This window comes from Rhizophagus irregularis, chromosome 12 (genome assembly GCF_026210795.1).
Source record: "Rhizophagus irregularis chromosome 12, complete sequence".
NCBI classification, from domain to species: Eukaryota; Fungi; Glomeromycota; class Glomeromycetes; order Glomerales; family Glomeraceae; genus Rhizophagus; species Rhizophagus irregularis.
The window spans coordinates 4,995,930-5,059,936 of record NC_089440.1 but is presented as its reverse complement, the minus strand read 5'-3'; the positions used below and the strand labels follow the sequence as shown (position 1 = coordinate 5,059,936).

General features: G+C 27.0%; 20 protein-coding genes across 21 annotated transcripts; 7 read left to right on the top strand and 13 right to left on the bottom strand.

Moving 5' to 3' along the window:
• Window positions 1–6,764: 6,764 nt before the first annotated feature.
• Window positions 6,765–7,175, top strand: OCT59_004624 (uncharacterized protein; the record flags this gene model as incomplete). The annotated part of the gene is made up of 1 exon (XM_025324582.1): window positions 6,765–7,175. One exon carries the CDS (start codon window positions 6,765–6,767, stop codon window positions 7,173–7,175), a length of 411 nt encoding a protein of 136 aa, XP_025185556.1.
• Window positions 7,176–9,185: 2,010 nt separating this feature from the next.
• On the bottom strand, window positions 9,186–9,872 carry OCT59_004623 (uncharacterized protein; the record flags this gene model as incomplete). Its single annotated transcript, XM_066148406.1, has 6 exons — window positions 9,186–9,189; window positions 9,290–9,379; window positions 9,467–9,504; window positions 9,580–9,607; window positions 9,677–9,696; window positions 9,831–9,872. The coding sequence occupies 6 exons, from the start codon at window positions 9,870–9,872 to the stop codon at window positions 9,186–9,188; spliced, it is 222 nt and encodes a 73-aa protein (XP_065997009.1).
• A 275-nt stretch (window positions 9,873–10,147) lies between these two features.
• Window positions 10,148–10,666, top strand: OCT59_004622 (uncharacterized protein; the record flags this gene model as incomplete). Its single annotated transcript, XM_025314300.2, has 1 exon — window positions 10,148–10,666. The coding sequence occupies one exon, from the start codon at window positions 10,148–10,150 to the stop codon at window positions 10,664–10,666; it is 519 nt and encodes a 172-aa protein (XP_025185554.1).
• Window positions 10,667–11,255: 589 nt separating this feature from the next.
• OCT59_004621 (uncharacterized protein) lies at window positions 11,256–12,586 on the bottom strand (the record flags this gene model as incomplete). The annotated part of the gene is made up of 4 exons (XM_025314299.2): window positions 11,256–12,026; window positions 12,093–12,137; window positions 12,201–12,299; window positions 12,377–12,586. The coding sequence occupies 4 exons, from the start codon at window positions 12,584–12,586 to the stop codon at window positions 11,256–11,258; spliced, it is 1,125 nt and encodes a 374-aa protein (XP_025185553.1).
• A 1,318-nt stretch (window positions 12,587–13,904) lies between these two features.
• On the top strand, window positions 13,905–14,777 carry OCT59_004620 (uncharacterized protein; the record flags this gene model as incomplete). Its single annotated transcript, XM_066148405.1, has 3 exons — window positions 13,905–14,055; window positions 14,343–14,449; window positions 14,706–14,777. 3 exons carry the CDS (start codon window positions 13,905–13,907, stop codon window positions 14,775–14,777), a joined length of 330 nt encoding a protein of 109 aa, XP_065997008.1.
• A 1,882-nt stretch (window positions 14,778–16,659) lies between these two features.
• OCT59_004619 (uncharacterized protein) lies at window positions 16,660–18,690 on the bottom strand (the record flags this gene model as incomplete). The annotated part of the gene is made up of 1 exon (XM_025314298.2): window positions 16,660–18,690. One exon carries the CDS (start codon window positions 18,688–18,690, stop codon window positions 17,146–17,148), a length of 1,545 nt encoding a protein of 514 aa, XP_025185551.1. The 3' UTR covers window positions 16,660–17,145.
• A 537-nt stretch (window positions 18,691–19,227) lies between these two features.
• Window positions 19,228–22,077, bottom strand: OCT59_004618 (uncharacterized protein). Its single transcript, XM_025309066.2, has 3 exons — window positions 21,442–22,077; window positions 19,691–21,350; window positions 19,228–19,538 (listed from the first exon to the last, which is right to left on the bottom strand). The coding sequence occupies exons 1-3, from the start codon at window positions 21,919–21,921 to the stop codon at window positions 19,351–19,353; spliced, it is 2,328 nt and encodes a 775-aa protein (XP_025185550.2). The 5' UTR covers window positions 21,922–22,077; the 3' UTR covers window positions 19,228–19,350.
• A 173-nt stretch (window positions 22,078–22,250) lies between these two features.
• On the top strand, window positions 22,251–23,974 carry OCT59_004617 (uncharacterized protein). Its single transcript, XM_025314297.2, has 7 exons — window positions 22,251–22,355; window positions 22,495–22,679; window positions 22,753–22,827; window positions 22,895–22,911; window positions 22,997–23,357; window positions 23,431–23,565; window positions 23,653–23,974. Exons 1-7 carry the CDS (start codon window positions 22,295–22,297, stop codon window positions 23,794–23,796), a joined length of 978 nt encoding a protein of 325 aa, XP_025185549.1. The 5' UTR covers window positions 22,251–22,294; the 3' UTR covers window positions 23,797–23,974.
• A 1,274-nt stretch (window positions 23,975–25,248) lies between these two features.
• OCT59_004616 lies at window positions 25,249–26,820 on the top strand. Of its 2 annotated transcripts, none has more exons than XM_066148403.1 (5): window positions 25,249–25,388; window positions 25,511–25,620; window positions 25,924–26,167; window positions 26,246–26,356; window positions 26,428–26,820. In XM_066148403.1, coding segments are annotated over exons 1-5 (609 nt in total). In that variant the 5' UTR covers window positions 25,249–25,386; the 3' UTR covers window positions 26,570–26,820. The 2 variants fall into 2 exon arrangements, with proteins under 2 accessions (XP_065997006.1, XP_065997007.1); XM_066148404.1 differs by having other exon boundaries at window positions 25,259–25,296; window positions 25,924–26,171; window positions 26,250–26,356.
• On the bottom strand, window positions 26,740–28,706 carry OCT59_004615 (uncharacterized protein). Its single transcript, XM_025309067.2, has 7 exons — window positions 28,572–28,706; window positions 28,174–28,495; window positions 27,902–28,105; window positions 27,578–27,835; window positions 27,348–27,503; window positions 27,067–27,276; window positions 26,740–26,990 (listed from the first exon to the last, which is right to left on the bottom strand). The coding sequence occupies exons 1-7, from the start codon at window positions 28,610–28,612 to the stop codon at window positions 26,895–26,897; spliced, it is 1,287 nt and encodes a 428-aa protein (XP_025185547.1). The 5' UTR covers window positions 28,613–28,706; the 3' UTR covers window positions 26,740–26,894.
• Window positions 28,707–28,789: 83 nt separating this feature from the next.
• OCT59_004614 (uncharacterized protein) lies at window positions 28,790–30,065 on the top strand. Its single transcript, XM_025310161.2, has 3 exons — window positions 28,790–29,002; window positions 29,089–29,250; window positions 29,348–30,065. The coding sequence occupies exons 1-3, from the start codon at window positions 28,801–28,803 to the stop codon at window positions 29,899–29,901; spliced, it is 918 nt and encodes a 305-aa protein (XP_025185546.1). The 5' UTR covers window positions 28,790–28,800; the 3' UTR covers window positions 29,902–30,065.
• Window positions 30,066–30,096: 31 nt separating this feature from the next.
• On the bottom strand, window positions 30,097–31,419 carry OCT59_004613 (mitochondrial 37S ribosomal protein mS45; the record flags this gene model as incomplete). The annotated part of the gene is made up of 4 exons (XM_025314295.2): window positions 30,097–30,354; window positions 30,430–30,579; window positions 30,821–31,009; window positions 31,090–31,419. The coding sequence occupies 4 exons, from the start codon at window positions 31,417–31,419 to the stop codon at window positions 30,097–30,099; spliced, it is 927 nt and encodes a 308-aa protein (XP_025185545.1).
• A 505-nt stretch (window positions 31,420–31,924) lies between these two features.
• Window positions 31,925–33,436, bottom strand: OCT59_004612 (uncharacterized protein; the record flags this gene model as incomplete). Its single annotated transcript, XM_066148402.1, has 4 exons — window positions 31,925–31,959; window positions 32,142–32,889; window positions 32,969–33,153; window positions 33,244–33,436. The coding sequence occupies 4 exons, from the start codon at window positions 33,434–33,436 to the stop codon at window positions 31,925–31,927; spliced, it is 1,161 nt and encodes a 386-aa protein (XP_065997005.1).
• Window positions 33,437–36,427: 2,991 nt separating this feature from the next.
• Window positions 36,428–38,025, bottom strand: OCT59_004611 (uncharacterized protein; the record flags this gene model as incomplete). Its single annotated transcript, XM_066148401.1, has 5 exons — window positions 36,428–36,483; window positions 36,559–36,840; window positions 37,228–37,429; window positions 37,505–37,674; window positions 37,857–38,025. 5 exons carry the CDS (start codon window positions 38,023–38,025, stop codon window positions 36,428–36,430), a joined length of 879 nt encoding a protein of 292 aa, XP_065997004.1.
• A 770-nt stretch (window positions 38,026–38,795) lies between these two features.
• OCT59_004610 (uncharacterized protein) lies at window positions 38,796–39,479 on the bottom strand (the record flags this gene model as incomplete). The annotated part of the gene is made up of 1 exon (XM_066148400.1): window positions 38,796–39,479. One exon carries the CDS (start codon window positions 39,477–39,479, stop codon window positions 38,796–38,798), a length of 684 nt encoding a protein of 227 aa, XP_065997003.1.
• A 6,350-nt stretch (window positions 39,480–45,829) lies between these two features.
• Window positions 45,830–46,996, top strand: OCT59_004609 (uncharacterized protein; the record flags this gene model as incomplete). Its single annotated transcript, XM_066148399.1, has 2 exons — window positions 45,830–46,583; window positions 46,659–46,996. 2 exons carry the CDS (start codon window positions 45,830–45,832, stop codon window positions 46,994–46,996), a joined length of 1,092 nt encoding a protein of 363 aa, XP_065997002.1.
• A 3,057-nt stretch (window positions 46,997–50,053) lies between these two features.
• On the bottom strand, window positions 50,054–51,617 carry OCT59_004608 (uncharacterized protein; the record flags this gene model as incomplete). Its single annotated transcript, XM_066148398.1, has 4 exons — window positions 50,054–50,068; window positions 50,140–50,982; window positions 51,081–51,106; window positions 51,410–51,617. The coding sequence occupies 4 exons, from the start codon at window positions 51,615–51,617 to the stop codon at window positions 50,054–50,056; spliced, it is 1,092 nt and encodes a 363-aa protein (XP_065997001.1).
• Window positions 51,618–53,497: 1,880 nt separating this feature from the next.
• OCT59_004607 (uncharacterized protein) lies at window positions 53,498–53,994 on the bottom strand (the record flags this gene model as incomplete). Its single annotated transcript, XM_066148397.1, has 2 exons — window positions 53,498–53,633; window positions 53,720–53,994. 2 exons carry the CDS (start codon window positions 53,992–53,994, stop codon window positions 53,498–53,500), a joined length of 411 nt encoding a protein of 136 aa, XP_065997000.1.
• A 2,990-nt stretch (window positions 53,995–56,984) lies between these two features.
• On the bottom strand, window positions 56,985–58,621 carry OCT59_004606 (uncharacterized protein; the record flags this gene model as incomplete). The annotated part of the gene is made up of 4 exons (XM_025310160.2): window positions 56,985–56,998; window positions 57,064–57,108; window positions 57,174–58,035; window positions 58,109–58,621. The coding sequence occupies 4 exons, from the start codon at window positions 58,619–58,621 to the stop codon at window positions 56,985–56,987; spliced, it is 1,434 nt and encodes a 477-aa protein (XP_025185537.2).
• A 621-nt stretch (window positions 58,622–59,242) lies between these two features.
• OCT59_004605 (uncharacterized protein) lies at window positions 59,243–60,891 on the bottom strand (the record flags this gene model as incomplete). The annotated part of the gene is made up of 6 exons (XM_066148396.1): window positions 59,243–59,257; window positions 59,328–59,371; window positions 59,437–59,712; window positions 60,115–60,301; window positions 60,373–60,539; window positions 60,753–60,891. 6 exons carry the CDS (start codon window positions 60,889–60,891, stop codon window positions 59,243–59,245), a joined length of 828 nt encoding a protein of 275 aa, XP_065996999.1.
• Window positions 60,892–64,007: the final 3,116 nt, after the last annotated feature.

Sequence of the window (64,007 nt, the reverse complement as noted above, 5' to 3'; positions counted from 1 at the left end):
ATTGTCCCAATATTTTAAAAAGAAATGATATCCAGAAGAATTTAGACTAATTTAATACAGTAAAAAGTAAAAAAAGGAATTCACTAAATCGGCCTCAAAACAATCTAACGAAATTTGTCGTGCTGTAATGTTATTTGTCAAAAAATAATAAAACATGCTGTTCTCTAAAGAAAGAAACGTAAAGAAGGGGATTATCGTTTATCAAAAAAAAAAATGATAATGCACAATGCGTGACATACTTAATAAATAATATTATTATTATGCATTTTTTTTTATATCATCTGAAACATGCATGGTTCTTTGTCTATTTATAAATGAAACATTTTTTCCCCTTGCCGATCATTCTTCGAAATATGGTCGAATTAAAAAAAAGTAAAACATGGAATGATGCAATATTAGCATCAAAAAAAAAAATTGTTTAAAAAAATTTTTGATGTTTATGTATCGCGTGATATTTTTATTTTTTTTTTGATATTAAAAAAATAAAATAAAAATTAATTTAATCTTTCAATTTGTTGCTCTATGCAATGCACTAAAACCTTAGAACCCCAGAATATCATTCTTTTTTTTTTAAAAAAAAATGAATAAAAGTTAATAATTGGTGCAAGATTATTGATACGTAATATTTACGTCATTTGTAACTCCCATAGAAACATTAACACATACTTTTCCGTATGTAATGACTTTTTTTACGAAAAAAACAAAAACTTATAATATATTCTACGGACTATTGGACTTTTTTGGATAACAAGATATTTCATATAAAAGAAAATTCTTCGCTCTATCAGTGCATGTTGATAAAACAAAAATAGAAATTATTATTCAAGGTTTTTCCGATGTTCTCATGACCTTTACATTTTTTTTCTGTCATAATAGTTAGTATCCATTATTTATAATCGAAAATAATCGAAAAAAGTTCATTCGTTAATATTAATTCAAATCGCAATATCAATGCATAATCAATTTATCAATCAAATTTTGAACAATAAAGTTCAATTCATTAAAATTCAGATTTAAAATAACAACTAGTAATTTAATAATTGACGATTTCCAATGAGATATGATTGGTACAATTTAGAATACAGTAAAATCGGGTAATTTATTATGACAATTTACTTTTTTAGTAATTACATAAATTATTGTTTGATAGACAATTTTTGAAAGAGGATTAAAATACAATACTCTGTTCTTTTTTCGTAGAGATGGTTTTTGTTATAATATTTGAAATTTTCAAAGTTATTCCAAGAATGATTGTTAAAATTTAAAATAATTTTTATTGGGAGTTTGCATTATGTTTTTATTAAATGCATTTCATTGAACTTTCATAATTCACCATTTTAAGTTAGCGTATTTTAACAATGAGACTAAATACAATCAAATTTGATCATCATTCATATGAAAAAAGTTAGTTACTGCGTTCTTATTCAATGAAATTGTGCGCAAATAAAAATATGCAATACACGGAATATGATAACGAAAAAAAGGTATAAATTTAATGATATGCATGAAAAATTTTTTGTATATGGTAGCATCAAATATGAGCATCTGACTTTTAAATGAAGGTCAAAAAATTAAAAATAAGATTATATTAATAGCCCTGCATAATTTACGACGATTAAAACTTATTGTAGCCTTGCATAATTTGCGGTTATGTAAACGATTAATTTTTTTAAAAAAAAATTAAGCCAAAAAACGTATAAATTATTCGGCAAAGACTATTTTGAAATAGCAATAAAAATAATTCTACGCTATATATGGAAGTTTATTTACTTGTTAGTGTTAACAAAAATGGTAATTATAATTTTCAATGATTATTCCGAATTTCCGAATTTCCGATGACCTCTTTTTTTTAATCCCGTAATATACGGTAACTAAAGTAACTCGGTAAAATTCGGTGATCAATGATCCGAATTTTTTTATTACTTTATTTTGAGTTTTACCGAGTTTTTACCGAATATGCCAATATGCCATGTGTACCTGCATAATATGGATATTGTTAAATATCTATGAAATCGGCATCAAGATCTTAGTGTATTATCGAGTTTAAAATCCTCCGTAATTAATTAAAACTCGGACAATAATTTTTTCTTAATGAGAGTACAAGGGTTCCCTTCATGATTGGTACAAACTTAATTTTTTCGGCGTTTTAACAAAAAAGTCATAAATTAAAAAAAAATCAAGCAATCAATGATAATGTTAATTTCAAACAATTATCGATGTTGCTGCATAACTTATTTTATTTATTATTGAATCCGAATATTAACAATTTATAGTAACATTATAACGAAAATTCATATGACGATGCAACTATGATCTAATCACATCAATCACATGGTTACGAAAGTTCGCGGAAATAAAATGCATTAAATTTATTTATTATTTTTTAAAAAAAGGTTACTCAATAACATTAGAGTATCAGCAGCAATATTTAATAATATGCATAAACTTTAAAATGATTTTTTTTTCAACTTACAAATATTTCTTCGTGTAACATAAAATACATGAATGGCTTCTTTCAAGGCGTGCAAAGCACAACTTTTTTTTTTTACGAAATAAGATTTTTTTTTTTGAAAAATCAAAAAATGGACGGAATAACATATAAATACATTATACATAACAATTCTATTTGTTCCTCCGTACTATGTTAAATATCATCCCACACTATAATTTTAAAATTTCGGGAATGGAAAAACAAAGATCATTTAACTCACAATTTTTGTTACTCGATGCTGACGATGCATGCATTATTTCATTAAGACACTTTAATTGTCTGGAGCGTTCTTTTTTTTTCTGCCTTTCAAATGTAGACCGAAAAAATTAAAAAATTAAGATTATCTGTTATATTATTTAATATATTTTCATTATAGAATGTCGATAAATAAATAAACAATGCTTATATAATTTAAGGGTTATGTAAACGATTTATTTATTTATTTATTTTTTTTTTATTTATTTTTTTACAAAATTAGAAAAAAAATATATATAATTTATTATTTAAATAATTTAAAAATAATTCATTGCTCGATGAAAGTTACTTGATTAGTAATGATAATAAAATAATTTCAAGATTACTCCGATAACCCCCTTTCTTTGTATCATAATTCAGCCATTTAGTAAACATTTATGATTTATAATCAAAAAAAAAGAAAATATGTATAAATTGGGTTTCATGATCGGGTTAAATCAATAAAATGTATTATCAAATTTCTCGAGTCTAAAAAACCTCCGAACTTAAAACTCGGAAAATAAAACCCTACGATTTTTATTTAGAGTACAAAGATTCCTTTAATTTCTTTTTAATTGGTAAAATTTTAATTAATTAAACATTTATTGGTAAAAGAGTTATAATGTATTGTATAAAGTAATCAATGATGATGTAAAAGTTCCCCATGGGAAATATAACTAAAAACCGATTGGTTTTGTGTATTACAATTTTTTTAAAATAATATTTATGATATTAAAGTTCTTATCGTCTTATCTGCTGCAAACTTATAAATGGTTTTTTATTCAATGAAATAATATATGATAACAATAAGAAAAAAACAAAGAAGCAAAACTATAATCGTTATGCATTTTCAATTAAAGAAGATTGCTGCGTCGCCAAAATTCGATCGGAAATCGCAAAAATAATTACGCGAATAATTACAATTTATTATTATTATTATTATTATTATTTCATATTTTAATATTTTTTTTAAAAAAAAGTTGCTCAATAACATGAGCAAACGGCAAAATTTAATAATATGCGTAATTTTCTCATCTGCCAGTGTTATTTTGTGTAACATCAAATACATGAATGGCTTCTTTCAAGGCAATGCAAACCATACTAATATTGTATATAATAAAATTCTTTCTGTGCCACGTTAGGTATGTTAGGTATTAGATTTTATAAATATTTTAAAAATATTTTAATTTTGTACAAACTTAAATGATTATATTATATTTTAAAAATTATTTTTTAAGTTTCGGGGATAGAAAAAACAAAAGATCAATTTAATTCACAACTTTTGTTACCATTTATTCATGCATGTTTTATAATAATAATAATCTAGAGCGTTCTTTTTTCTTCTATCTTCCGAAAGTATTAAAAAATTAGGATTATATTAATTAATTGTAGGTAAATATTTTGCCGATATAATCTATAAATAAAAAAATAAACAATACCTACTAAATATTATATGTTATGTAATCAAATTTTTTTTTACAAAAAAAAGAAAGGTTAAATAAAAAATGTATAATTTATTCCGAGAAGACAATTTTGGGAAAACAAAGTAATTTATTTAAATACTTACAAAAATAGAAATTTAAATTTTCCGATAACTCAAATGTGACAAAAATGTTCATGGTACCGAGATTGTAAAAATACAATTGCAATGTAATTTCTTAATTTGAAATATAAGGGTTCCTTTAACTTTTTTTTATGATTGGTAAAGAATAATTATTAAATACAGCATTTCTAATATATATATATATATATATATCCTTATTGAAGATTCTATCACATGGAAAAATAAAAAGTGACTTATGATCAAATTTATGAATAAAATTGCTTCACTTAAGATTAATTGCTTAAATGGTTACCTGTTATTAAAAAAATAAGAAAAAAAGAAATTGAATAACGGCAAATCTAACGTTAATACTTACGTATTATGAAGTAAGATTTCTTTGTTCTTTGTGTCATACATGCATGCAATCCCATGCATGATGCAAATACTACATGACTAAATGACTTTCATTTTCGGATAAAATTTATAATATCTAATATTCGGTTAAGTACTGTAACATGCAAGGACTAGTTCAATCCCAAGTTTCAAAAATATTTCAATATTCTTTCCCCTCAATGAAAAAATTTTGCCGATATAGCCTTACTTACTCCGTATAGGCACGGCACTGATAAAAATAAAAATAAAACAATGTTAATATTATACTTTTAATTTAAGGTCATGTAAGCAATTATTATTTTTTTTTTTTATAAGAAAAAATTAGACAAAATTTATTCCGCGAAGACTATTTTGGATAAAATTATTTAAATAATTGTGCATGAATCATTTTCAAGATCTTTAGAATACAAATCAATTTAATGTATTATTATCCTCCGGACTTGGAATAACTTTTACTAAAAATGACAATTACCGTTTAAAACTTTTAAAGTACCAGGATTCTGTCAATTCATTTGATTGGTGATATTAAAATCTTCGGCGTTTTGTTATTATTTTTTTGGTAAACAGTTCGAAAAAGGTCATATTCTTTCGATTATAATGTATAAAGTAATCAATGATGACATAAGAATAAATAAAAGTTATAAACCAATTGTTTTTGTGGTGATTTTATTGATAAAATTCATATTTTTTTTATAGATTATTTTATTTTTTTTTATTTATTGTTTTACTTGATTTTTAATTTATTTTGGGGGATTTATTTTAATGGTTACACTTGGTTCTGGGTGAAAATATCATAGTTCATTATTCGAATGAAATTTTACAATAAAAATTCAATCATGTGGAAAAAATGGCGTGATAAATTGCATTTTTTTTTTTTGTCAAAAATCGAATTTTAATGATGTGCATAAACTTGCACTTGCATTTAACATGAATGAATGGCTATAAGTTATTGCTTATGTAAGTTTACACAAACTAACTTTTTTATTTTTTTTATTTTTTGTAAAAAAAAAAGAGAATTATCAAACATAATAAAATAAATAAATAAATAAATAAATTATTGTCTTGTGTACGCATGGTTTATCATTCTTCTAAATCAGGGGAAAAAGCTCTCTTACTAATGAGGTAAATTTTTGAAAGAAGATTTATGTACAAATTAAAATAACTTAAGTTATATATAATAGGGTAATTATAATCTATATGCTATACACATTTCTACGCATTATACGCATTTATACGCATTTATACACATTTATACGCATTTATACAATAAATTTTATTAACAAAAACAAAACAATTATGGAATGGAAATAAATTTATTCCACATTTTTTTTTTTTCATGCATTACTTCATTAAAGACACTTTTAATTACCTAATTTTTCTGCTACCGAAAAAATTTAAATAATTTTAAGACCATGTTATTTATTAAATGCAGCAAAAAAAAAAAATTTTTTTATTGTAAGCCCTGCATATATTATTTATATAAATAAACAATACTTATATAATCTTATAAAAAATGTATAATTTATTCCGCAGGCTGTTTTGGGATGACAAAAGTGAATATATATAAATTATTTTAAAAACAATTTTAGTCACAATCAGTGGTCATTAATCATGTATGTACGAATTAATACCGAGATTAGTTCGAAAACGCATGTAAAAAATATGTAAAATTTCGTCATTAACAAATTTTCCAAGTTTAAAATTAACCGAACTTTAAATTCGGACAATTATCGTTTGAAATTTGCGATTTCTAAATTGGAACATCAAAGGGTTCAGGTTCATGATTGAAGTATCAGGAGCCTGAAAACTACAATCTAATTGGTACTTTGTTGTAACAATTATAAGATAATGTAAAAAAAAAAATAAATAAAAATTTAATATCTTTATTGGTATTAAAAAATTTGGACTAACTAAAAATTATGGTACAAACCGCGAACTGCGTGAAAAAAATTTTAATATAAATAATTGCTCCTATAAATTTTTCAACAGGAAAAAATATTCTCGTTTAAATATTAATTTTCTACCTTACTTGCGAATTACTTACATATTCTTTAAGAAATACTCTAATTCTCTTTAATTAATTCCTCTTGAAAAATCATAGCAATGAATTACAATAAAATTTACAATAAAATTTGTCAACCACCTCATAATCAGTCTAGACAACTAGCTGATGAAATAAGACTAAATAATACAAAATTCACGATTGTAACACCAAGAATGATAATAAAGAGAAATATTAAACGAGAAATCGATGATGAAAACATAGATATTAATTCGATGGTAAATGCCGTTTGGAACCACCATTTAACAGATGCTCAAAGAGAGGAATTTGAATCTTTGGCAAAAAGTATTAACGACATCAATCAAAATGTTGCGAATATTAATAGTGATTCGCACAATAGAATGAACCGAATCAATAATCATCAAGAAATTGACCCTATTGGGATTTTTAGTGGGACGGAAATCTCCCAAAGAACTGATTTTGAATCTCTCATATTAGCAACTTTTCCATAATTATTATAATTAGTATAGAATTCTCAAATCCGGTTTATTTGTTGATTCTATAAGAATAGTTTACAGCTTACATAATCACAACTGTTAAAGATAATCGATTGATTAATTTTAAATTTTTTTTTTTTTGCTTTCCTTATTTGTCTCGTGTACTATACTCTCGCATAAATCCGATAGTTTTTTAAACCCCGTTAATTTTTTTTTTTTTGCTTTCCTTATTTGTTCGTGTACTATACTGCATAAATCCGATAATTTTTTAAACCCCGTTAATTTTTTTTTGCTATCCCTATTTGTGTCGTGTACTATACTCTCGCATAAATCCGATATTTAAACCCCGTTAATTTTTTTTTTTACCCGTTAGATTAACCTGATAGTAATTAGTAATATTATTTACGATTTTCGTATTAAGATTTTTAAATTCATTATGACATTTATTATGCATTATGTATATCTTATTTTAATTAATAACAATAAATATGTTTATAATATTTACCACAATGAGATTTACATTACGAGAAATGGAACAATAAACTTTAATCATCATATGAAAATAATAACCTGAGAAAGTTGTATTATTTCACGTGATCTATTAAAAAAATATTTTTAAGTGGAAAAAAGCGCAGAAATACTAATAACTATTCTTTTTTTTACGACTAACATGAAATATAATATAATTTGTCAGCAGAAATGATTCTTCGGAATAATTTTTTTTGGAAAAATAATGAATCCGTTCATTCTTATATATTCTAAATCAGGAAAAATCAAGGCATCGGATTAACAATGTTATAATCTATAAAGGATTACAAAGGATGCATGCAATAATATATGTAGTTAAACCGCAAATCCGCAATTTTCCTTTACATAAAATATGATTAACGATCGACTAATAATATATTAAAAGTTTTTTTTTTTTTTAATACTCCATATATTAAATATCGCTAATTATACTTTTTCGATAATGCAATATGACAATTAAGACAACCAGTTGATTGTTTATAACCATAATTAATGTTATTTTTGCTGAAACTATTTGTGTTATTAAATAGGGGGGAGGGTAATTATTGATTTATGCTGAGATTTCCTAAATTGGTAATCTTAACCAAAAGGGAAATGTCAACCTTCTTATTTTTTTATTAATTTTAATAATTAAGTTGGAATCTTATAATTTATAATTAAAACATTCCATTTTACAATAGTAATTCGACAAGTACATTTCTATAAATAATTAAATAAATTTAACCCGAGTTTTTTTTTCCCGAGATTTCTTAAAAGTATATCCAATTTATTGAATCGAATAAATCAAAAGGTAAATTTCGTAATTAAAACTTTTGCACTTTTTAAAAAAAAATTCGGTTTTTTATTTTTACCCATTCAGAAAGTTGACAATTTCTAATTTGGAGCACAAGAATTTCTTTAAAATTTTCGTCATCATGATTTGGACAAATTTTAATTTCGGCGTTGAATTTGAATTACACAAAAATAATCATCGCGCATTTTTATTCTACAAAAGAAAAAAAAATATCAAGCAATTAATAATAATGTAAAAATTAATAGTAGCTTCAATTTACTTTATTTGGTAATACTAAGGTATTAATTAAATTAATTATGATCTAACCAGTTAAAAAATTAGATTACATGAAAATTTTCTTATAAATTCGCTCCTTCACCTTTTAAAAAAACTGAAAAAAAAACTGAAAATTCTTCTACAAAAAAAAAATCACTGTTATTATATCTTTGGCGAAAAATCTTGAAACTTCCAACCAAAAAAAAAAATCAAATCATACCATGAAATATAATAGATTAAATAGAATCTGCAATCCACCTCATCTTGATCAATATAAACAAATTGCTGATAAAGAAAGAAAAAATAATATAAAATACAAGCCTGTTTCAGCGAAAAAGCTACTTAAAAGAAACATGGAGGAAGCTCATGAAGAAAATATTAATATGTCGACGGTGGACAACTTTTGGAATCACCGTTTATCAGATGATCAACGAAAAGGGTTTGAAGCTTTATCTAGAAAAATCAATGAATATAATCTAGATATAGTAAATGTAAGTGAAGATTCTCGTGATAAAATGTACAGAATTGGCAATCCTCAAGAAATTGAAAATACTTTCGGAATTGCAATTTTTGGTGGGACGAACCAATTCCATGAACAGAATGATTTTGAAACTTATGTTTTGACACCCTTTCCTTAATTACACTAAATAGATTAGATATTATAGAACAATTATTAGATATATATAATTTAATTTTCCGAAGGACTTTTATATCATAGATTTATAAACACCTTAAAATTATTCTTTCTTCACTTACTATCGAAAGAATCTTGCTTATTCAACCTTTGGTTTTGTCCTTACCTTCAGTTTATTTCTAATTGTTTCCCCATTTCTCTTTTCCAACCTTTTTCATGACACTCTTTTTAAATTTGCTTTTAAAAGTCGATGTCGGCGGCTTTAATTTTTTAATATATGATATTATTTATTTACGATTTAAGTACCTTCCATTAAGTTTAGTTTTCTTCCAAATAAGAGATATAAATATTTTTTCTTTTAATAAGTTAATAATTATGCACAAATAAGTATATTTTTAAGTATTATATGAATAATTATGGATAATTGTTACACATTTTTATTTTATATATAAGGTTTTACATTTTTTTTTAGAGATATTTTAAGATAAGTTCCTTTCAACATTTCTTTTCATTCAAAGAAATATCATTTTCTAAATTCATGTGTAACAATGTGAACCAATTAAATGTCAAATTTGTCGTAGTACATAGATGTCACTCATTTAACATCTTTCGGAACTTTCGGGAGAAATGGGAAAGATACTTGATTTTAATTGATATAATTGATATAATCGATTTGATATAATTGATTTAAACTGATTAAATCGATTTTATTTTTTTTTTCCTTCATTTTTCTTTTCCTTTCTTTTTTTTTTTCTTTTTCAAAAAAAAAAAATAATAATGACGTGCGCTCAACGATTTAATGACTTTTTAAATCGTATAAATTGTGAACAAATCTATGAGCTCCCTTACAATAATAATCCACTTATGGTCGCGTCTCACGCAAGGAATTTCTCTACAGCAGTTCCAAAATTATCAGGATATTCTTTATTGAAATGGAATGTAGAACATGAAGTTCAACGATTACGAATTGATAAATCTATAATTCATCCGGCAACAAAATTTATTTGGAACTTAAAATTATCAGTTTCTCAAAGAAATCAATTTATAGCTTTGGCAAATAATGCAAATGATATTAATGATCGCGTAAAATTAGTGAATAATAATGATACGATTAATAGGATTATACAAATTGATTCCCCACAAGAAACAAATAATCTTTTTGAATTAAATTTTTTTAATGGTACGAAATTTAATGATGATAATGATAATTTTAATTATTTAACGTTGCCTTTGGGATCTCAATATGATTCGTATCATTCTTCTAATCAATTATTCAAACTTAATGAAAATATATAAATTATATGATATTATATACGGTAAATACTACATATTATTTATTATATTATGATTAAAATTTTTATTAATAAATGTTGTTTTTAAGTTCAAATAAATAAATAAACTATGTTTTTAAATTCTCGAAATTTTATTCGTATAAAAATTTTATCCAATAAAATTCCTCATGGTTTCTGATTGGTTATTGATATTCAACAATGCTATAACTTTTAACCTGGTAATTAATTTAATAATTATGTTTTAGTGAAATTAATAAATTCATTCCTAATAAAATATTTTTCCGAATAATTATTTAAATGATATTTGTTGAATTTTAATGTGTGTAACACAACTTTAATACATATCGTCCTTTATATAAAGGCGTAATAATTAACAACACTTTTATATTTTATTTAACAGTCGCAAAATTTTATTTCAGTCTATTATTATTAAAAATTAAAAATTATATTATATTATATTATTTATTATTGATATTATAAAAAAAGTAGATTGTCGTATATGGTGTAGTATAAGAAAATGATTTTGAGAATTTAAATAAATATAGTCTACTCAAACTGATATATATACTGTTTTTGAATGTACCGTGGATGTTCTATTGTGATTGAGAAGATTGCACTACTCTTTTACAACTAATACAAATTTTTGTATTCCCTTTTCCTTTAACTGTAATCACTCCCTGATCCATCACTTTAATTTCATCATCACTCCCTTTCACCACTTCAATTTTTACATCCTCCATAACAATGTTTCGATGTACAAGAGGGGCTTGCCGTCGAGACATTTTAACTATGTTGTAATGTTCTTCTATGTCAAAGTAAGCTTTTGATTTGGTGGTCAAAATAATCTTTCGTTTACAAGCGTTTACCAGGTTGATGATATCTTTGTTATATTCACAATCAGATACTATACAACCTATTTTACCATTTTGATTTAATAAGAGACTTTCCATTTCTTGAATAGTCTTAGTTGTAACAGAACTCCTACATTGTATCAATACTTCCATCTCCTTGTACCAGGCAAATATATCAACTCCATAATTATCAAAAAATTCTTTTTCCTTTGTTATAGGATTATTATATGAAGTTCTAGTCATTGTAGCCCTCATTCCTAGAGTCTCCAATCCATCACGAACAAATTTTACCATTTCATTATCTAAAACACAATCATCTTCTGATGAAAAAGATGAAAAGGATGAGAAAGAGCCTCCTGGATAATCCAAATCTAATTTTAGTTTCCCCTTGGTAGATAGGTTAACTTCAGGTTTGAAGTTTCCTGAACGGAAAGGTTTTGTAATCCTCTCATTATTTACTGGATGTAAATGGGGAGTAAAACTCTCAGTTGGCCGTTTTCTTTTGCTCTTTATCTTCAAAAGGACAAAGTCATGTAAATTGAATGCAAAAAAAAATATATAATTATAAAAATTCCATACCAAATTATCATTTGTCTTTTTTGTATATACTTTACTGGTCTGTATCTAATCAAATTAAGCAAGAGTTAATACAAGTTTTAATTGGCAGTAAATATTGACTTAACAAACCTTTTCCGATTCCTGAGCATCTGAAGTGTTAATGGATGATCCAGATGATTCTATTTGATCCCAAAACACCTGGACATCACAATGTCGTCTACGGTGATCCTTATAGACATAACATAATGACATACATTATAACCCGGGCAGGAAATCATGGGCATTCTTATCAAATAACTACTTACCTTATGATTATTCAGCAATCGGTTTGCAGCCGTTTTAATTTCTCGTGAGTAATTTCCTTTTATTAGTTTCTCTAGTTCGACAGAGAGATTGCAAGCTTCTTTTTCGAATGAAAACGTGAAATCAGGTTGCTGCCTGCGGTAATTATAGTAGCCAAGAAATTTATAATCATTTGCTGGCGTATTTAAAAAATAATCAGATATTTTTGTCATGATTGTAGAATTTAGGGATATGTTTTTTTTTAAAAAAAAAGAATATTACGTGTTTTTTTAAAAAAAAAAGATTTTAAAAAGAATATTACGTGAAGAAAAGTAAGACAACAGATAGTATTTATAATAAAACTGTTGTACCATCAAAAAATTACGATTTTTGCATCATAAATGAAATGTAATTACGTGTTCTTTGTTTAGCAATAATAATGGCAATATTGCATCAAATTGGATCAAAATCTGTCGTATTCCCATCAATCGTTTTAGAAAATAATTATTATTATGATCAGTAAAATAATATGATTATATTAATCATCGGTGGATTCAGCCACAAATTTTCTACCCCCACGTGACCTAAAAAATTCACCACAATAAATAATTTTTTTCACCTCTCTTAAAATGTCACCGGTCACGGTAAATCGGATCATACAATTCGAGATTTTAGAAATACAAGTATATATATACCCACAAACTTTCTCTTTCTCTTAAAAAGTTTTCTCAAACCAAAAAAAAAAATATTTTTTCTCTAAAAAGTTGTTTGAACCCAGTTCGAACCCAGTTCAAGTTCAGCCCAGAAGGCCGTGGCTGAAGCAAAAAAGAATGGGCAGTTAGTTGAGCTCGCCCATCCCAGAGGGCATAAACATTTTTCTCTAAAAAAAAAAATTATATTATCTCCAAAATGAAGGTATCATTACTCCTGGGAAAGACTTCTTTTAGTGATGCTTTTCCGGTTAACGCTTGTGATGACTCTATAGTCGATGTTGATAAACTCAAAATTAGAGACTCTCGTTTCTTATTTGGAATGAGAAAAAAAACGCGTTATGAAACAGTTTACAAGGAAACATTGATTGTGTCGATATAGAACTTTGGAAGGTAACATCGCTTACGAATAGATGAAGAAAAGCTTAAAAATGTTAGATAATATTGAAAAAAAACTTGAAGGCGAGAAGTTGATATTTATCTTGTTTAAGAATTATTTTTTGGATTAATCACTTGTAGATGAGAAACATTCACATCGTACAAGTGCCCGCCGCTGCCGGTAAGTGTCTCCCAATGGCTTACCTCTCGAGCAAGAAATTTGCAGTAACGAATTATCAATTTTCTATTCGATTTGTGAAAAAGAAAGCGGAAGGTTCTGACGTGGCAAAGATAACGAAAAAGAGAAACTAGGTACTATATGTCAAAAATAAACTATATAATTTCGTATTCTGTCTGATGGAAGTAATATGTTATACTAACATTTTTCATGCATTCTGAAATATCTTAGTTCTCAATCAATAGTAAAGTTTTTAACGGAGGATGAAGAGAATAGAGAATAAAGATGGATCAAACTGATTTCGCAACCAAAAATGCAAAAAGTCTTGGCGATAAAATATTACATCCACTTTTCGCACTTCAATCTGCACCAGGAGGAAAATTATTCTTTTTTGACGAGTTAGCTAGTTTGAAAGGTGAAGATATCGAACTTGTTAGTAATTATAGTAATTATTTAAAAGAAAACATCCTCAGGATCATGAAGGGGTCGAAGAAGTTATAAATCTTATTCGTAATTCAACCGGCGTTTGTATAACGTATAATGGATTTTCGTTATATGATGATAAAACATACAGCAATATTCGAGAAGGATTAGCAATGCGTATTTTATGGAGCTATTTCTTCGATGGAAAGAGTTGTCCTGGATTGAATTTTACGATAATTTTAGTAAACATTTTGATTCATTGGAAAATGTTTCTCCAAGTTCTATTGAAATGATTCTTAGGACATTATTATAAAGGACAACAAAGAAGAATGGCTCTCAGTATTTTGATAACAAATGGTCCGGACAAAATGAAGGAGGGTGCTAGTATACTTAACGGAAGATTTAAGGTGAAGTTTTTTCTATCATCGTTTTTTGCATGGCTTTATGGCAGAGGGAGGCTTCTACAGCTATGGTGGGCACCTGCTAGCTGTCCACCTTACGGTCTGATTGCCCGCTGTAGAAAAAGGAAAACCCTCACAACTACGGTGGACACCTGCTTGCTGTCTACTTTATGGTCTGCTTGCCCGTTGTGCTTGTCTCTACCCATGCCTCTAGTCATTCCTATTTATACTATACAGTATACTAATTTTATGTGAGTTATAGGGGCATAGGGAATATTTTAGTGACGTTGATGCATTTCAATATAAAAGTGACGAGGATAACCACTCTCTTTGAGAATAATATGTGTATCTGTCTCAAGGCTTTCGATGGTACGAATTTTATCATTCAGCAAGTAAAGATCTTTCTATACGTTTGTGGAATCTCAAGACCATGCAGACTATCGCCATCACGACCGGTTTTGAGCATTGCAATGGTTCAAATTTGTCTTTTTAGCCCTCTAGATTTTTTGTTTTTATCATTATCTTTTACGGCTGAGTAGTTATTTATCCGTTGACGAAATTACATTACCAATTTACTCTATTTCTTGTGCAATATAAACTCTTTTAATTTACCTTTAGGATACTATATTGCGACATCATTGGTGGTTATAACCCATTTATTCCTGGGGCAATTTGATAGTTGCTTACAATAGAGAGAATAAGGTCAGTAGGGGGCAGGGGCACATTAAGTGGTACGTATAAATTAACTCAATTAGTTTCTATACTACCAAAGTTTGAGATCTATCACAATAACAATTAATAAAAATTAAAAATTTTAAATTGCCAATTGTAAAACCCAATAAATATTACATGATGTAAAATTAATATATTATTTATATTGAAATTTGAATCTACGAAGTGCCACATGCGGACATGCCATTAACAAGCACGCACCGTCGCACCATGCAATAACATATAACGCTTAATTTGTTACAATGATTTCTTAATTACATAGCTGTTCTTGTTGTATTTTAAAATGTTCCAGTATTTATTTGCCTGTAAAGGTATTATTAATTATTTATATGAGCCCTTTTCGGAATTAAGGATTGATTATCCTTAGTGCAGCAGTTGGGTGCGCACCCCTCATAAAGTCTGATTATGGTGAGGTCGCAGGTTCGATTCCTCTGATCACGGAGGATTGCAAAGAGACTGGTGGATTTATCAAACTACTTACAATTTATAAACTAAACTCATAGTTACGTGGTATACTGTAATCAATTATCAATTGCGGAAACCCGAAAAATATTAATACTTAAGAATATTAAGGAGATCGAGTAATTTGTTAAAAAAAGTTGATTTCGAGGTTCTTCTGTAGCACTATTTATTACTCATATAAAAATTACTCATGCGATAATCATGATACGTAACACATAATGTGTAATAATCATAAATAAATAAATATTCTCCTTTAGGTCTTTACTTTTTAGGTCTTCTCTTTCGTAAGATCAACGTTGGTGATCAATTAAAAGACGGCTAAGTCAATAAAATAATAACTATATTATATATTGATAAGCCGTAAATATAATATATTATAGTATGGAAAACATGAATTCTGTCAAATTGAAAATCTGTTTTAAATATTAACTGTATTGATGAAACAGAAATGGCATTTGATTTATAATTGAAACGTAAACTGATATGTACTAAATCAATTTATTAATTTACAAACTAAAAATTTTATTTAACTTTCTTAAAAAACTGATTCAAATTTATCACATTAATAACAAGATCCAAAATCTTTGTGATTAATAATTAAGAGAAGTTGCGAATTAGGCAAATAAGGATAATTGTAATTCATTTATTATTTTTTTTATTTTGGCGTAATATAAGACTAGAGTATATTGTAACTAAATTTAGTTAAAGCCAGAATTTTTTTTACATATTAAAATTTTAGTTCCGAGTTTATAAGCGGTACTGCGGCAGCGATATTACGGTCTGTTTTGACAAAGTAGAATAAAATTTTGAATGGGCGTACGGCTGCATTATCTGTTATTTGAAAAACCAATTTTACTGCTTTTCCTGAAAAGTGGAAGCCCAATTTCAATATTTTCGTGCACGTGACATTCTCCGTCGTTCTAATGAACGTTTTATTATTAAGATCTTATTATATCATTTATATGGTTATATGGTTGCAACAAGCTCGTCCAAGTTCATATTTCAATATATTATCATATGTTTAGTCTTTATTTTATTTTATTTTTCATGAATCCTTACCGCAGTAAACTTTTAATAACTATTTAATTATAAAATTTAAAATGAAATTAAAGAAGGTAACTTGTAATCAATACTATTCTTTACACCAGAAAATGAAATAATGCTAATAAATATTCATTCGCAAATACGCTTGAATTCTAATATGCTTGAATTCTTTGAAACCTTAATTTCATCCTATCTAATGAATTGCAACACGTACATGTACAGCGTACAACTTTTCTAAATAAAACAAATAATAACCACCTAAAGAAATAAATGCAACAACGACCCTCCTTTCACTCCAATTGCACTCAGAATTGAGTTTAAATCTACCTCCTTCAACTATAGTTAGTGATAAATCATAAATAACAGCTACATTATTAATAATCGTTCATTTACAAATAATAGATTACAACAACAGATTATTACATCCTATTTAATATTAATTTTACAACAACCACCTTTTCTGTTTATTCATTGGAAGTGGAATTATTCGTGTTGGTTTCTGTGGTCCTTTTATATCGATCGAAATTACGACGGCGACTACGAGAAGGTTGATGATGATTATTACTCGTACTTGTAGTAATAAAAGATCCTTTGTTAGGACAGTTGGTGGCGTAATGACCAATACCACCACAAGTAAAGCATCTTGAAGGTAAAAATCCAACAAATCGTCTATTATTCGCTTGAGTAGCCGAACCAGCAATAGAAGAGGTAACAGTGCTTCCAACACGAGGAGAACGTGAATTGGGTGTCCTAGGTGAATAATTTTGGCTACGACGACCACTTTTCGGAGAAGAATATGTTGAATGTCGTCTCAATTTTCTTCCTTGACTTGTACCACGTCGATATTTGTTAGGGTTAGTCACGTTATGATTATTGCTACTTTCTTTATTTTTCGTGGTAATGACCTCGGCTTTATTGACAATCTCGACAGATGTTTTATTGTTGTTTTCACCACTACTCTTCGCTTCGACAGATGACCCAGATGATTTATTATTTTCATTAGTATTCGAAGAAACTAATTCCGTACCAGATTTCGAATTATTATTCGGAGTAGTAACAGTTGCAGTAGCAGAATCAATATCATTATCCGCTTGAGAAATACTTGAACTAGATAAGTTGATGTTTTCAGTATTAGTACGACAAAGCAAAGCCTTTTTCCAAAGGATGTGACGAGCTTGAGCAATATGTTCTTTAGCTTCTTCAGGTAGTTGCATCGGCATAATAACGTCAAGAAGTTTCCCAGCAGTAGCAATAGCATTATAACAATATTGATCTTGTGGTTTTTCGAATTCAGTATGTTGCCAGTTTTCGTCAAATTTCACTTTATCAAGATTAGTATCCGGACAATAATGAATTTTAGCCAATTGTGTACGAAATTCTGATCTCAAATCAGCGATACACCTTACAATAGGATTAACAATTCTTGCTATGTCTATATCATCATCTTGAAGAGAACTGTCGCCAAGAGTCATTGGAGAAACCTCAAATGGGTCGTTCGTACCATTTATTTGAAGGGTATTAGAAGACTTAATTGGGGTTGTTTGCTCATAAGGAGTATATATTTCTGACAATTTTTGTAGAGGAATTAAACGATAATTACTGTCTTCCGAACCAGTCTCGTCTTCTTCATTACTCAAAGGTTCAGAATCTGTTCTTTCATCATCACTTGGATAATCTTTCCGATGTTTTGGCAGACTAAAATCAGATTCATCAGCAGAAGAAGTATAATCCTTATCCTTGTCATTATCGTTAGTAACCTTTAACCCAATTTCATGACTACCATCTTCAGAATGACAAGTTGTTTCATCACTCCATTTTTTCTCATTGACAATATTATTGTCCACCAAAGTAGTTTTACGATCTTGTTTCTTGTCGTTATTAGCAGACTCTCCTTCTACTGCATGTACATCAACATCACGTTTATGACCATCATTTTCTGTGACATTAAGTTGTTCAAGATTTTGTTGAAGCTCACTTTCAGGAGAAATTTCTTCAAGTTTGAGAGGCATGTTAAATAAGTTTTATCTGTGTTGAAAAAAAAATATAAAGATAAATAAATTTTTTGATGAAATCCAGAACGTATAAAATTATAAAATAAAGAAAGTGGTAAAGATACAACGAAGAACAGGAAAGAAAATGTCGACTTTGGCACCATAAACCGAGTCTATTTAAATTATTTATTTGGACACAAGCTTGAAATCAAATGATTATCAACCCGAAATAAAGCAAACTTTCTCATCACGTGTGATATATGCGTCATAACGTTATAGTATGTTGTGTACCGCAAAAAGTTAAGTTTGATCATCTTAAAATATGCACAAGTCGACGCGAAAAGCTTAACATTAAAAATTGAATACGTGTCCAAAATTTTAATCTCTACCTGTCGTATTTTGAGCCAATTATCTTATGCAGCCTTGTCAGACCATCAAATATTTAATATTTATTTCATTTCGTAAAAATTTTACTGCATAATTTTGACAAAGAATTCTTAATAAAGGGCTATATTTCAAAATGTATAAAAGTATAAATTATTTAGAAGAATTGACTCATGTGATTGTAAAAAAGTTTACTAGTAATTTTATTTGGAAGGAGAGAAAATAAAAATACAAAAGAAAAAAAATAAATATATATATATTATATATGTATTTTCTTTCACACAGTCTATTTAATTAAAATATTAAATCGTAATAATTTAAGAAAATCGATAAAGATACGGCCGTTAAAAAACATATACCACCAAATGTTTTGATAGGATACCCTACACTGTTCGCCTTTTTCTCATTAATTTTCTCATTAGTAGTACATGGTAGCGAAGTAACTTCTCTAACGTAATCAACATTTAATAGATTTCTTTTACCTATTGAATAGGAAAAATATTATTAGATAATTTATTTCCCACCTTTTTATAATCCCATAATCCCTTACTGCCATTTTTAAGAAAATATATATTTTTTTTAAGGTATTAACAACAAAGATTTTCATCATCAACAAAATTGTCACTTTTGTTACCTTCTATATAAATTTCATGCACGCTATAATCCAAATTTTCTTTACTTTCATTCATTGAAGTGATATCATGCCAGTATAAAATTCGTTGATTATCTTTATCCCAATTCCATTTACCACTACTAACTTTAACAGTAAAATCGTTTTCATTATTAAAATGAAATCTTGGTAGATAAATTACGGTAGGAAAATCTTTTGGTGTATCTGTTACATTACGATAAGAATAATAAAATTTTTTGGTCCACGGATTGAAATTTAAACTCAATGGTTCACCAAATGTTTTTAATGGAAATGGTCGAAGCAAACTAAATAATGCTCTACCACCAAGATCTAAGTCTTTGTTATAATTATATGACAATAGAGAATTGGCCGGATTCGAAGTTGAGTAAATGGATAAATCTTCTCCATTCCATTGATCCCCCCATTGATGATCATTATCATCACAATAATTCCATAGAGTGTAATTAAGTAAATTTGATTCTAAAGCGACAAAGTTAGCATCCATAGCTTTAATTTGTTGAATATAATTTCCTGTTTTATATGCTTTTCCATTTTCCATATCAAATGGAATACCAATTTCACCAATTATGCATGGTATGTTATCTAAATATTTTTCTCCTTCTTCTTTAATTAACCCTAGCTGTTCCGTAAAACTTTGTTTAATTGCTTTGTCTCCTAATTTAATTGCGGGTATAGGTCCCAAATATTTTCCTCTTTTAAGACCTAAATAATCAATATTCCACCAATTAAATTGTTTTTGCACCAATGTTAATCCATCATACCAATGTGGTGAATAAATTAGTCTTTCTTGTGGGTCTTCGGGATTATCAAATTTAGGCGGAATTTCAAGTACGGGTGGTTGTATGAATATTATTGCATTAGGATGAACTGAACGTAATGCTGAAGTATATTTTCTTATAAATGGTTTAAAGCTTTCTTCATACCAATTATACGGTTTATTGTTAATTGGATTCATGGAAAAATAATCAGGACGTAAAAGTTTTCTGGTAGATTTATCCCATACTCCATGTGCCGCCCAAATACATTCGCCACGCGGAAATTCTTCGGATTTCTTCCAATTATAACCTTCGGGATCATTTTCTAACCATGCTGTTTTTCCTTTTGGATCAATATATTCGTTTCCTACTTTACCAAATCCGTACCAAACTATGTCCCATACATCTAATTTACATGGAATTCCCTCTCCTAATAACATTGTTTGAAATGGAGTAGGAGTTTTCCCCCTCCTATATTCTTGAAATTCTGGATATTTATTTAAATCTTCTGTTCCAACCCATCCCCAACTTGGTTCATTCATTGTATCATATCCAACTACAACATTATCCGTTAAATTTTCTTTCGCTATTCTTTCCGCTAATATTTTATATGAATTAATAAAGTGCAATTGTAAATAATCTTGTATGTTCATATCATCAACAATACATTTTGGTGCATATGTTCTTCCCGAATAGAATAACGTAAACATTGTTGACGACGCTAGTTTATAATAATTTGTTGACCATATCATCTTAGGAAATTCTTTTGGTTTATCATATGTATTTTGTACTATTGCTGCTTCAGTTTCCATAAAATTCCTGATATTAAATCCTGCCAATTCAAGCGTCCATCCCGGAGCTCCTGAACCACCTGAAAATCTACTCCACTAATTAATTAAGTGATAAAAGATTGTGAGAAGAAATTCACTTCCAAAAATCACATATTTACTTTATTTTAAAAATTAATAGAAAGCTTACCACGTCTTGATGAGGATCAATGAAGCACTTAAAGCCATATTCTTTGGCTTTATATAAAATTTTTACAATGTAATCTAAAAATTCAGAATCATATTTACCGGGTCCTTCATGTTCTATTGCTTCCCAAGTTACAATAAATCTAAGGAAATTGAATCCCCACTCTTTTAATCGTTGAAAATGTTCATCGGCACTTTCCAACGGAAATGGTCTACCTATAAATCTGGCTTTTTTATGATCAAAAAATTCTTCTGGCTGATGAGAAGGAATTTTTGAGGGATATGAGGGATTTTTTGAAGCACCTGATAAATTTATTCCTCTCAATAATATAGTCCTATTTGAACTATCTTTTATATGTTTACCATCTAGGTAAAGTAAATCATTATTCTCTATATTTATTGTCGCTACTGAAGAAGAAGTTAATAACGATTTTTCTGTTATAGTAGTTCCAGAAATTGTACTTAAAGAATCTTGTCTTAACATTGTTTTAAAAAATTTTTCAAATATATATATATATATTTTTTTTTTTGAGAGGGGAGGATAGAAAAAAAATTGTGTTTTTTTGATATGGTAAATTGACCACCGCCCTTTTTAATACTTTTTCCATACCCCCGAAACTAATTGTTACATTAAAAATACAAGGTTTGGGCTGGCAGAAATTTCATAACTATTATCACATCGTGATTATCCACTGAAAAACAGGTTTTAATACTAGTTAATAAACAGGTTGAATTAACATTTATATTATTGTGGTTAAATCTGACATCACATGAGTTACATAAATGGTGAAATGGAATATACTAATGCGTGAGTAAGGTAACTTTGAAACGAAAGGATTAGACGAAAAAAATTATCAATGATGATGAAGTTTTTTACGCTATTGCTTTGCTTGGTATCTTATTTTGGCTGTGTGCAAGGTACTAATTTTAAAATTTTTCTTTGACAAAATAAAACTTTTAAAAATAAAAATAGACTTATATGCATAAACAAATAAATAAATTAAGCCAATTAATAATTAATCGATTAGTAATTAAAAACTCTCCATTTACCCTTTAGGTTTGTATAGACCAGTTGTATTATGGCATGGAATGGGTGATACTTGCTGCGGTAAAGAAAGTATGATGAAAGTTCAACAAGTGATTAAAGACTTATTACCTGGAATCTATACTTATTCTATTATGTTGGGTGATGATGAAAATCAAGATAAAAAGCTTAGTTACTTTGGAAATATTAATGATCAGGTACAACAATTTTGTTAAGGCTATTTATTTTGCATTTTGAAGAAGCTAATTGTTTTCTTGTAATGATTTGCAGGTGGAACAAGTTTGTCAAACTTTGAAAAATGATGAGAATTTGAAGGATGGTTTTAATGCTATCGGGTTCTCTCAGGTAAATTACAATAGAAAATTCTATACTTTTGTATTTTGACTTTATCTAAATTTTTCTTTTCATGTAGGGAGGTCAATTTCTTCGGTAAAGTTATATTTGAAAATGTGAGATATTCACAACTTGCTTTCACAAAATTCAATACTTACTTTACCTTATAACCTCATCTTAGTGCATATGTACAACGATGCAATGATCCACCAGTACACAATTTAATAACATTCGGATCTCAACATTCTGGTGTATCGGATATACCAGGTTGTTCAAATAATGATAGATTATGTCAGTTAATGAGAACGATTGCGCGTCGTGGTGCTTATTCAAATTATGCTCGTTCTCATATTGTACAAGCCCAATATTATAAAGATCCACAACATTTGGATACTTATTTACAACAAAATATCTTTTTACCCGATATTAATAATGAACTTGATAATAAAAATGAAACTTATAAGACGAATTTGAAATCTTTGAATAAGCTTGTTTTAATTAGATTCACTGAAGATATTACAGTTATACCTAAAGAAACCGCGGTAAGCAGAGGTTATATTTGAGAAAAAGCGAGGGGAATTCTTTTTTTACTTACTCATTTCTTTCATTTCATAGTGGTTTTCTTTTTATAATTCAGAAGGAGTTTTATTGACTCTTCATGAACAACCTCTTTATAATGAAGATTGGATAGGTTTAAAAGATTTAGATGAAAACGGTAAATTAGAATTTAGAGATTGTGAGGGTGCTCATGTAAGTATCAAATTAAGCTTAAGTGAATCCTGACTTTGAGTCACGTTTTTTTTATTCTGACTTTTATTTTTTCTATTTGATTTGTAGATGCAAATATCTATAGAATATCTTCAAGAAGAAATTATTATACCTTATTTAAGTTTTGATATTAGTGGTGAAATAAATAGCAATCTCTATGATAATATTTTTGAGCAAGCTCGAAAGAAATTAAGTTTAAATATTCAAGAATAACCTAAATTATCATCCAAGTTCATATATAGTAACAATATATTGGTACACTGTTTGATTGGAATTTTGGGATCAAATAATTATTATATTTTATAATAATCTTATGTATTTATTTTAATTAGCATATACTCAAAACATTGAAATATACATTATATTTTACGAATTAAACAATATTGAAAATATAATCCCCTGTCGCACTAAGTGTCACTCATGATCACCTTCATACTAAAAATTGCGACTGTTTATAAATAACCGGAATCTTAGTTTACTTATCTCCCGACCTCATATAGATAGCCGGGAATTACTAATTTTAGTTTAAAATAGTATTTAACGCTCCGGGGGATTCCCATTTATTTCATGGGAAGGGGAACATCAGGGGTTTTTTCCCAAAGGGAAAAAACCCTATTATTCCCAACTCCCCATGAAGTAAATCATACTTAAATGGAATGTATATTAGATGTTCCCACCGTATTATTTATTATAAATTAACTACGCAAGAATAATTTTATTTTTATTATTTTTTTTGTCTGATATTGATACAAACAATTAGTTCACATAATAGATGAATGTTCTTTTCTAAGGTTAACTCGACCAAATTTTTCTTACGGATTACCTCAACCCAAACACTATTTCATGGATTATTTGATTCTTCTTTGCACATTTGTCTTTAATCGCATAATGAGATGATTACTTATTCTGTATTATTATTTATCATATAAGAAAAAAGGAGAATTATTGAACATTTTTGATTCTAATTACGCAAAGTAATGAAAACTGGATCTTCCTTCTATACCATACTTTTTAATCAATTTCCTATTATATAATTTTGAAACTCCTAATAACCGAGTAATATTAAAATAGTTGTTCCAGTGATCCATAATATTTGATAGCAATATGATTACCAATCTTATTATTTCAAAATAAAAAATCATAACGTTTAGAATTGATCATACTTTAAAAATAATATTGTAACAAATTGATTAATTACCATAATAATTCATGAATATTCCAAGTTATGCCAACCTTGTTAAAAATGGTTTATAACGTAAGTATAAACATTTAACCCTTATAAATTGAGAAATTCGTTTAAGGAGTTAGCTGTAGAAGTTTTGCAAAGAGAATAGGTTTGTTTGCTAATGAAGAATTAAGATATGCCAGGCAAGCTGTTAATTAAATAGTGTAACTCGCTGAAATCTAACAAAGATAATATGTTTCATATTCTAATGTGAAATTGCTGAAATGTTGTTACGTTGTCACAAATAGAAAAAACAATCTAATTATTTCGTACGTTAATAGTACAGTACGTTAATCAGTTATTTTATACCTTCATTCACACATAGTGGCTTTCATATCGATAATCTACTTAATAAAACGTGACTAGAATATGACCCAATCATCGATCACTCGGAAAAAAAAAAAAGTTTTCAATTAAATAAAAATCATTAAAATAAAAAATTATTTCTTCCTTTCTCCTGGAATCTGACGTATTCCTCTATTTAAAATGTAAGAGATTTTTTTTTTTAAAGGAAAAAAAAGTAATGATTTATCTATTCTTTTTCATCGTATTTATTTAAATGGGTTGAAGAAAAAATTATGTATAAATTTTTTTTTTTAAAAAAAACTGATTATTTATTAAAGTTTTCTTAACTAACAAATATATTTTTATTTTAAATAAAAAAAAAAATTTATTTGGATATGGGATAACATTTGATTAAAGGGCAAATTTGAGGAGTCAGAAAAGGTTGGCCTCTAGCGTGCTTGGGTGCGGCAAAAGAAAAGTTTGGCTTGACCCAAACGAAGTATCCGAAATCTCTAACGCTAATTCTCGTGAGTTAATATTCAAAATTGATTTCATAGAGTTATATATAGAAAATGAAAAGGTTAACAAATTATAATGTAATCGGATCTGAATGTTAGTTTATACAAAAGAATTTTTTATATTATATAGATCTAAAAAGAATTTGATCTAGTTTAATCTGAATTATATGGATTGCAATTCAGATAAAAAAAATCATTCAATTCTTTTTTTTTTTAATCAAATTTTTCTCTCTGTTTCTTTCTGATAATCAATCAAAGAAAAAAAATTATCTTTCTTTTTAACAAATATTCTTCAATTTAATAATTTTATAGGACAAGACGTCCGTAAACTCATAAAGGATGGTTTAATTATAAGAAAGCCACAAACAATTCACTCTAGATTCCGTGTTAGAGAACAATTAAAAGCTAAGCGTAAAGGTCGTCATACTGGACCTGGTAAAAGAAAAGGTACTGCTAATGCGCGTATGCCTCATGGTGTATTATGGATGAGAAGACAGCGTGTTCTCAGACGTTTGTTGAGAAAGTATCGTGAAGACAAAAAAATTGATAAGCATTTGTACATATATTTATATATATATATATATATTAATTATACTATATTTTATTAATTATAATAATAATATTTTTTCCCTAGATACCATCAATTATATATGAAATCTAAGGGTAACGTCTTTAAAAACAAACGTGTGTTGATGGAATACATTCATAAAGCTAAGGCTGAAAAAACTCGTTCCAGAATGCTTGCGTACGTATTTTCATAATGGTTTGTTTTTTCTTAAAACATAGAATGATAATATCTATTTTATAATTTAATAGCGACCAAGCTGAAGCTCATCGCCAAAAGGCTAAAGCCGCTCGTGAACGTCGTGCTCAACGACAGGCTCAAAAGAAGGCTGATTTACTTGGTTTAAACAAAGAGCCTGAAGAAGAAGAAACTCCTGTACATGAAAGTACATGAAAAAAAATTTTTTTTTGATGTACCGTATATTTAGTAAAATGTATTGATTTATCGGAATAATTCCATGAGTGTAGAGATTCTTTCAAGGATCAATTTTTTTTTGTAATTCAGTAGCCATTAGTTATCCAGAATTAACCTTCTAGTTTATCCAAGGAATCAAATATAAAAATAAAAAAAAAATTCGATTAAATATTGGTTTTTTTTTATTTTATATCGAGATTAAATAATAAAAATTACAAGTAATTTAAATGAAATTTAGTTTATGATTCGGATATAACATAGGCGTCGCAAAATATAGATAATAATAATTTTTATCTATCTTTTTTTAACTCATGGATCCAAATACATAATTATGTCTACAAATACTTGGTCCATGTTCTTCGTATTCTGCTTTTGTGTGACAATACCGATAGAAATCAGGCTATCATGAAAAAAAATATATATAAATTTAATTATTTGATATTTTATACAAAATACAAAGTTTTAGAAAAACGTACCGTTGATCCTAGCATAGAACCACCGAACCAGACTGCATAACGTTGTTTCTTGTGCGATATGACATTTACTTCTATTGGTGTGGACTTCAGTGTGCCACCACTTAATGTCTCGCTTCTCTTAACACGAGCATCAGTTGTACGCTTTATGTCTCTTTGAAGGCGTTTACCAAAATCCTTAAACATGGTAGATCCACCCGAAAGTACAATATTCTACAACAACGGAAAGAAAATTTTACTTAGATAGAACTTTTAGTATAAGGAGGAAATTTTGAGATACGAACCTTGTATAAACCACGTCTAACATCGATTGGACAACTTTGAATAACATTATCAACAACTTCAGGAAGTGGTGTCAAGAAATCAGATGATGCTATTTCTGGATTGAAAAATATTTCAGGCCCTAGGAAACGTTCAAAACCAACATCAACTTCATAAGGCTAATAAAAAAAATTTAAAATTTGTAAGAATATATGGAACAATTTGAAATATTAGTTAAAAGATCGCAACAAACCTGGCCAGTCACACTATGTATTCCTTGATATTTTTCGAAATATTTATCTCCTTCCTGATCATATTTTTTGAATTCCTTAACAATATCTGGACATACATATGAAAATTGTTCTTTTATACGTTCAGCCACTTTCAAAGAATCTTCTGGAGGAATTGAAGTTTCATTTCGATCACGAAGAAGTTGTTGAACAAAATACGTAATATCACGACCAGCAATTGGGATATGTTTAATAGATGATCCGACAACATACCCTTCGGCCTTAAAAATAATGTTGGACTTAGTAACTAATTAAACTATATATTATGGACACAAAAAAAAACTTACCACAGGAATTACGTGAGTAACACCATCACCACTGTCAATAACTGTTCCGGTTAAAACTTGACCAGAAACTTTGTTAGAAGTCCAACTGGCAGCCAAAGCTAGTACAGCTTGTACAGCAATATATAGCCCTTGAATATTGAACGATTCGAACATAATTTCGGCAGTCTGTTCACGATTTTCTGGAGCATTAAGTGGAGGTTCTGTCTATACAATTTGAATACAGAATATTAATAAATCAACTAGTTATTAAAATTTCAAATTGATTAACTTACCATTAGGAAATAATGATCTTCTGGTTCACACCTTAAATATTTGAAAATACTCTGTTCCCAAAATCGTTCCATTTGATCCCAGTTATCGATTTGACCATGTCGAATTGGATAATGCAAACCATAAGTTTTTGAATTTGCAAGCGCTTCATATCCAATGAAAAAATCTAAATCCTCGATACCACGTTTAGAGGCTAAAAGATTTGAAGGCTTTGAAGGCATAGCAGGACCGGAAGTGCCTGTTCCTGCAGAATCGCGCGTTGCAATGACAGTAGGAAAGACAAATGATGGTATATTATTGCCCGCGAAACCTAACTTTGTGTACCTGTTTTAAATAAAATTTTCACTGGTTAGGTTAGGAAATTAATAAAAATCAAAAATATATATTATTTAGCACTAACCCAGTCCCATTGTCCATAATTACTGGCGGAAGTCTCGACATGGTTACTATAACTGAACAGTCCTATTAAATTATATTTAACAAATTACCTGACCAAAGAACTTTGCTCGTTAAAAACGGATCAAAAAAATTTAAATATAGATTTAGTGACTGACAAGTGTAACAATAATGCAGATCATCAGAGATAAAAAAATGATTAATTTCAAATTTCGTGTCATTAAAGTTAAATAATGCCTCAAGATGTTGCGGATAGTGAGTTTTACGTCACATATAATTATATTAAAGAACGGTTACCAGCTGAACTTTCGCAGCCTAAAGTAGCTATTATATGTGGTTCTGGACTTGGAGGTTTGGCTGATACTATTGATGAGACAAAGTGCAAAAAGGTTGAGTTTAAGTATGAAGACATACCTGGTTTCGTTACTAGTACAGGTTAGAAGCATAAGTAGAATTCTTTTAAAGAATGTGAACTATTGAATGCACGATATAAAATGCCTAGCTCTATCAATTCTTCACAGTTCAAGGCCATGTGAGTAAACTAGTATTTGGTTTACTTGGAAAGAATCAAACTCCAACGGTTTGCATGGTTGGAAGATATCATTTCTATGAGGGACACTCTCTCAAACAAGTCACATTACCCGTTCGGATATTTAAACTTTTAGGTGTTGAAGTTTTAATTGGTAAGTGATGGATAGGGTTAATATAGATGGACATGTTACCAAATTATTATTTTTTATTATTGATGAAATTATTTTTTGCTGATTTCTCAAAAAACAGTTACCAACGCGTCTGGTGCGCTCAATAAAGATTTTCGGGTTGGAAAAGTGGCAGTACTTACTGACCATATATCTCTTCCTGGTCTAGCAGGTAATAACCCATTATTTGGGCCGAATCTTGGCATGTTTGGACCGCGGTTTCCACCCATGACAGACGTGTATGATTATGACCTTCGGGTTCTAGCTTTTAAAGCAGCATCATCTCTTAAATTTGATGAGGGAACTTTGAAGGAAGCTATATATTGTTTTGTTGGTGGACCTTCATATGAGACCAAAGCTGAAGCTCGATTCCTGAGGACGATTGGTGGGGATATTGTTGGAATGTCTACTGTACCAGAAGTAATCGTAGCGAGACATAGTGGGATTCGTGTATTGGGACTTAGTCTCGTGACCAACATGGTTGCATTGAGAAAAGACAAAAGTGCAGACCCTTCAGCGAGTGTTATTGAAGAACCTGAAGAACCACCACCAAAGCATGAGGAAGTATTAGAAGTTAGTAAGGCCAGAGCTCACGACATGCAGAACTTGGTCAAAACAATTGTTGGATTAATTTAATAAATCATATATGTTTATGTACTACTATGAATGTTCTTGTAATCATTGTAATCAGTTACTGTAAAACGTGTAAATATGTTTAAATAAATAATTATTCAAAAAATTGATGCAGAGACGTTATTATTATTTGTACATTAACCAATAAATAATTTTGCTATTGTTTTTCAAATTTTAATAATAATAATTTATTAATTGTTATCTTATTAGTTCTTTTTCAATTTTGTACAACGAACCATCTCGATCTCGAAGAATAACGTTTTGTTCTTTTCCTACAGTTTTAAATTTAAACTGAAATCTTTGATTTGTTTCTTTTTCATCACGTCCAACTAAAGTCATAATTTGTTCATCTTTTGTTGAATTTTCTTCTAAACTAAAGGGTTTAAGTAATTCTTCCTGATGTTCTTTTTCCTGTATTTTAGCTAAAGTTGGACGACGTAATATTTTAGCCGCATCCTAGATCATAAAGTATATCCGACATGTTAGATAATTTAATAAAACAGAACAAATTAATTCATGAATTTAAGTTACCTCCGGCGAAAAATCTTGATTTTCGTCAACTGTTTCAAAATTTGGTACTCCAACTTTGGGTAATGTATCCGTTAAAGGCTCAGCACAAAAAGAACGTGCACCCAACATTTTTTCAATATTTTCGCTTAAATTTTTTTGTAAAGTGATGCCCTTTTTTCAGGAAAAAGAAAAAAAAAAATACATAAGAATTAATCATCAATTAATAATATCTATTAAATTCATTGATATGTTATATATGTTATTATTTTCTCAGTAATTATTTGGCAATTTATAACCATATTTTAGTGTCTTCAAGACTAATCGTTATTTTTTTTTATTTTTTGACATCATCGACAATTATGATAACCCCGTTAAGAACCGATAATGGAAAATTATAATTAAATAAACATACTTTCTTGCCCATATCCTTTTCTAACTTTTTTAACTTTAAAATTGCTTCAACTCTTTTTAATGAAACTCCATAATCAGTACCGATTTTACGCGGAGTTTGTCCTTCCTGTGTAAATTTCAACCATATTTCTTCTTTAGTACTATCGCTTAATGGGGGCTGAGGTTTAAAGAAAGGATTCATAGGGAAAGGCTACTAAAACATTTGATAAAATGAGTGATTATTTAAAATTCATTAAAAAATAAATATATAGTTATAAAAAAAAAACTCACTATGTTCGAACCGAGATAGTTTGGTCTATCATAAGAATCAGTAAAATTCTTTCCTTCGTTAACTAGCCATATCTTATATTTAGGACGACGAATTCTACTGGGAGCTTTTGGGGCTTCTGGTTGAGTAGTATCATCAACTTTTTCCTTTTCTTCTTTAGAAGGAGGTGGTGTTGTTGTTGTTTTGTCCTTATTGTCCTTATTGAATAGTGTAGGTGTAGAGTGATAAGTTCTTTTATGGTTATAACAAAGTGAACAAAGTATTGAACTCTTGGTATATACGGAGGTAGGAATTGACACTCGTCTTGCAAAAGTAATCGATATTATGCGCATTTTGTTTTTTTTTTTAAAAAAAAAAATCAGTTAAGATGGACGATTAACTAAGCCACCGGAATTTTATTTATTAATAGAATTTATAGGTTAACAATTATTTAATTATGCAAGTAATAACCGGCAATAGCTCAGTTGGTAGAGCGGGAGACTGTAGTGCAACTGTTATCTCTAGGTCGCTAGTTCAAATCTGGCTTGCCGGACTTAAATTTTCTTTTTTTTTCAAAGCGAGCCGCAGTAAGATCTGCAATTACACGCTAATCTCTTTCATCTTAGATAAATTAATAAACCTATTATGAACACTTGATCTCTGAAGCGAGGAGAGTGAAGCCAAAAACAAAAAGAACAAATATTTTTCGTGCTTATTCATTCTACATGAATACTAAATGGTATACTCGTAAATGTACAGGCCCTTACGAATAATTTCTTTATTAGCACAGTGTTCTAATACTTTGATTAATACAACGTTACCGAAAGTTTACAGGATATAATTAAAATGTTAAGTGACTTAAGTCATTATATTTATGAATATTTTTAATTCACCTAAGAATAATCATAAAACTTTATTTTAAAAATTTTAAAATAAAAATACAATATTATATATATATATAAAAATGAATAAAAAAAAAAGGTAGATATACAACAAAAAATAATTTCTAAAAATTTTACAATTCTGAAATATTTTCAGATTGATTTACGATAAATGTAAAAAGTTCAAAGGGTACCTGAATATTCCGTTTCAATGTCATTGACATTAAGACGATATTGATTTAAATTAATTTCATTTGCTTCTTTAATTTGTTCATTAAGATCTGAATTTTGTTGTTGTATTTTAAGGTATAATTCATTTAATAAATGTTCTAATTCAACTGCATTAGGTCGTTTTAAAGGTTCTGCATCCCAACATTGATTAATAATATCAAAAATTAGTTGAGGAATTTTATAATTAGATTTCGGTCTCAATCCTTGACAAATTTTTATATCTAAAAATTCATCATTGGCCATATCGTTATAAGGAGTCATTCCTGTACAGATTTCATGAGCAATAATTCCAAAACTATAAATATCACTTGCTTTAGTATATTCTTCTCCTCTTAAAACTTCAGGAGCTACATATGGTAAAACTCTATGTATTTTTATATTATCATTTTGAGATTTTACATTTGCTGGTTGACATAATCCTAAATCTGCAATTGTAAGTTTATGTAAATGACTTAATATGTTGCTACAATGAAGATTATTATGAATTAATCCAATATTATGAATTGCTTTAAGACCACATGCAATACTTAATAAATTTTGCAATTTTTGATTCCATTTCAATGAATTAAAATTATTATTTAGGTATTGTCTTAAACTACCATTTTCTGCATATTCCAATACCATCATAAAGTCATCTGATTTTGAATTTTTAGTAAGACCATAGCAATGAACTATATAAGTCGAACGATTCAATAAAACATGAGATTCAACCTAAAATAAAAATTTATAAAATATTTAATTAACATTTTATTGTACAAAAAAAAAGATTAATATTATAAGATTAACTTACTTCTCTTAAGAGTTCAGCTGTCATATCTTGTGAATTATAAAAACATTTTAAAGCAACAGGATAATCCTTATTTTGATTTTTCCAAATTGCTTTATAAATAGTCCCAAATCCTCCCTTGGATAGATTTTCAATATTTTCAAATTTATCATATTCAATCCATTGTATTACTTCATCTCTATTTTTAGCTAAAAGTTGATTTTTTTGAATAAATTTATCAATATCATTATTTCCACTAGTCCAATTTATAAAATTTTTTTGAAAATTTTTAGAATTACAAGAATAACACCAATCAATATCAGTATTAGGTTGTTTACATTCTTTACATAAATCACATTTTTTATAACATTCTTTTAATTTTTCGTTTAATATTAATTTATCAATTAACGATTCTTGTTCTTTGGTTAACTTTTGATGGTTAAAACCTTTTATTTGTTCAATTACATCATTGTTGAGCTTAATTTCTTCCATATTGAACGAATGATTTATTGAATTAAGAATGTCAATGTTATTGATTTACAGTATTTTTTTTTTTTAAAAAAAAAAGAAGAATCTTGTTTTGTTTTAAAGAGAAAAACTTATAATTACCACGACCTTTTATAAGGTAAGTTTACACATCGCACAGCAATGATGTTATGAAAACAAGATTAATAGCCACAGAGGCACAATGGATACGCCTTTCATATATTTTGGCGTATGCGAATATGCAGGCTTTATCTCATAAAGGGAATCTATTGCAAATAAGCCTCAAAAGCCACATCGTTAATGAAAAAACATGATCATTAAAAGTCAGGCCCATAATAAAAGGATGCCACAAAACATGCAAGGCGTAAACCTATAAAAATGTGTGATGATGATCAAAAATTATTAAAATATGTACTAAACCATTTTAAGGTGAAAAGAACGACAATGAATGAGATCATGACGATCATAACTTCCCAAACGCGCGGTAATTATTCAAAAAAGAGGTTTTTAGAACATTAACCTTTTTGGCTGTGAAGGAAAATTTTGTTACTAATTTGGTCAAATAAGAAAGATTTTAAATAATAATTTTTTTTAATAAAGAAAACAATGTGGCTTTCTAATAATGTTAGTTTTGTCCTTTAATATTATAATTATTTGAATCAGGAATTATGAGATGAAGGAATATTGGATTACAGAGTGTTTGGGGACAATGGTGAAATGATTAGACTAAATCGTAATAATTACATCGCTGACGCTCTTAAGATTTTGAGTAACGAAGGAATTTATATATGTGATCACAAAGTAAAGAACAAGATAATGGTAGTCATATTGAAATAAGACAAATAATTTTGTCGAAGAAAGATTATTACAGGGCACGAATTTCTTGTAGTAATAAAGAAGTCTTATTTTTAGAACAATTATTAGAGGCGGATCAATTAAGACTAATGAAATAGAAACATTTTTGTATGGGAATGGTAAAAGTATTAAAGGAAAGATTCCGAAGTTTAGAAGAAAAAGTCACGTTACAGGACAGCAGATATCAGATATCTAAAGGTTATTAAAAATTTTTTCAAAGATAGAATTGATATGCGACTTTTTGATGAAAATAAGAAGATGATATAATTACTTGAACTGAAAATAATATTATTAATTTTTGCATTGATAAGAAAGTAAAGAATAGGATATCACTTGATTCTGGAATCACCTTTTTAATAATGAAGACGAATCTTCAAGATTAGTTAAATGTAAAGGTTGCGAGAAAAAATATTAAGAGCATTAAAAAGAAGGGTTCAAATGATGAAATGTGTTTAAAATATTTTAATAATAGTGTCAGTAGAGTTATTAAAAAACGAGCGGAAGGCCACGTGATCAAACCTTTTGAAACGTTAAGAAATATTAGAGCTAAAAACGATTTAGTAATGAACATGTCGTTAGAGGAGAAAGTAGACGAAGTGTATAATGCAAGAATAGAGGCAATAGATAATTTGGTAGTAGGTAATAATGAAATTATTAGATATTTTAAAAAATAGTTTAATAGAAAGAGACGATCTTGATTGTTTGGAAAGAAAGAAAAAATATTTAATCGTTGAACACAAACAAATTAAAGAAAAAGTAGGAGGTAAAAGAGAAAGTAAATATTTAATTATATAGTTAATCAGAGATAATTTAGAAGCAAGCGATAATGAAATTTGAAGGACACGATTAGTAGTATGCTACACGGTATTATTTGTGAACTGTCAATAGAAAATAATACTATTAAAACATCCGAGAAAGTAGAAGCATTGATTTTTAATTTTATAAATTTGGAAATAAAAGTCGTAGATTAGATGAACGTCAGTAACGAAGAATATGTTGAGGTAATAAGAATCATAAAATATGTTAATGATTGGAATAAATCTTTATTCTTCATTAGCAATAGAAATAAATTTTCAAAGCGACAAACGAGCATTGGAACGTTCATATAAAATAAAAATCTACCTACGTATTAATTATGTAATCTATTTTTGATTTAAATGATTAATAAAATGCGTTACTAATTAAAAAGAAAAAAAAATTATGAGAAGAATTGGAAATAAAAATTATTTAATAAAGGATTAAAAAGAACAACGTTTTTAGAAGAAATATGCCAAACGATTTGTTTGAAATTTAATCACAAGAAACGCTTAATTCGATTTAAGAATTAATAATGATAATAGTTCGGATTTGACGTCACTAAAATATAGAATCTCAGATTTAGACAATACTTTGATGCGTAATAATAAATATTATTAAAAGTTCTCGTCCAAAAATTTGATTATAAATATTTACAAGAAAATTGATTAATTATGTGTAGAATTAGTATTATAATGTGCTAACTATCTTTGCATCATTTAGTTGTATTATTTAATACAAAAATTGCCATTTATTGATGAAAATTAACAAAATGTAAAATTGATGTTTATCCTTTACACCCGTTAATAGATGAAAGTCTAATAAATAGTAGTTTTAAAAAAATGCTTTACAATTAGTAGTTGGATACGTGAATTTAATGATGATAAGCCTTCAGTTATCTATCAGTTTAAATACTAGTTTCTTGCGATTAGATTTTAAAGAAGAAAATTCAAGAATTAGTGCTTGTGGTCGATAAACTAAGTCATTATCCAATTTATCAGTCGTTATTGTCTTATTGAAAACAAGAATTTATCAATTTATATCAAATAATTTACTTTTTAAGCCGGGATAGTTACTATAATAGTCAAATAACACGTCCTCTTATTGATTCTTACATTTTAAATCAATATATACTGTAACTTTCTGTAGAATATATAGCAGTTTGTGAAGTAAGTTAATATACTGTATTTCCTTAAATATATAAATATAATTTTTTAAACATATAAACTAAATACAGTACAAATATAAAATTTAAGGTTAAATTTGATAATAAATAAAATTTTTCTTTTACATCATTTTAATATTCATTTAATTACGTTCATAATATTAACTATGTAAATAAAGAATTTAAGCGCAATCTTTGGAATTGATATTGAGTTTGGTAAAATCAACTTTTATAGATTCTATATATATAAAAGGAAATAAATATTGTAATCAAAAATATGTTTTAATAAAACAAATTAAACTTATATAATTACCTGAATATTCTATTCCGTTACTATTATCAACATTTTTTGGTTCTGGAAGGTTTTTATAATCTAAAAGTCTGCTTGTATAAATTGCTTGAGAATGTGATGTATACGAGAGTGTATTTGTAGAAGTTAATGGTAATTGAACTGTTGAAGATAACTTTTTATTAATTTCATCTGCTTTTTTAACTTGCCAATAAATTATAGAATCCCTTTTCTCTAAATTAATATCACAATATAAACTATACATTAACTCCTTTATTTCATCTGCATTAGGTCGTTTCAAAGGGTCTGCATCCCAACATTGATTAATTATGTCAACAATTAGTTGAGGGATTTTATAATCACATTTTGGTCTCAACCCATTACAAATTTTCATAGCTAAGAATTCATCATGAGCTATATCATAATAAGGAGGGAAACCTGTACAAATTTCATATGCAATAATTCCGTATCCATAAATATCACTTGCTTGAGTGTATTCTTTTCCTTTTAAAACTTCTGGAGCTACATAAGGTAACACTCCATATATTTTTTTATTATTATTTTGAGAGGATTTAGCATTCGCTGGTTGACATAATCCCAAATCAGTAATACAAGCATTATGAAAAGTGCTTAATATATTCCCACAATGAAAATCATGATGAATTAATCCTTGATTATGAATATCTTTAAGACCAGATGCAATACAAAATAAGCGATACAACTTTTCCTCCCAATTCATTGAAATGAAATTGTTATTTAAATATTGTCTTAAACTACTATCTTTTAATTCCATCACCATCATAAAATTATTTGTTTTTGGATCTTTGGTAATACCAAAACAACGAACTACCTTACCAGTACTATATGTACTATATACTAAAATATTTGATTCAACCTTAAAAGAAAATTATAGTTAGTTTAATATTTATAAAGGTTAATGAAGATTTATAAGAAAATATCAATATCTTACTTCTTTTAAAAAATCTGCTGTAATACCTTGTGAGTCATGTAAGCACTTTAAAGCAACTTTTGTTTTACCATTTCTTATCAATTGACCATTATTATTTCTATAATTTCTCTCCCGAGTCCAAGGACCATCTTTCCAAACTGCTTTAAAAGTAGTTCCAAATCCCCCTTTTGCTAAATATTCAATATCTTCAAAATTATCATATTCAATCCATTCTATAACTGACCGATTGTTTTTAGCGTTTAATTGTGCTTTTTGAATAAATTCATCAATGTCATGATTTCCACTTGTCCAATTTTGAAATTTTGTTGAAAATGTTGATATAGACATGGTAGACAATCATAATAAGAATTACTTTTAGGCTGTTTACATTCTTTACATAAATCATATTTTATATAACGTTCTTTTAATTCTTCATTTGTTATTAGTTTATGAATTAACGATTTTTGTTCTTCAGTCAAATCATAACGATCGAACTCTTTTATTTGTTCAAATACATCATCAGTTAGTTTAATTTCATCCATTTTAATAAATAATTTATTAAAAAAATATGTTATGAATTCGTATGTAAAAATTACTAAAAAATAATAAAGGAAAAGAAAAAAAGTGGTGAAACATTATTTTATGTTTCAATGATTTCAAGATCGGCAACAAAATTATCAAAAAAAGACTAGTTAAAATAACACACTAATTCAATTTTCAATAACATGTTTAACTAAATATAGTAAGTACTAAGTTTTAAATATATTTCCTTTTTCACCTTTTTTTACGTTGTTCAGGTAATTCACCAAATATTTCTTTAAAAAACATTTGGATTACAGTATTAACAAAATTATACATTATATTCATGGAAAAACTGATGCTTTATATACCTTCACACATATAAAAATAAGTATGGCAGCAGCATTATAAATAAATTTTTTTTTTTAATAGAATTAATAATTACTAATAAAAAAGAGAAATATTAAAGAAAGTATTAATTATATAACAAATAAATTTCTTTTTGGCCGGGTATGTTTTTTTATTTTTAAGTGAAAAAAATATATTTAGAGGTAAAAAAAAAAAAAAAATAGAAAATAAAAAATAAAAATCGGAAAGGTACTCACCGCAGCACCGCAACAACAAATTTCTCCGCGACGCAGCAAAAATGATTGGCTGATTGGGAATTGTTCTTTTTTATTTACCGACGCTGGTGAATTGTATATCTTTTATTGAGAATCGAATAAAATCATTATTAAAAATTTTTTTTAAAAAAATGAGTTCATTATAACCGTTAATTTTTTTTTTATTTTTTTCAAGCATTTATCATGAATGGTAAATATAATTCCTTCAAATATGAAAATTTATTATTTAAATTCACTTTATCAATCCATCTCGAAATAATCGAAATAATATTTAGATTAATAATTTCTGTACCAATAATCCTATCAATTTTTATATTTCTAAGAAGTGAAATATTATTGTCATTTGGTACAATATCAGGATCCATATATGAATTCAAAAAATTTTCATAAAGTTGTTGTTTTAAAAGTTTCTTATACGGTCGAACTTTATGTAAAAATTCTTTTGATGATAAGCTATAAAACCTAATTAAAGTCTGACAAGTATCAGGTTTTGGAATAAGAGTTTGATTTTGTGCGAATCCCATTTTAACATCCCAAACTTCATCTATGAAATCAATATTTTCTTCAGGTAACGAAGTAAAATCAAGTGATTTAAATATTTTTCCGGAAGACTTAGCCATAAAATCCATGCAAAATTTTTGGATTTCTGACAAATTATTAGATTGAAAACTTATTCGATGTATAAATTCAAAATGTTGCTCTGTCCATTCGAGTCTGTTTTCAATAAAATAGGTTAGCAAATAATCAATTAATTCTTGAAGAAGAAGTTCATCAGCAACAATTAAGACTTTAAAATATCTTTCCGGTGATATATTTGATAACTTAATATGAGTTAAAGTATTATCATTGATCATTCTTTTTTTTAGAAACCAAAGATCATCATAAAAAAGGAGAACGAAAATGTTGATTCGGATTGTTTAATATGTAAAAGGAATTCATAAATATCAGCAAATGTGCTATCTTTATCAGTAAATACACATCACAAATACAGAAATACAACAATGAAATCAGAAAAATTCAAATATTTATGAGAAATCAATTAGGCGTGCTCTATATACCTTTTGACTTTGAACAAAGCTAAAAACTGGATATGAAGAAATGATAAAATCATTATCTAAAAAAATAAAATTTTTCTAATTGTCGTTGCTATCACCGATCCAATAAATAATAATTTATACAAAATATATACATAAAATAAATTACTGTATAAAAAAAAACTTAGAGTCAGTTTTAAAAAGAAAGATGGAAAGAAAAAATTAATAAAATCTCGGGTTAAAAACCGGGAAAAAAATATCATTATTGGAAAAAATTCAGTTTGAAAAAAAATATTGTTATCATTAAAACCTTGTTATCATTAAAAAAGGGTCTAAAAAAGACCGATAAAAAATGGTACTAAAAACAAGAGACCAAAAAAATATATTGTTATTAAAAAATTAAAAAAAGATTGTAAAAAAAATTTAGTAACGCATTTTTAAATTTGTTATGAATATAAAAGAACGGTAGGTAGGTAGCAAGTAACGGAAATTGGCTAAGTAAGTAACGTAAAATTACTATTTTAGGTCAATTTAGGTTACTCCCTTATAATTATATAAGACACGGAACGTAAAGTCAATTATATTTACTTTACGTTACTCCCCTTATATAGGTACTAAAACATCATCTGGGGTTTTTTTTCAAATATGTCACATGATGTACAATATATAAAGTAATTTATTAATCGACTGATGGCTGCTCAGCTAATTTTTGATTGGATAAACTGAACTTAAAATTTTATTTTTAAAAATTTTTTTTGCAAACATATTTATTCAAAATAATCTTATTTAAATATTAAAATTTAAGTCCCACATTTTCGATTTTAAAGATAAAAATCACTGTATTTATTTTTAATGAAGTGATACAAATAAAAAAACAATAACATAAATAAAAAAGATAAGTAAATTACAATGATCAAGGAGAAAGATGCTAATAAAAAAGATGAAATAACAATGGAGTAGTGGAAAGTAATAGAAGAAGAAAGGGAGTAAAAAGGAGTAATGAGAAGTGATAGGAAATAAAAAGGAGAAATAGGACAAGATGGATGATGAAAAAGAGTGATGGGAGACGAAAAGAAGTGATGGGAGTGAAAGGAGTGATGGGAGACGAAGAGGAGTAACGCGAGACAAAAATAGAAATAATGGAAAATGAAAAGATGTAATAGAAAATAATGGGAGACGAATAATGAAGTAATATGAGGTGAAAAATGATGAGAGACAAAAAATAAAAAAATGATCATGATAAGAGATTGGGTAATGATAGGAAACCAAGTAAAAATAAAAAAAAATGAAGTTAGTAAGAAATGAAACATAAGATAAAAACGAAATAAAAAAGAATAAATAAAAAAATAAATAAAAAAATGAGTAAGAAACGAAACGTAAAGTGAACCTTAATTACAGAACTGGAAGGACTAAAGGACCTAAAAATGATGAAATAGAGTTAGTAAGAAACAAAGTGTAAGCAGAATGTAAATTAGAAATAAAAATAAAAGAAAAGAAAATTACCTTGAGACCGAAAGAACTGAGGAAAAGAACCTATACTAAAAACGAGATTCGATAAACAAATAAACATGACGCGATCATGTGGCCAATTTGGCCAATCAATAATATTAAATCCGTCAAGTATTTACAAAAAAATTTACACTCTGTACTTTATATATTAAAGAGAAGAACGTAATAGATCATGTGACTTTACGTTACTTAGCCAATTTCCGTTACTTACTTTCTATATATTCCTTTCTATCAACGTCGGTCAATTTTCCTATATGTTATATTGATTTTTTTTAAAAAAATAATCACGGTTATCAAAAACAACTTGCAAGGGGCTCAGCATAGGCTTTATAGCACTAGCTGTTATAAGGATGTTAAAAACTTGAAGACATTGTTAAATCATATAGGGGTCACCAAAAACTAAACCTAGTTATTATATTTTAAAGGACTTGAAATATAAAATTTTATTTGTTATCACTAAAAAATTTTATGATTATAAAAACTGATATTTAATACAATATTCTTAATTCTCGACTAATTGAAAAGCCCAGAGGTCATTATACGTCTCAGTATATGGGTACAAACGAACATCTTGACCATCATGAAGTTCTCCACCTGCCCAAGCATTTAAATTTAATTCTTTTTTTTTTCTCGGGAGTATGCCTCGAAACACGCCATCCTAAGAATAAGGATAAACGATTAATCTAAAAGTTAAATAGGTTAAAATCAATATACAGTAAATAATTTATAATATTACTTTTATATCGCCGAGTAACCAATCAGTTATTACCATAGTCAGATGGGACGATGGAAGAGGCTTCCTGGAGTTCTTCTGCCTTCATGGCCATTCCAAGCCCTTTGTTGATCAAGACAACCCTGTCCTTTCCTAATAGATAGTTTATTCAAAAATTAAGAAAAGGAGAAAAAAAGATTAATCGGACTGACGAAAAACCTGGATATACTATAAAAGTTATATATCTAAACCCGTACTTACCATTCTCGGCTCCAAGCCATTTAACTTCCCACTGCGCATTGTCACTATCCTTATTACTGTGAAGTTTCAAGGTTGAATTCTTATTTTCAAAATACAAAGAAAGTTTATCATTTCCCTTCGGAACTATATTGAAATAAATACCGACGTTCATTTTCTAGAGAAAACAATGAATAAATTGGTTATTGAATATTGGTAGAAAGCGTAAATTGGATATACTGTACATTAAGTACAAAGTATTTATATCTTTTACCAGTATAGTATTGTATACAAACAGGAAAACTCTGTCTTGTAAAATTCTGCGAATTCGACTCCTAGATATACAGTATCTTAAACACACTTGGCGCATGATTATTTGTAATAACACTAGCGGCACTCGTATCTTTGAGCACAAAATAATAATTCCTAAATCTTCATTATAGACAACATGATCATTGATCAGTAAATATAAAATTATAATAAAATGTAAGAGGAATGCTGGAATTTACAATAAAATGATTATAAGGTATTATTAAGTAAATTTGTGCATCCGTAATTTTCACAAAAAAAAATTTCAGTATAAAATGTAAAGATTAGGAATTTACAATAAAATATTATAAGGTATTATTAAGTAAATTTGTGCATCCATAATTTTTCACATAAAAAAATTTTCAGTATAAAATATAAAGATTAGGAATTTATAATAAAATGATTATAATGTATTATTAAGTAAATTTGTGCATCCGTAATTTTTCACAAAAAAAATTTTCAGTATAAAATATAAAGATTAGGTATTTACAATAAAATGATTATAATGTATTATTAAGTAAAGTTGTGCATCCATAATTTTTCACATAAAAAAATTTTCAGTATAGAATGTAAAGATTAGGAATTTACAATAAAATAATTATAATGTATTATTAAGTAAATTTGTGCATCCGTAATTTTTCACTAAAATGATTATGATGTATTATTAAGTAAATTTGTGCATCCGTAATTTTTCACATAAAAAATTTTCGATAACTTTTGTACAAGTAACCAACTCGTTGTTGTCATCAACAGTATATTGCCATTCATATTATTAGATCAATTAGATCTGATCAAAAATATAAAGATAATCGATAAACTGGCCAATTGTTACATTATTTTTAACTATACTAAATCTATTATATCATACTTTGTATAACTGATAAGCAATTACACAGTGAAATTCGATAAACCGGATCTATCGGTTCCGCTAAAAATATCCGGTTTATCTGGATATCCAGTATATCGAAAAAACTGAAAATCTATTATACTGAATTTTCGAAAAATTTTCATGCTAATAAAACTAATATACGCTGTAATTTAATTTTTTCATCTTAGTTTTAAGTCATAGAGTTCATGAAAATGAATATAAAATATTTTTAATTGAAGATATAAAGTAATACATAACTTCAGCCGGAATTAAGATTTTTATAATTCCGGCCAAAATTAAGATTTACAGCATCACGTTTCTTAAATTTTATTGGTTAATGATCACGTGATCCGGTTTATTTACTATAGCTAGTTAGAAAATTGATCCGTTATAGCGAATATCGAGCTTTTACTAGTAAACTCTGGTATATCAAAACTATATTAATATGCGTGATTTAAATCATAACGATTGAACTCTTTTATTTGTTCAAATACATCATCAGTTAGTTTAATTTCATCCATTTTAATAAATAATTTATTAAAAAAATCCGTTATGAATTCGTATGTAAAAATTACTAAAAAATAATAAAGGAAAAGAAAAAAAGTGGTGAAACATTATTTTATGTTTCAACACCTGCTCCATGGAAATTTTCAATTTTCAATACCGGTTAATGAAATTTTGATCAGCGTTAGAAAACTAACGAAAAAAGTGAACCATATTTTTTTCTGGTCTGCATTTAAGAACGATCATTTTTTTAAAAAAATCTTCCGGTCAATGAAATTTTACCAATGAAAAATTTTTTTTTATTCCTTTTTCGGGTTGGTCTTTTTTCCAAAACCGAAATTTGAATTTTTTTTCGGTTTTTTTCCGATTTTTTTTTTCTTGTAAAACTTTCCCTTTTTTTCAGAAATTTTTCTTTAATTTTTTTTTCAAACTTTCCTTTTTCAATTTAGTTTTTTCTAAGACTGAAAAAAAATTTTTCGAATATTTTTAATTTTTCTTTTTTTCAATTTGGTTTTTAACTTTTTAAAAATTTTTTTTCCCTTATAATCTATTATATTTTTTTTATATATTTAATTTTATATGTTATTCTATTATCGTTATTATTATTTTTGTTTTTTTAAACTTTAATCTAGATCAATCTAGATCACTGATAGGGATTATGCTGCGGTGTTATGATAATTTATATTTTTTTTCACCTCTTAAGTTAGATCAAGATCATCGGTGTAATAACTTATTAATATTATATAATATCTAAATTTCTAAATATAGGTCAAAACATTTTATTATTATATTGATTTAAACTCATTATTTCAACTAGTAATTTTTTCAAATATATCACATTTAATCCATTCTAGAAGTTAACCAAAGAGTGAATTTGGAAATTTGGAAATTTGGAAATTGTTTTAAAGTAATTTGAAATGATATAAATGCAATTTTCCTCTTTTAAAATTTCAGATATATATATAACATCGTCAAATTATCTATAATAATTTTTTTTTTTACTAAATTCATAAATAATTATCATTTAAACTGGACTTTTGTTTTCGGAATAAACAGAGAACAAATTTTATTTTATTAGTTAACTTTATGAAACTTCATATTTATTAATTTCTTTATACAGTGGTTAAAAATAAGCATTAGTCACACGACTAAGTAACGCTTGAAAAAAGTTCGAGATTGATTACAAAATTAAATTGTGTGTCTTTCTCGTCTCATTTTATTACTTTTTTTCTTACTATATTAATCTTTGTATTAAATATTCCTTATTTATTATTTATTATGGAAGAAATGACGATGTCATACAGTATAAGTACAGGTTATCTTATAAAAGAAATTATTTTAGATAGTTTTTTTTATAATAAAATTATATACATTATATGTATCTCAAATCAGTATAACTATATTAAATCTGTTGTAATAAATCTACTTCATACTAATGGAATCAATATGTGACGTCATTTATACTAATAATGAAAAAATTTATATTTAATACCTTATTCGTTGTAAAATTGAAAATTTACATGATTGACATCAATAATTAATTACGTTAAAACCTCATTAGATGTTGGAACTGGTCATTAATTCAATATATGAAACTGAAACTGGTTAATCATTTGAAACTGAATGTTTATTGGTTGAAACTGGGTTAATGTTTGTCAATCATTGCTGATGGTGAATGAGAAATATTATCAATAAATTACAAAAAGAATTTTAACTGACATGAATGAAGTTTTAGCCAAATTTTATCTAACTTATGTCAAAATTATTGAGATTTACAAATCCAGAAATTGATGTCTCTTCTATGAAGTTCGCTTGATGACAAATATTGATTATGAAATCATTTTGACTAATAATTAGGACATCTGTCATCATGAATACAAGATACATAAAATTTTTTTATATATAACCCTAATACCTTTTTTGTTCATTTTTACAAAATTATTTTTTTTTTGAAACGCCGGCCTTTCTTATTCATCAAGTCACGCGATTTCCCTTTTCTTTTTTTGAACGTTACAATCATATCTTTAAATCATGTCTAACAAGATTTCAAGCACTTCTCATTCTAACAAGGTTCCAAGAGCTTCTCATTCTAACAAAGTTTCAAATTCTAACGCTTCTCATCCTAACAAAGTTTCAAATTCAAACGCATCTCATCCTAACAACAAAGTTTCAAATTCTAACGCATCTCATCCTAACAAAGTTTCAAATTCTAACGCATCTCATCCTAACAAAGTTTCAAATTCTAACGCATCTCATCCTAACAAAGTTTCAAATTCTAACGCATCTCATCCTAACAACAAAGTTTCAAATTCTAACGCTTCTCATCCTAACAAAGTTTCAAGTGGTGTATCCATTTTTATTGATAATTCAAGTATTCTTTTTGAGGGAACATATACTGTAGGACGTATTGAGAATGCAAGTGCATATGATCAAAGAAGAAGATCTGTATATCTTAATGAACTCAAAATTGATTATGGTCGTCTTCTTTCAAGGGCATTACATGGACGAGAAATATGCAACAATCCAACAATAGTTGGCATTCAACCACCCAAAGAAGATTCACTATGGAATTATGTTCAAAGTTTGGGTTATAAAGTGATATTCCATGCATATAAAGAGAGATTATCTTACACAATTTCAACTTTTACAATTGCTGTAATGAATACCATACAGACTAAGGATCCTGGTACAATGATTATTATTTCAAGTGATGATAATTACAATCCTTTAGCAAAGGAAGCTCTTAAGCGAGGGTGGGAAGTAGAGACTTGGTCCTGGATGAAAGGTAAACAAATATTTGCATTTAAAAGTATATGGAAATTAATATAGGTTTTCTAAAATTGAAATCTCATTTTTTTAGGAGCATTTCATGATTATAATATAACAGTTGATGAAAAATCAAGATACACTCATAACTATTTGGGTAGTCATTATAAATATTTTACGTGTGCATATACTGATAAAATGTTAGACCATCCTCATACTAAGTATGTTCTCGAAATAAATTACACTGAAGAATGGAATGATAAACATATAATGGAATTTTATTCTATGTTAGAATTATTTGGATGGTGGTGTCGAGATAAAATAAGTAAAAAATTATTTTTGTATTTTGGTTCAAGAAAAAGTTATGAAAAAGCAAAACAGCAGTTGAGAATCAAGTATCCACATATAATACAACTAGATGTACATAATTGATATGTTGAGAGAGTGAAATTTGTGAATGTAATAAATTTTAATGATTACAAAGAATTTATTGGCTTGATTTTTGTTTTGAAGTATAATTATTTTTAAAGTGCAAAACATATTATTATATGAGTGGAGTCTATGGAATAAAAATTATATATTTTATAATATTATATAGTAATACACCCTATTTTGCTGGAAATCTATATAAAAATAGTTTCGGACATGCTGAATAACTTTTACTTAGAAATGGAAGGCAGTTTGCTTTGTTGAAGGTACCCAAAATACGCTCTGAAATCTCTGCATAAAATTTTGTCAAAAGTTTTGAAAAATAAGTACAATCCTGATTTCATAATCAAATATATTTCATTTACTTCTATTATATCTCCTTATTGTATTCGCATTGGAAATTCAAAAAATCCTTCACTTCATTCATATGCAAATATTATTTACATTAAAAAATCAAATATTAATATGTTATTATCAACTTAAGTTTTATGAATAATAAAAATATTTTATTTCTTTAATTCACCTTACACATCGATATGTGATATGAGTTAAGTAAGTCATTAAATAAGTTAGTTATTAAAGATGATAATTAAGTATTATTTTTGATTATTTATAATTCTATGATATTTGGGACAGTTGAAAGGAGGAAAATCGATGGAACAAATCATATAATATCCCATTTAATAAGTGTCATTCCTCTAGATTGCAAGAGCTTGGAAATATCACTTTTCCTTAGATTACTTGTGTGGGTGATATTCCTCGTGCATTACATAACCACAAGGGGGTGTCGACGGTGTCGTCCTTTGTTCTTGCAAACAGTCCTACGGGGTGTCGTCCCAGTGCAACAAAACTCTAGAAATTCAGTAACTTCAGAATGTAATTTGGCTATTGACATCGCTAATTGACTTTTTGCTTTAAAAAATTGACCCAAATAATTCAAATTTTTGGAAAAAGCTAAAAATAGAAAAAGCCCGCGTAGCTAAACTTCGTCATAAAAAAATTATAAAGGTTTAATCAAGTTATATTTATTAATAACTTTGATTATAGTCTATATTCATATTCAACTCACAGATCGAAGCATTAAATGTACTGAAATTGGTATAGACATTTGCTATTCAAGCTACTAACGAACTTATCATTAGCCATTTGTTTAAATCATACCAGGATATATAGCTAACTACAGACCATAGTATTGTTACTATTATACTGGGATTTATCATTCCTTTCCAGATAAATATTCTTGAAATTGTCAACCTTGCTAAATGTTCTAATATACTAAATGATGTAAGCATTATAGTTTCTTTCATAACGTGATTTCAATCATTGTAATACATAGTACTTAAATTTATCTAACACTAACTATATGATAATTTACAGGGAATCTACAAGATCCGATAAAAAAAAAACTGTTAGTATGAATATATACTTAAAAATATTACATAATGTTTTTTTTTTAATTTTTCTAACTATCACCGGGGGTGATGATCACCAGTGACTGAAATTATGACGATCAACCAGCATTAAACAAATATAGTGCCGGTAAAAATTGATGATTCCGGCCAACGGTGATGATCATCCCCAAGTTTTTATTCATTTTATTTAACCAATAAAATGATTTATTTAGTTATCAAATCATATAATTCTATATTAATTAAACGGTTGGCACAATAATTACAAATTAAATACAAGAAAGTTAAAGTTGTAATTGATTTGATGCAAGATTTCAATATGGAAGATCAAAGATTATTGTTAAATTAGCAATCGAAGAACGTGAAGTTAAACTCAAGTAGAACTATTAAAATTAAAAAAGGACTTAATATAAAATAGTTCTCATGTTGTATCGGTACAGAGCTTTATGTTTATCATTACATATTAAAGTTGGTATTTGCGAAACCTTCTTATATATTATTACGTTTATAATTTCCTAATACCATAATGCTACTTAAGACTACTCCGCTTTAAATGACCCTAAGTCCAGGAAAGGTTTATTTAATACAATATTATTCATTGATTACACTCGCTCAAATCCTTCACAGATATATCATATATCTGATATATTTATGAGTTTTTTAATTTTTATTTTACGATATTTGCCAATAAATAGTACTATCTTTTTCTGATGAGCAATTTCAATTATTTTAAGTTTGTAATATTAATAATAATAATCTATAAAGCATTATTATTTAAGATAGTATCTCCACAATACACCTATAAAATAAATAAATAATTAGCCAATACAATATTATTATTAAAAGTAAAAAATCTTAAATACCATAAATACAATGTATGTACAAACAGCATTCGTTATAATTAGGATTTTGATTTTTTATTATTATAAATAGACAATATTTTCCTGTAGTAATAATTGTTAAAGCTATACATGAATTACTTTTAATGATTCCAGTAATTTCTAATTAATTCATTCATAGTATTGGATTCTTAATAAATGAATTAATTAAATTATTAATTGAATAAATTTTTTTTTTTTGCATCTTTAAATCGTTAATTTCAGTATCATGACAAATCATCATTTTTCATTTAATATTGATTGTATCAAAGAAAAATTACAGTGTTTATAAAATGATTTAAAATCTAAACTAATGGAAGCGAGATACCTACATTGCCCAGTTATTAAATATTCACATAATTGTACTATTATCAAAGCGTACATAATAAATATTAAATTAATTGTAGAATTTAATTCTCTTCGTCAATCGGCGCATATTATATAGTAATATATCGGGCTTTATTCATTGAACTAATTTCCAAAACTATAACATCAACGTTTAGTCTTATCTGATATGTTTACTGTGTGGATCAATTATATTTGTTACGTTTATAGAAAGTAATATTGAAGAATCATTAGCGTGTAAATATTTTATAAAAAATTCGATATATAATATAACTTTATTTATAGGTAGATATGTAATATACATAATAAAATATACATAAAAAATACGTAAAATTATAAAAAAAAAATAAATAAATAAAAATTTACCGTCTACAATAGCGACTTCATAAAATCATTTTTAAGGATGACGATATTTTTAAAACTTATGTTCAGATGGTTTTAAGCTAATGAAAAAGAAAAATATATTAGTTGTTAGGAATTATTTCAGAAAACAATAGTTATAGAAATCAATTACCTTAAGATCATCAGTAGCATTTTTTGGTTCGGGAAGATTTTTAAAGTCTAAAAGTCTGCTTGTGTAAACTGCTTGAGGATGTATTTTATACGAAAGAACACCAGTCGATGATAATGATGTTTTCATTGATGAATATAACTGTTTATTAGCCTCATTTGTTTCTATAATTTGCTTATAAATTAATGAATTACTATTATATCTAGTGTCGTCATATAAATTCATTAATAACTCTTTTAGTGCGTTCGCATTAGGTCTCTTTGAATGATCCGCATCCCAACATTGTTTAATTATATTCGAAATCAGTTGAGGAATTGTATAATTAGATTTTGGTCTTGATCCTTGACAAATTGCAATCGCTAAAGCTTCATCATGAGCCACATCATGACAAGGAGGCAATCCTGTACAGACTTCATATGCGATGATTCCAAATCCGTAAATATCACTTGCTTGAGTATATTCTTTTTTTCTTAAAACTTCTGGCGCTACATAAGGTAATACTCCATATACTTTTTTATCGTTATCATTTTGAGGAGGTTTTACATTCGCCGGTTGATATACTCCAATATCTGCAATTGTGATTCCACTGTTAAATATATTTCCGCAATGAAAATTATGATGAATTGATTTATTATTATGAATATCGCAGAGACCATATGCAATATTATGTAAAATATGAAGTTTTTCCTTCCACTTCAACGAAGTAAAATTTTTATTTAAATGTTGTCTTAAATTACCATTCTTCGCATATTCTGTAACCATCATAAAATTGTTGGATTCTGGGTCCTTAGTAATACCGTAACAATGAATTACGTTATACGAGTTGATCGTAGTATTTGATTGAATCTGAAAAAGAAAAAAGTTTTTTTTAACGAAATTTACAAGTGAATAACGAATTAAATTTGAGTATTTAAAAAAAAAAAAGAAAATCTGAATTTTCTTACTTCTTTTAAAAATTCAGGCGAAATATCTTGTGAATTATTTAAACTTTTTAAGGCAACCAGGAAATCTTCATAATTATATTTATATCTTTCCCATTGATTATTTTCAGAATTCCATCCACATATATATCCATCTTTCCAATTAGCTCTATATACGGTTCCAAAACCTCCATTGGTTAAATTTTCAACGTTTTCAAATTTATTATAATCTATCCATTCTATAACTTCATAATGATTTTTAGCATTTAATTGAGTTTTTCGAATAAATTCATCAACATTTTTATTCCCACTTGTCCAATTATTAAAATTCTGTTCAAAATGTTTGGCGTTACATGACTGACACCAATAATTTCTTGTTAAAAAACTATTAGCATTTGGTTGTTTACATTCTTTACATAATCCATCTTCTTTAAAACGTTCTTTTAAATTTTTATCCGTAATTACTTTATCTATTAAAGTTTCTTGTTCTTTAGTTAAGTTCCAATGATTAAAACCTCTTATTTGTTCGATTACTTCATTGCTGAGTTTAACCTCCCCCATATTTGATATTGAGTGATTAAAATAATACGATAATATGTTATTAAATTTATGTAAAGTTATTAAAAAATTTGTTAAAAATTTCTTCAAGAAAAAAATAAAAGACCAAACGACCTTATTATTATTTTTTTTTTTTTACAATATTTAAAAAGTAAACGTTACACGCTGCACGATGAACTTAAAAAGCAATTAATGACTCAAAAAGGAATATCTCTATTTTTATTTAAGGGAGGCGTAAAATTCACGTGAGAATGGACAAGGACGGAAATTTTGCTTCAAGAACCCGTACAATAATTATCTTGCTGAATTGTGATCATTAAATCCCACAAAAAGAAGTTTAAGGGTCAGACAGACCTTTTTTTGATATAAATCGTAACCATTCGTTCCATATAAGTCGTAATTGAAACGATAATTGTGTTACGTTGATCAAACATATTCGCAACGTAAATCACGTAGATGTACGCCTCTTGCCATTTTTTAATTCATTAAGAGAACATAAAGTTTAATTCCCATCCATTGGTTCACATAAATTGTGTACACAATGACTATTATTGTATCGATGTTATAATCTTTAAATGGTCCAATCAAGATAGTTGTGATTCATAATTACGATAAAAAAAAAATAAATCGCACATTTCTCCTCACTTTTAACAAATTAAATTGGCTAGTTTTTAATATGTTGAAAATTATTAAAGTCATTTAACTATTAAAATTTCATTGTTTACATTCTTATGATATCGATGTATAATCAATTTCAGACGAATAAAATCTCACATTGATATCATTGAGTCACTAAAAATTATTTCGACTGAAATTATTCAACATATAAATAGAGAATTGGTTATTTCAGATTTATATGATACTTAATTTATAGGATTAATGATATTTCTTGGGATGAGCCTGTGTATACATCATGGAAGTAATTCAGCCAGAACTGTGGTCAAAAATTTTCTCCAATGTTCTTATTCTTCATCATGATACAAAACTTGTTCCTACTTGGGAATTTCGTTGTACATTCCTGGGAGATATCAGTAGTAAAAGCTTTTTTAAAATCAGGGTTTGCAGCAATTGTTAGTAAAAGTAAAGATGTTAGCAAGCTTTTATTTTTTGTCGTCTAGGTTTTACATTTTGGTCGTCATGCTTGCTAGATTTGAAAGTAAAGAGAAAGAGTTCCATAAATATAAAACTAAATTTGTACTAGGAATTAAACTTGTATTTTGACACTATAATAAAAGATGACATCAATAAATCAAAGTTACATATACAGTAGCATTAGTGAGTGAAATAGGGATTTATTTTAGTACACTTACGCTTATTTTTGATGAAAAAAAATTCAAGCATTTATTAGAAGATATGGAAAAAAATGTGAAAATGTTTTACATTTAATAACTTTTGAAGAAATTCTTTGTGCTGAATGATATCATTAGTAATTTTTTAGATGGCTTACAATATATATAGAAGGGTTAATTAAAGGAATATTTTTTAGTTGTTTTGAATGAATTGAATTTTAATATTAATAAAGTTTCACACTATTTTAAATTGAATCATTATTTCAGTATTGCTTAATCAATATTAAATTTCAAATCGTTTTATATATATATATATATATATTATTGAATTCCAAAACCTTAAACTTTTAAATAATGTTGTTTGAATTATAAGGTATTTATAAATATATTTTGGCATTTTTATATTTGCAATAAAGTTTTGATTAATGACATGTTTACGTATGTTTTAATTAAACTCAGTAATCAGTATTATCTCAACCATTATTAAATAAAAATGGAGCCGAAGCCAATTCTATACCAACTCGAACAAGTTTGGATCATTATTGACTAAAGTAATCCAAATTTGTGTTAAAGATTGTTTAAATTGTACTAGCTTTATTTAGTACGATCCCGAGTTGAATCAATTTCAGTAGAATTATCATTAAATCTTATGATAAAATTTAACTCATAATTATCATAATCTATGAATAGTCTAGATTTATACAAGTGCAAGTCAAGAATATTTAGATCACTAAAATAAAAAAATCATCATGTGTTACATTTGCCATTATATGTCTTTTGTTTAATCTCACACAAAAGTTTCATTTGGAATGCAACCTGTATGAATCTAATACTTCCTTACAAATATAAGTCTTTGAGGTTCCTGTAACTACAAGGAAATGTACAATTTTGACCTGTCCTTTTATTTCCATTGTCATTACACCAAAAGGTCTATGATAATTACTAACAAATTTTCCTTTAACTTCGTCCGATTCTTTTGTGGAATTTGAGAGGTATTTGACACGAAATTGCTCTGATACTTCTTTATGTAAATCTTCTGACGTAATAAAATAAATCGTACATATTAAATTCAGGTGGTAAATGGTAAGCATAACTTATCAATAGCTTGAAAAAAAAAAATTTTTGCAAAATGTTTTTAGTTATAAGAAGAGAAAGACAATATATTTAATATAAATAAATAATTATATAATGGCTAACACGATGTTTTGTAACCTTTTTCAGGTGGATGAAAATAATATGGCAAATTAAACATTTTTTTCATTTTTTTATAATGTTCCAGGGAAAAACTATATTTACAGAATTTATTCAATAAATAAAGTAAGAAAATATATTTAAGTAAATAAAACAACAATATACCAGCTCTAGTAGAAATTACTTTGTGATAGTAATATGGTAAACTTTTTTCTTTAAATGATTTTATTAAATACGAAGGTGATAGTAATCTCATTTTTTCTGCTAAAAGTTTTTCTATTTATTTAATTTGTTGATTGTATATAATAAAAATTCAAGATGTATAAGAACAAAAAAAATATTATTTTAAAAAAGAAAATTTTGCGCATCACTAACCCTTAAATTTTATGACTAATATGTGACATATTGTTGCAAATTATTTAGTTAGTAATCCAATGAAAATTTTATATACTGCATTACTGAGCCATTCTTATGACATTATTGGTATATTCTTAAAATATCAGATTATACTATAATTTACATAAAATTAATAGTTATCGTTCAGCCCAATAGGATCATGCAGATTTTCATAGCCGATATCTTTATTAGGCATAGTAATAACGCATGATTGATATAATAAAGTGTAGGAAAAGTTAAATAAAGCTTATAAAGTGGATTTAAAATAGCATAAAAATGAAATTTATAGAAAGTTAAATAAAGCTTATGATGTTATTAATTAATGCATGATCAAAAACGAAAACACTTTTATTGGATGTGAACTATATTGATCGGTCACAGGACCGATATAGCCCCACATACAATAACTATTTATTATTAAAAATTTAAAATATTTAAAAATACAATCAAGTTTCAAGTAATAGCATAATAATTAATATGATATAATATTGCCAAAGAGTTACCTAAAGAAAAATGAAATGTTGGTCAATGTTTTGCCTAATATTTGTTAAAAAAAAAGGATATTAAAAAGGACACTCCTCAATAAAAAGTGAAATTTTATATCAAAAAGTAACTATCTGCGATAACGCGCAAAACCTAAAAATCAAAAAATTACAAGTGTGGTGTTCTTCATTAATAAAGTTTATTATCTTCAAAAATTAGCTCAATAATGCTGTAAAAATATTTGGTATTATTTAATGGTTAATTTTTGACATTTAATATACTTATATTTTATTCTGCTATTAAACCAATGAGATATTTTATTGATATAGGGGAGTTCTAACCATAATTATTAAACAAATTCAGTTTATTTATTCATAAAAAACCATTCTTTTAAAAGAATGTTTTCTTTTTACGGTCTTAAAATTGTTTTCAAGTATATTTTGGTAATAAAATTTTCATTCAATTCGGTCATTTTACATATATTTTTGATTATAACTAGGGATGTTAACGGTCCGGTCCGGTCCGTCTTGGTCTGGTCTTCATCGGTCCACGGTCCGGGACCGAGGACCGGGACCGATCGGTCCTATAGGACTGTGGTCTGGACCGGTCCCATAAAAAAAATTTTAGCGTTAGTTTGTTACTTCGCATAATTTCTACCGGAATTAACAAAATTTCCTTTTTAGGAAATTAGTGTAACCTTGTGCCACAATAAACAAGCGAAAAATAATATTTCCTTTTTTTGGAATTGTGTAACGTTATATTACCATAATGCGGGCCGGCACTATGAATTTTAGTTAAAAAAACTTCTTATAGGACCGTCTAATAGGACTGACGGTCGGTCCGGTCCTATCACTCCTATGTGGTCCAGTCCAAAATTGGCCCCCAGGACTGGACCACGGTCTGGTCAGGGACCGGACCGTTATCTCTAATTATAACATATAATCGTTAAGAAAAAGAAATTGTATTTGAAATAATAAATTAATAATATATTTGATTTTTTTTAAACTCTGTATCCGATTCATTATATTCTATTCTGTACTGTCCTCATTCGGAATTTAACTTATATTTTATTGTTTTAATGACAAATACTCTAATAAAAAAATTATTGAACTATTTTAATGTTAAAAAGTTGTGAAAACCGGGTTTAAAAATTTAGTGCAATAATCGCAGTAGTATAATTTTGTAATTTACATTACTAAATTGCATCTTAAAATTATTCTCATTCTTAGAGAAAATTAATTTGGCTGTATTTTTATATGTATTAAAAGATCATATAAAAATAACAGACATAAATTATTTACTTTATATGGGCTAAAATAAGAGATATCATTAAATTAATGTCATTATGATTAAGTTTTAATCTGACAAAGGAGATCAGTTTGTTTTTCAAGTATAATAAAAAAAAACCTCTTTCTGTCATAAAATACACTCTTCAGTCATGAAACATCAATAATTGCTTGTTTTTCAAGATCAATCAATTTAATAAATAAATTATGTCCATTATTAAATTTAAAAATATAAAATGTTCGTATGTGCACGATCTGCATATTAAATATATTTTTGATATTCATTCTTATATTTCACTTTAATGAACAACAGTAGGTGAAAGGACAAGGTGAATAAAAAGTTGTTAACTTCAAAATATTTTACCCTCATTTTATACGTTCTATTATGTAAAGAATATTTACATCATTTCTCAATATGATAACATAATGCATATAGTATATCTCGAAGTCATAATTAATATATGAACTTCTCAGTGATACCTTTATTACAGTAAGACACACACACACTAGAAGTAATTTTTTACAGTAAATTTAGTTTCTTATTTATCAACCGTGATACTTATTTATATAATTATTGAAATATTAGTGACTTATTTATTCATAAATAAAAAAATAACCTTTAATTTTTTCAGAAATAAATAATTGATGAGTCTTACTATAATTCCTAGAATAGCATTAAACTTTATCCTTGATCTTTTAAATATTCTCATTTTAAGTAACTGTGTTTAACTACTTTCATCTATAATAGAAAAATTGTTAAATCCAATTTGATAAATCAAAAAAATCACATGCAAAAGTAATTACCTTTAGAATTAATATCAAGTTTAGTAAAATTCATTCTTAAGGAATCTGTAAAATAAATGAATAATTATTACTCTAAATAAGTTTAAATAATTATTTTGAATTAAAATTACCTGAATATTCTAAATCATCATTGTTAGAATTTATTGGTTCTGGAAGATTTTTAAAATCTAAAAGTCTACTTGTGTAAACTGCTTGAGGATGTGTTATATATGAGAGTGTACTAGTAGATGATAATGGTAACTGAACTGTTGATAACTTTTTGTTAATTTCATCTGCTTCTTTAGCTTGCTCACTGATTAAAGATTTAGAACTTATATCGCAATTATCCCACAACTCAGTAAATAACCTTTCTAATTCATCTGCGTTAGGTCGTTTTAAAGGGTTTGCATCCCAACATTGATTAATAATGTCAAGAATTAATTGAGGTATTTTATAATTAGACTTTGGCCTCAACCCATTACAAATTTTCATTGCTAAGAATTCATCATGAGCTATATCATAATAAGGAGGGAAACTTGTACAAATTTCATATGCAATGATTCCAAATCCATAAATATCACTTTTATGAGTATATTCGTTTCCTCTTAAAACTTCTGGAGCTACATAAGGTAATACTCCATATGTTTTTTTATTACTATTTTGAGAGAGTTTGACATTTGCCGGTTGACATAATCCCAAATCAGTAATAAAAGCACTATCATTACTACCAAAATCGCTTACTATATTTCCACAATGAAAATCATGATGAATAAATCCTTTTTTATGAATATTTTTAAGACCATCTGCAATACCTTGTAAACTCCACAACTTTTGCTTCCAATCCATTGAAATAAAGTTGTTATTTAAATGTTGTCTTAAGTTACCATTTTTTAAATCCATTACCATCATAAAATCATTTGTTTTTGGATCTTTGGTAATACCAAAACAACGTACTATATAATTTGATTCACATGCTAAAATATTTGATTCAACCTTAAGAGAAAATTGTAGTTAGTTTAGAATTATAAAAGTCTGATAATACTAAAATCAGTAGAAAATATCTTACTTCTTTTAAAAAATCTGCTGTAATATCTTGTGAATTATGTAAGCACTTTAAAGCAACTTTTGCTTCACCATCTCTTTTCCATTGATTATTGTAATAATCCCAACCCCAAATAGGACCATCTTTCCAAACTGCTTTAAAAGTAGTTCCAAATCCCCCTTTTGCTAAATATTCAACATCATCAAATTTATCATATTCAGTCCACTCTATGATTTGACGATACCATTTAGTTTTTAATTGTGCTTTTTGAATAAATTCATCAACGTCATGATTTCCGCTTGTCCAATTTTTGAAATTTTGTTGGAAATAATTAGAAAAACATGACTGGCACCAATTATAATCAGTATTAGGCTGTTTACAATTTCCACATAAACCATTTTTTTTATAACGTTCTTTTAATTCTTTGTCTGTTATTAGATTATCGATTAACGATTTTTGTTCTTCAGTCAGGAAATAACGATTAAAATCTTTAATTTGTTCAAATACATCATCACTTAGTTTATTAATCTCATCCATTCTAATAACAATTTTTTAAACAAAAAATATATTATTAATTCGTATGTAAAAATTATTAAAAAATAATAAAGGAAAGGAAAAAATGAAAAAAAAAGTGGTGAAACGTTATTTAATGTTGCAATAATTTCAAGATCGGCAACAAAATTATTAAAAAAAGACTAGTTAAAATACACAATAATCTGATTGGCAATTAAATTTATTCAACTTTGGCAAATTACACAAATTACAATAGCTTTTAAAGCTACCCTTATCATTGAAAACACTAAAGGTTAGTTGGTCGTTGGAGGGGTACAATGCATTAAAAAAACAAAATTCAATTTTGACTCATTTATACAATTGAAATATTGGTAGTTTTATTTATTATTAATTTTAGATAATTTAATATGATCAAATTTATTAATAAAAAATAACATTTCATTATGATGTTAATCCTCAATTTTTTCAGACACGAATAATTAATAAATATGAATCTTAGTATATTTCCATCAAATGTTCCAGAATAAGTATAAAAATTATCCTCAATTTCAAAAACAAAATAGAAAGTAAAAAACAAAATAAAAACAAAATTATATCTGCTATATTATTTTATATACTAAATATTTTCATTTAAAGTAAAATGAGTTATATTTCTTTTATCTATAATAAAAAAAAAATAGCTTAATTAAAATTTGATAAATTAAAAAAATCATATGCAAAAGTAAATTACTTTAGAATTAATATCAAGTTTAGTAAAATCCATTCTTAAGGAATCTGTAAAATAAATGAATAATTATTACTCTAAATAAGTTTAAATAATTATTTTAAATTAAAATTACCTGAATATTCTAAATCATCATTGTTAGCATTTTTTGGTTCTGGAAGATTTTTAAAACTTAAAAGTCTACTTGTGTAAACTGCTTGAGGATGTATCATATATGTGAGTGTACTTGTAGATGATAATGGTGACTGAACTGTTGAAGATGACTTTTTGTTAATTTCATCTGCTACTTCAGCTTGCTTCCTGATTAAAGATGTAGGAAATTCATGGTAATTAGACCACAAACTAATAAATAAATTTTCTAATTCATCTGCATTAGGTCGTTTTAAAGGATCTGCATCCCAACATTGATTAATAATGTCAATAATTAATTGAGGTATTTTATAATTAGATTTTGGCCTCATCCCATTACAAATTTTCATTGTTAAGAATTCATCATGAGCTATATCATAATAAGGAGGGAATCCTGTACAAATTTCATATGCAATGATTCCATACCCATAAATATCACTTTTTTGAGTATATTCGTTTCCTCTTAAAACTTCTGGAGCTACATAAGGTAATACTCCATATATTTTTTTATTACTATTTTGAGAGGGTTTGACATTTGCTGGTTGACATAATCCCAAATCAGTAATATAAGCAATATCAACAAAATTGCTTAATATATTTCCACAATGAAAATCATGATGAATTAATCCTTTACTATGAATATTTGTAAGACCATTTGCAATACTTTGTAAAATCCACAACTTTCGTTTCCAATCCATTGAAATAAAGTTGTTATTTAAATGTTGTCTTAAGTTACCATTTTTTAAATCCATTACCATCATAAAATTATTTGTTTTTGGATCTTTGGTAATACCAAAACAGCGTACTATATAATTACATTTTGATTCGTATACTAAAATATTTGATTCAACCTTAAGAGAAAATTGTAGTTAGTTAGAAACTATAAAGGTTAATAATACTAAAATCAGTAGAAATATCTTACTTCTTTTAAAAAATCTGCAGTAATATCTTGTGAGTTATGTAAGCATTTTAAAGCAACTTTTGTTTTACTTTCTCTTCTCAATTTACTAACGTTAATATTAAAATCCCAACCCCAAATATGACCATCTTTCCAAACTGCTTTAAAAGTAGTTCCAAAACCCCCCTTTGCTAAATATTCAACATCTTCAAATTTATCATATTCAATCCACTCCATTATTTGACCAAAGTTTTTAGCTTTTAATTGTGCTTTTTGAATAAATTCATCAACGTCATGATTTCCGCTTGTCCAATTTTTGAAATTTTGTTGGAAATTGTTAGAAATACATAACTGACACCAATTATAACCAGTAAAATAAGGCTGTTTACAATTTATACACAAACCATATTTTTTACAACGTTCTTTTAATTCTTTATCTGTTATTAGTTTATCAATTAACGATTCTTGTTCTTCAGTTAAATACCTATATTTAAAATCTTTTATTTGTTCAATTACATCATCACTTAGTTTAATTAAATCCATTTTAATAAATAATTTTTTGTATTATTCGTATGTAAAAATTACTAATAATAAAGGAAAAGAAAAAAAAATGAAAAAAGTGGTGAAACGTTATTTTATGTTGCAATAATTCAAGATCGGCAACAAAATTATTAAAAAAGACTAGTTTACAAACTACCCTAGCGTTACCCCAAAAGAAAGCGGAATTATGCACTGTCACATGAACTGTGCGGTGACAAAATAATGTGTGACGAATAAGTTTTTACCAACTCGAGGTGTGACGGATGTGATGAATTTTGCATGGTCACGTGACCAGTGCTTTTTTGGGTAACACTAGGCTAGTTCTAGTTTACACCCTTAAAAGGTTTGTTGATTGGTTCAATTACGAAAAGGGACAAGTCTATATTTAAGACAATGGAGAATATATTACTACATAATACCAAACATGATAGATCAGCGCTAAAAAGGAAATCACTTGACTACGTTACGGTCAGTACGTTACTTTTCGTACGGCACTATACGTTTCAAAAACATGTTTCAAAATTGTGAGATAGTTAATCTATCTAACTTCAAAATTAACTAAAAAAATTACTTTAAAACATGTGATATTGTTTATTTTAAACAACAATTGAAAATTTTTCTATCATACATTTATTTTCTACTAATGCCATCATAATAATAGTAAAATCACACTGCATGGCAAATAAAATATAAGTGTTTATTTATTACTCTCTTACTTGATGGGCAAGTAACATCCCCACCGCAACGCGACAGTTACACCTAGTTTATTACTAATTTTGCAAAAAGATAATTTGTATTGAAGTAAAAAAATCTATTCTATTTTATTCAACAATACTAAATTATTTTCTAGCTTGATTTTCCTGACAAAAAAAATATTAGATAATTATTATATATTATTAATTAATTTTTTAAAAAAAATCTGCAATGAAATAATAAAAAAAAAAGAAACTATTTTATTGTATTCTTTTTAATTTATTTATTTATTTATTTATTTAAAAAATTTATTTCTTAAGTGATGTTTTTCTTAAACTTTGATAATTATACAATATTATAATAGTCACTATAATAGGACCCCGAACAATACTGATATAGGTAAGGTCCAGAAAAAAAAATTTACTATTAGCTGTACGCAGCACTTTTGACTATGATCAGTACGCATTTATAGCTCCTAACCCCTGAAATTTTTACAAAATACGCATTTTAATCCTCTAACTTCAAGTCGGTTTTTAAAATTTTAATTGGCTCTTTTATTAGTTGTATCAAATTGTTCTCTGTCTTCGTCTGTTTTACATCCTGAACATGCTACATGTCTATTTAAATAATCTTCTTCATACCTGTGGCTTAATTTGATTCCTTTCCCACATATACATGCTACTTTTTTTGCATTAATAATATGAGTAACGTATTTATGTTAGCCAATCACTCTTTACCATATTTCCAATGAAACATTATGTATGCAATACAGAAAAGATTTTTTTTCAAAAAAAAAATTTATTTTAAGATGATCGTTAAATAAAATTAAAAATATTAAATTATTATTACTTATTTCCAAAAATGTACCAAAAATAAGCAAATCCAACATCTTATCATCCTAAAATCCAATCAAAATTACGCAAAATCAAAAGATGACAACGCATCTTCAGCTCCTACCTATATTAGTATTGTTCGGGGTCCTACTATAATAATGATATATTTTCTAACTAAACATTTTTTATCAGAAATTTTTTTAAATTTTAAATTTTGGATCATATAAAGCACATGATTTATGTTGATCATAGCCTATTCATAGGTAGGGCACTATATATATCAATACAACTGATATAACGAATTGGAATAATAAAATAATAATAATTTAGTATTACTTAGTTTAGTTCTTTTGATCATTTTTGGAATAATTGATGATAATCAATTTCTAAAAAAAAATAATAAATAAATATCAATAACAGAAAATAAAAAAAACATAATACATAGAAAAAAAATATCTCACTAATTAATATGAAAAAAAAATTCCCAGAAAAACTAATTATAACGACCTATTGACATGAAAAAAAAATAATTCCCAGAAGTATTAATTATAATGATCTATTGTTACAAAAATAAATAAATAATTATGTTACAGCCTAAAAAATAATAGTAAGAATCGGGAAAAAAGGCAATTGCCGTAGCAGCGCAGCATCAATCCAAACCTAAATGGTGAAAGAATGTATTCGAGAAAAAAAAATTCGGTTTGAAAAAAAGCCAAACCGAAAAAGGAAAAGTGGAAAAAAATTTTCTTTTAAGACAAATTTTTTTTTTTTTTGATCTTTTTTTTAGACCGATTTCTTTCTTTATCCTTATTCCTTTCCCCGAATTTTTTTTTCTTTTTCTTTCGAATTTTTTTTATTTTCTCTTTCCTTTTCCTTTTCAGTTTCTTTTTTCAACCCGATTTTTCTCTTTGTCCTTCCCCACAAATTTTTTTTTTTCGTTTTTATTTTTCTGAATTTTTTTTATTTTTTTTTCCGGTTGGCTTTTTTTAGGATTAATAATTTTTCGGTTTTGGAAAAAAAAACCAAATTTAAATGGAGAAAGAACGAAAAAACAAAAAAGAAAGAGGAAAAAAAAACGAAAAAATCTTTAAAAAGTAAAAGATTGGTTCAAGAAAAAAAAATGAAAATTAAAAAAAGAGGGGAACTGAAAAAATTTAGATTGGTTGAAAAAAAAACTGAAAAAAAATAAATATTTGAAAAAAAAAAAATTCCGATTAAAATTTCATTAACCGGAATTGGATTAGATATACATGACATGCCGATCAAGCGGATCAGCAATTCAAAATTAATTTATATAAACGTTAGTCACACAAACACTATTTTTTTTTGATTATATAGAGATAGATAAGTGAATTATGTCAGTCTATATCATAAAATACAGTATTAACCACTCTTCAGTCATTTTTGAAACATCAATAATTGCTTGTTTTTCAAGATCAAGCAATTTAATAAATAATCATGTCCATTATTAAATTTAAAAATATAAAAATGTTCATAATGAGACGAGAAATGTTGTATATGCACGATCTGCAAATTATATATTTTTTTATATTCATTCTTATATTTCACTTTAATGAACAACAGTAGGTGAAA

Coding starts and splice junctions, on each gene's coding strand:
- OCT59_004618 (XM_025309066.2), bottom strand. CDS start 21,921: ATGTTAAGACAAGATTCTTTAAGTACAATTTCTGGAACTACTATAACA. Junction 21,351..21,441: donor TTGATCCTCATCAAGACGTG/GTAAGCTTTCTA, acceptor TTAATTAATTAG/TGGAGTAGATTTTCAGGTGG. Junction 19,539..19,690: donor GCATGAAATTTATATAGAAG/GTAACAAAAGTG, acceptor CCTATTCAATAG/GTAAAAGAAATCTATTAAAT.
- OCT59_004617 (XM_025314297.2), top strand. CDS start 22,295: ATGATGATGAAGTTTTTTACGCTATTGCTTTGCTTGGTATCTTATTTT. Junction 23,358..23,430: donor TTATACCTAAAGAAACCGCG/GTAAGCAGAGGT, acceptor TTCATTTCATAG/TGGTTTTCTTTTTATAATTC. Junction 23,566..23,652: donor GAGATTGTGAGGGTGCTCAT/GTAAGTATCAAA, acceptor TTTGATTTGTAG/ATGCAAATATCTATAGAATA.
- OCT59_004616 (XM_066148403.1), top strand. Junction 25,621..25,923: donor AATCTCTAACGCTAATTCTC/GTGAGTTAATAT, acceptor ATAATTTTATAG/GACAAGACGTCCGTAAACTC. Junction 26,168..26,245: donor AAAAAAATTGATAAGCATTT/GTACATATATTT, acceptor TTTTTTCCCTAG/ATACCATCAATTATATATGA.
- OCT59_004615 (XM_025309067.2), bottom strand. CDS start 28,612: ATGTCGAGACTTCCGCCAGTAATTATGGACAATGGGACTGG. Junction 27,836..27,901: donor TTACTCACGTAATTCCTGTG/GTAAGTTTTTTT, acceptor ATTATTTTTAAG/GCCGAAGGGTATGTTGTCGG. Junction 27,277..27,347: donor TTAGACGTGGTTTATACAAG/GTTCGTATCTCA, acceptor CCGTTGTTGTAG/AATATTGTACTTTCGGGTGG.
- OCT59_004614 (XM_025310161.2), top strand. CDS start 28,801: ATGCCTCAAGATGTTGCGGATAGTGAGTTTTACGTCACATATAATTAT. Junction 29,003..29,088: donor TGGTTTCGTTACTAGTACAG/GTTAGAAGCATA, acceptor AATTCTTCACAG/TTCAAGGCCATGTGAGTAAA. Junction 29,251..29,347: donor AGGTGTTGAAGTTTTAATTG/GTAAGTGATGGA, acceptor CTCAAAAAACAG/TTACCAACGCGTCTGGTGCG.